General features: G+C 45.5%; 3 protein-coding genes across 20 annotated transcripts in view; 2 read left to right on the top strand and 1 right to left on the bottom strand.

The window, feature by feature from the left end:
* HDHD3 (haloacid dehalogenase like hydrolase domain containing 3) overlaps nt 1–9,343 on the top strand; it is a 169,322-nt gene extending 159,979 nt beyond the window's left edge. Inside the window, exon 3 of the mRNA XM_082697023.1 lies at nt 9,148–9,343. The gene's annotated coding sequence lies outside the window, so the exon portion shown is untranslated. The remainder of the gene's footprint in view (nt 1–9,147) is intronic.
* Nucleotides 1–40,295, top strand: part of FKBP15 (FKBP prolyl isomerase family member 15) — a 54,410-nt gene extending 14,115 nt beyond the window's left edge. The window contains exons 3-28 of one of the 18 annotated variants that reach the window (XM_082696992.1): nt 17–101; nt 566–635; nt 2,868–2,942; nt 3,268–3,366; nt 4,965–5,114; nt 6,398–6,466; nt 8,292–8,438; nt 11,385–11,527; nt 12,200–12,257; nt 14,735–14,842; nt 17,281–17,383; nt 17,850–17,956; nt 19,610–19,724; nt 21,121–21,230; nt 21,549–21,656; nt 22,088–22,182; nt 23,283–23,385; nt 28,552–28,723; nt 30,837–30,973; nt 32,528–32,683; nt 33,307–33,444; nt 34,442–34,564; nt 35,126–35,233; nt 35,508–36,190; nt 37,305–37,401; nt 39,686–40,295. In XM_082696992.1, the coding sequence (XP_082553118.1) occupies nt 17–101; nt 566–635; nt 2,868–2,942; nt 3,268–3,366; nt 4,965–5,114; nt 6,398–6,466; nt 8,292–8,438; nt 11,385–11,527; nt 12,200–12,257; nt 14,735–14,842; nt 17,281–17,383; nt 17,850–17,956; nt 19,610–19,724; nt 21,121–21,230; nt 21,549–21,656; nt 22,088–22,182; nt 23,283–23,385; nt 28,552–28,723; nt 30,837–30,973; nt 32,528–32,683; nt 33,307–33,444; nt 34,442–34,564; nt 35,126–35,233; nt 35,508–36,190; nt 37,305–37,401; nt 39,686–39,763 (3,437 nt within the window). In that variant the 3' untranslated portion in view covers nt 39,764–40,295. Of the gene's footprint in view, nt 1–16; nt 102–565; nt 636–2,867; nt 2,943–3,267; nt 3,367–4,964; nt 5,115–6,397; nt 6,467–8,291; nt 8,439–11,384; nt 11,528–12,199; nt 12,258–14,734; nt 14,843–17,280; nt 17,384–17,849; nt 17,957–19,609; nt 19,725–21,120; nt 21,231–21,548; nt 21,657–22,087; nt 22,183–23,282; nt 23,386–28,551; nt 28,724–30,836; nt 30,974–32,527; nt 32,684–33,291; nt 33,445–34,441; nt 34,565–35,125; nt 35,234–35,507; nt 36,191–37,304; nt 39,437–39,685 lie in introns of those variants that run through there. The other 17 variants (XM_082696994.1, XM_082696993.1, XM_082696991.1 and 14 more) reach the window with 17 other exon arrangements.
* A 1,965-nt stretch (nt 40,296–42,260) lies between these two features.
* On the bottom strand, nt 42,261–53,586 carry SLC31A2 (solute carrier family 31 member 2). The gene is made up of 5 exons (XM_082697033.1): nt 53,192–53,586; nt 51,296–51,683; nt 46,890–46,956; nt 44,609–44,795; nt 42,261–43,647 (listed from the first exon to the last, which is right to left on the bottom strand). The coding sequence occupies exons 3-5, from the start codon at nt 46,954–46,956 to the stop codon at nt 43,479–43,481; spliced, it is 423 nt and encodes a 140-aa protein (XP_082553159.1). The 5' UTR covers nt 51,296–51,683; nt 53,192–53,586; the 3' UTR covers nt 42,261–43,478.
* Nucleotides 53,587–69,781: the final 16,195 nt, after the last annotated feature.

Here is a 69,781-nt window from a genome sequence, read left to right as displayed (position 1 = left end):
TCTTCTTCATCTCCAGGAAATCTGGCGCCAGCAAAAGCAGCGCTCCCTCCAGCAGGTACCTTCACCGTATTAGTTGCAGCAGCAGTTCACGCGTATCGATAGTAAGTAGCCGAGAAGGAATGCTTTCTGAAGTTGGGTGTGGGATGCGGGGTTAAGCTCCTATCTTTTCTCAGTAAGTCTCCGTTGGTAGCCAAAGGAGCTACACAGTTAGGCTGCACAGTCCTTCCATAGGGAGAGGATCAGTCGTGCTTTTTAACATTTCAGTTAAGAGAATTCTGCACACTTTGAAGAGCTGTTGTCTTGTATACTCTCTCTAGGAAGTGCTTGTACCCTCGACGCCTGCTTTCCTAAGTGCTCACTCCACTGAGATATTATGAATAGATATTTAGAGAGTAAAGAAGTATAAGAGCTTTAAATTATAAACTGTTCACCTCTGTTATAAACACCTCTGTCCTTTTCTTGAGGCTGAATGACTAGATTCCCCACTTCTGTGTGGCAGAAGACAAAGCTGATTCTACTTAGTTTAAAGAAGTATTAATACCTATTATTTTTCTTGGTTTTGTAGCACAAACGGTCAGTATGTAAAGCAGGGCAAGTTTGGTGCTGCAGTCCTGGGGAATCACACGGCCAGAGAGGTGAGAATGCCCCGTGTCTCGTGTACGTTCAGGTGTCCCAGATCATACTGATAAGCTAGTTTTTACTTGGACTCGCCCAGTGTCTCGTGTCAGAGGATTAGAATGATTGTTCATGTTGATTGTGAATTTTTAATACGAGGTACATAAGACATTTATAGTCACATCTTGCTTACTACTGTGCATTAAAACAAATTCAACCATGGAAAATCTTTTAAGTTTGACCTTTGTGATATGATACTAAAGAGTTTGGGGAGTTGTAGAGTAAACCATTTACCAAGGACATCCCTTTTTTAGGTAATGAAAAACACTTACTGTTCTACTTAGAGTATTCTGTCTTTATGGCTGAATCAATGACTGTGTTTAGCCTTTGAAAGTTTGACAGTGAGGTGGGCAGTGGATCACACAGCATACTGTTGGTTTGGGTCCGAAAGAAATGTGGCTAGAAGCCCCAATGCTTGATTTCCTTATGTGGCTTGTATCTAGCTAGCTTCAAATTCTGCTCCAGAATGTGTTTTTGTTTTTGTTTTGAATATTTAATTTATTTATTCATGAGAGAGAGAGAGAGAGGGAAGAAGCAGACTCCCTGCTGAGCGGAGAGCCCAATGCGGGACTCAATCCCAGAACCTGGGATCATGGCCTGAGCCATAGGCAGTTGCTTAACGACTGAACCACCCAGGTACCCCTGCTCCAGAATGTTTTAAACATTGTTGAGAGAAGCATAAGAAATTCTGGCATTTCAAAGGTTCAGTGAACTAAGAGCCATGCTCCTAAGACACTGAGACACGGATAAGATGACCTGTTCAGGGTAACTAACGTAATGGACAACACTCTTTTGTATTAAAAGCAAACAAACAAAAAAGCTAACTGTGGAAATTTGGAAACATATAAAAATTGTGGGATTCGAGGGGTGCCTGGGTGGCTCTGGTCATGATCCCAGGGTCCTGAGATTGAGCCCCGCATCAGGCTCTCTGCTCAGCAGGGAGCCTGCTTCCTCCTCTTTCTCTGCCTGCTTCTCTGCCTACTTGTGATCTCTGTCTGTCAAATAAATAAATAAAATCTTAAAAAAAAAAAAATTGTGGGACTTGAATAATGAACTCCCAGAAACCCATTCTTGGGCTCTAAGAGTTATTAATCTTATTTCATCTAAATTCTAGCCTGTCTTCCTTCTTCTGCTCAGATTATTTTGACTGTATCTCCAGCATACAATATGTAAATACTTCAGTGTATATCCCAAGGATTTTTTTTCCTAACATAACCATTATGTAATTATCACCTTAAAAAACCGCATTTTTTTTTTATCTCATTCACTGCAGCTAGTGTTCAGATTTACCTGATTGTCTCCTTTTTTTTTTTTTAACAGTCTAATAAGGTCTATACATTGTAATTGGTTGCCATGTCCCTTAAATCTTTCATTCTCCCATCCAGAGGTAAATAATGTCTAGTTGTCCCTGATTTTGTCACATAGTAGCCACCCGTGATTATTATCTGGATATATTAATTCATTAGGAGTTGCCATTTGGATTTTAAAAATCTGGTATCAGGACTTCACCACCCTTCACCACGTAAGAGGTAGTAGGTGGTGGCAGGCAGCAGTTCCCACTGCAACAATTATAAAAAAGATAAATTGCAAAAATTATATTTTTAAGCTCACTGGAGAGCTGTGGACATGATGAGGACTAGATGAACTAAAATTTCAGAGGGAAAAGCCATTGAGCTATTTCCTTCCCTTGGTTCTTTCACTGATACGATGCCTAGGAGGGGACTAAAAAGCAGATATGGCCTAATGAAAGAAGCTACTGGTCAAAAGAGACGCCGACAAAAACTAGAGGAGCTCTAAGCCCAAGATTGGTTTTTGCCCGTGGGACATTCGCAGAGTTCTGGGAAACCACTTTTTTGTGGTTTTAAAGTACCTTATGACTAATGATGTTGAGCATCTTTTCATGTATGTGTTGGCCGTTTGTAGATCTCTTGTCACCCTCATACCAGTGAAAACACCAACAAAATAATTGCTAATTACAGTAAAGAAGTAAGTAAGGCCAAGATGAGAGGAGATAAAAATGGATAGTGAGAAGATAGAGTTTAAAACCTAAGCTTTAAGGGATCAAGTGAGTTTTGAGTTTTATGCCTCTTGGAAGCATAACCCCTGACATCTTACTGCTGATTTTCTATTTCCTTTTAACTTTAGTTTTGTTTTTTTTTTTCCCCGCCCCGGCCCACCTTTATTGAGTACAGTATAAGATTCTTCTTTATATCAGTCAACAGCAGTCAGTTACTGTTGCCAGGATTCATCTGAACTTTGAGCTAATGGTAAGACTTCCCATGTTGGAATCATCAGCTCCTTTGGGATGGGTTTATAGGAGAGATTGGTCTGTGTGTACCTGGTGGGAATTAAATCTACTGCTTCTGGCTCTAGACATCAGAGTGGATCTCTTAACAGAGCCTCTCAAAAAGGTCTCTTGGAAGCATTCTGGGAAATGAACCAAAGGATGGTTGTTGGAGGGTGGGAGGGAAGGAGGAAATTTCCTGTATCTCTCTGGCTCTTCCTGAATCAGGGCCCTTCTCTTTGAGTTTAAGCAGATTTTTGTGCTCTGCTGATGTCATTGAGTTACCCCAACATTTCTCCTTTCCCCAGGTTCGGCCCAATAACTATAGCACCTTTTATGATGACCAGAGACAAAACTGGTCCATCATGTTTGAGTCCGAAAAGGCTGCTGTGGAGTTCAATAAACAGGTAATACTGACTTATTCTTCCTGTGAAAGGCCTGGATTTCCCTTGATTTTAGGAAACTGTATGGAAAATTCACAACCTGCTTTGTTTTGTTAGAGACAAGCATTAAAAGCCCACTAAATCTGTCACTTGAGCTAATTATATTTCAAGGAAATAATAGGAATACTTACTGAAATTGCTTAAAAATGAGACTTTAAGAGAAAAAAGGCTTAAACAGACTTCTTTAAAACACTTTCCACTTCATAAATTATTTTAAGGAATAAATAAAACTATCTTTTAAAAAGTGTTTTAAAAGAATTTTTATAAAGTTAAATGATCCTTATAGAACATTTAGAAAAGCATTTTTTACAAAAATCACTTGAAATCTTACTGCTCGAGGTAACCACTATTAATATGTTTCCTTTTTTCTATGTGTAGTGTACATAAGTAGGTATACCCCTTTAAGAGTTCAATATCTTGCTATATATATTTTAACGATGTTTATGTCTTTCCCCACCACATGAAAAATTACTTGGAAACATTTTGAAAGTTGCATAGTGTAAATGCTCCTTAATTTACTTAACTTTTCCCTTGCTTTTAGACATTTAGATTGCTTTCTGTCTGAAATAAATACTATAGCAAGCATTGTTGTATATAATTCCGTGCCCTTTTTTTTCCCCCTCTGATCATTTCCTTGGGCTAAATTTCTAGAAGTGGAAGGTTGGGTCAGAGAGTCCAAATATTTCTTGGTTCTGTAGACAGTTTGGCATACTGCTTTTCAGAAAGATAATGCTATTTCACGTTCCTCTTTTCTCTCACTATACCTTTTCTAACATTTAGAATTATCTTTTTTTTTTTTAGTCTTATTTGCTTGGTAAAAAATGACATCTCATTGTTTTAGGTAGCATTTGTTTGATTACAATAATAAAACTTTTCTTTTAAGATGAGTAGCAAATTTGTAATGTAGACCATGTTAAAAAATTGACAGTAAAGTAAGACTTCACGAAGATGTGTTTAACTCTTGTCCAAGATTTGTGCTAAGATGATCTAAGTCTGTAGGTGGTGGACATGCAAATCTGGGAATGTACCGTGGTTTTATAAAGGGCCTTTTATTTCTAGTTTATTGTCTTTAGAAATGACTTCTGAAATTGTTCTAGAAGTTTTCCTTTCTTTCATGGGTTCCCAAACAATGAAAGGTAAAATCCTTAAAGTCATGCTAGCTAATGGTTGTTGGGTACTTACTCTTATTTGCCAGGCACTGTGCCAAGGACTCTGTATTAGCTCAATCTTTATAACTACCCAAGTAAATATGCAGAGTTTTTAATCTCCATTTTACAAAATACCTATATGAAATAAGGTTCACAGAAGTTAAGTTATTTGGCCGAGGTCACAAGTTAATAAGTGGCAGTGCCCAGATCTATACCCAGACAATCTGACTCCAAAGCCTTACTGTTAGGCACTTTGATTCCTGGCAAGATTGTTGACTTTGGATTGGCTTACTTCTAAACATGTAATCAGTTTCGTTAGTGGATACCACTGTTTAGAAAAGAGCATTAGCAACAATGGAGGGAATATTTACTGAGCTTGAACTAAGTTAATGCTGCTGTGATTTCATCTCGCAGGTGTGCATTGCCAAGTGCAACAGCAGCCCCTCCCTAGATGCAGTGCTATCCCAGGACCTCATTGTGGCAGAAGGCCCTGCTGTAGATGTTGGAGATTCTTTGGAAGTGGCCTATACAAGCTGGCTCTTACAGAATCATGTGCTGGGCCAGGTAAGGAAATGCAGCCTGCAAGTTCATTTGTAATTGAAATAGCAGGAGGACTAACGTAAGGTGTTACTGCTGTGAATTGCTGCTGTTGGCAAATAGAAATCTTTTAGGAACCCTGCTTTGACTGCTTTTGGGGCATAGTCATCAAATGCTGACAGGTGAAATCTGCTCAGTGCTACTTTGTCTCTTCCATTTAGAATGGAAACCAGTTTCCCAAGTATCATTTTTGGTAATTGTTCATGTATATATCTTTTTTTTTTTTTAAGATCTTATTTATTTATTTGAGAGAGAGATAGTGAGAGAGAGCATGAGCGGGGAGAAGGTCAGAGATAGAAGCAGACTCCCCGTGGAGCTGGGATCCTGATGCAGGACTTGATCCCAGGACCCCAGGATCATGACCTGAGTTGAAGGCAGTTGGCTAACCAGCTGAGCCACCCAGGCGCCCCTGTTCATGTGTATATCTTGTCCTCCTATATCAATTTTAAACTTAAATTTATTCTTATGGGATTAGGTCTTAAAACTTCTTTTTAGAATTTCCTCACAGTTGTTTATTTTCTGTATAATAGATACTATAAATAGAGTGCACTTTTGTGTTTTATTATCCTTAAATTCTTTTTTTTTTTTTTTAAAGATTTTATTTATTTATTTGACAGAGAGAGATCACAAGTAGGCAGAGAGGCAGGCAGAGAGAGAGGAGGAAGCAGGCTCCCTGCCGAGCAGAGAGCCCGATGCGGGACTCGATCCCAGGACCCTGAGATCATGACCTGAGCTGAAGGCAGCGGCTTAACCCACTGAGCCACCCAGGCACCCTTATCCTTAAGTTCTCAAAAGCAGTATGATATAGAAAGAACTTTAGACTATAAGTCAAAAAAATGTACATTCAGGTCCCAATTTAGCCATGATGTGAGTGAGCCTTTCTCTTCAGGTATTTTAAGAACCTCCCCCATCGGGTGCCTGGGTGGCTCAGTGGGTTAAAGCCTCCGCCTTCAGCTCAGGTCATGATCCCAGGCCCTGCATCGGGCTCTCTGCTCAGCAGGGAGCCTGCTTCCTCTTCTTTCTCTCCCTGCCTCTCTGCCTACTTGTGATCTCTGTCTGTCAAACAAATAAATAAAATCTTAAAAAAAAATAAACCTCCCTCTTCACCCCCCAACAGTATTTTGACATTCCTTAATTCCAGGAATACTGTGCTAATCTGATATTAATACTGTAGTAATCTGTATTAACTATTACATGATTACTATTATTTTTAAAATCGACTGACCTTATTTACTTTGATCAAATTGCAGGTTTTGGACTCTACTGCTAATAAAGATAAGCTGCTTCGCCTGAAATTGGGATCAGGCAAAGTCATCAAGGTACTGGCTCGACTGTGTTCTTATATGGCGTTATCACTTGTGATTAATTTGTAAAATTTCTAACCTGGGTGTATTTTCTGAGTCTGGTAAGGATTGGTTAAAAAGTAGGAGGAGAAAATTTTTTACATTACTTAGGAATTTTTACCTATGAGAATATATTGAATCCTTACTCTTTCTTTTTCATTGTGTGACTGTGAGGAAATTATTAAATCTTTTGCATAGCCTAAAAGGGGAAGAGATTAAACTGTTCCTTCTAGAATTGTATCATAATGGGTGACTCTTAGCTGTCTGAGTTGCTTTGAATCAGCACTTCCCAGTCATTTTGGGAAGCAGCTACCACAGAGCAAGAGGAGCACTGGGATTGGAGTCTGAGAGCTTGACTTCATGTTGTGAAGCTTTTTTTTACCAGCTGTGCAAGTGCTTTATAGAATATAGAGTATTTTACACATGTGGGGTATCACTGTGTTAGGACGTGTTGAAGCACTCATTGGAAAAAATCCTCATTGCCATTTTGCATGACAGAAAGATTTTCTTCATAGTTTTATTTATGCCTCCTCATCCCAGAATCTATTGGAGACTGCCTCCTGTAGATCAGAGGGGTGAATGTATAATCTTTAAAGCTACACTGATCTGGTGTTGCATCTTGGCTTAACAGTTTCTCTGATCTTCAGTGAGTTGCTTCACTTCTGTAAGCCTCGGTTTTCTTGCCTGTAAAATGGAGATAATGCTCCTAACCTTATGAGGTTATTTTAGGGGTAAGCCTCAGTTTTCTTGCCTGTAAAATGGAGATAATGCTCCTAATGCTTGGAGATAATGCTTAAAAATGAGACTTTAAGAGAAAAAAGGCTTAAACAGACTTCTTTAAAACACTTTCCACTTCATAAATTATTTTAAGGAATAAATAAAACTATCTTTTAAAAAGTGTTTTAAAAGAATTGTTATAAAGTTAAATGATCCTTTCAGAACATTTAGAAAAGCATTTTTTACAAAAATCACTTGAAATCTTACTGCTCGAGGTAACCACTATTAATATGTTTCCTTTTTTCTATGTGTAGTGTACATAAGTAGGTATACCCCTCTAAGAGTTCAATATCTTGCTATATATATTTTAACGATGTTTATGTCTTTCCCCACCACATGAAAAATTACTTGGAAACATTTTGAAAGTTGCATAGTGTAAATGCTCCTTAATTTATTTAACTTTTCCCTTGCTTTTAGACATTTAGATTGCTTTAGATAACCTTATGAGGTTATTTTAGGGGTTAAACAACATAATGTAAATAAAGCACTTGCCAGAGTACTTGGGAAATGTGTTTAATGAATGGTAGCTTTTATTTCTCTTTTAATACCATTGTCCTCGGGCGCCTGGGTGGCTCAGTGGTTAAGCCGCTGCCTACGGCTCAGGTCATGATCTCGGGGTCCTGGGATCGAGTCCCGCATCGGGCTCTCTGCTCGGCAGGGAGCCTGCTTCCCTCTCTCTCTGCCTGCCTCTCAATCTACTTGTGATTTCTCTCTGTCAAATAAATAAATAAAAATAAAAAATCTTTAAAAAAAAAAAAATACCATTGTCCTCTCATCTAATTTCTCTCATCACCCAAGATAAGCATATTTCATCTAACCCTGGATATGCTGGCTTTTATAAGTGAATAGCAGCAGTATTCTAGATATTCTTGTAACCAACGGGAGATTATAGTTGAATTTCATGTCTCTCAAGAGGTCTAAACCTGAAACTGCGGAGGAGAGGAGCCTAATATCTGGGTCTTTATCTTGTCTTACGAGGAGATTTGTGTCCTCATGAGCTTTTCCTCTTCTCTGATTCCTGAAGGCCTGGGAGGATGGGATGCTGGGCATGAGAAAAGGAGGGAAGCGGTTGCTTGTCATCCCTCCAGCCTGTGCTGCTGGCTCTGAAGGACTAATAGGATGGACCCAGTCGCCGGACTCGATCCTGGTGTATGAGGTGGAGATTAGGCGGGTGAGTGAAATTGTGCTGTTTTGTGTTTGATGCGTCCTTTTTGCCTTTAGGTAAAATGAATAAATAAATATCTTTGAAAAAACAAATTCAAGGACTTTTTTTTAAGCAGAAATGGTATAGTTGGAAAGGGCAACGGAATCTAAAGACTACGGTTTACGTCAGTCCTGTTGCTCTATTTAGAGTTTAGAAGAGGTGGTGACTAAACAAATCACTTTGCTACACTGACCTTTTTTTCTGTCTGTGAAAGAGTGATTCCTACCCAATGCACTTGCCTTGTGCCTTAGTAATTCCATGGCTATAAATGTATTATATTGCTGTATTCACATAAGTATGCAGAGGTATTTGTATGTAGACAAAGATACATCATTTCCTCCCTCTTCCACATTATTTGTAATAGCAAAAACTTAAATAGACATCATTAAACAACTGATTAAGTTATGGTCTTTCACGGAGTAGACCTTTATGCAGTTTTTACAGAATATCCAAAATCTTTTGTTAAGTGAAAAAAGCAAGTCGCAAATCAGTACAGATAGTATGATCTCTTGTGTGTGTATACAAATACATGTAAACATACAAAAATACTTACATATAATAAGGTATAAATATATTTACACAGTTGTACACATATACCTATGCATGTATCTATACAGATAGATACATATATGCTTATATTTTCATAGAATATTTCCGAAAGCATTAGAAATTCGAGGGGCGCCTGGGTGACTCAGTGGATTAAGCCTCTGCCTTTGGCTCAGGTCATGGTCTCAGGGTCCTGGGATCAAACCCCGCATCGGGCTCTCTGCTCAGCAGGGAGCCTGCTTCCTCCTCTATCTCATCCTACTGGTAATCTCTCTCTCTCTGTGTCAAATAAATAAATAAAGTCTTTTTAAAAAAAAAATTAAAAAGTGTGCTTGGGTGGCTCAGTGGGTTAAAGCCTCTGCCTTTGGCTCAGTCGTGATCACAGGGCCCTGGGATCAAGCCCCACATGAGGCTCTCTGCTCAGCAGGGAGCCTGCTTCCTTCTCTCTCTCTCTCTTTCTGCCTGACTCTCTGCCTACTTACGATCTCTGTCAAATAAATAGATTAAAAAATCTTTGAAAAATTTTTTTAAAAAACAGCTTTATCTGGGGAATGGTAATGAATTCAGAAACTTTTTCTTTTTTACATTCTCCTTATTTTCCATTAAAAAAACAATATCAAGAGGATGTATAGTTTTCTACAATAAAATTTGTAATGAATTGTGGTTAAATAAATTAATGCCTCCCTCTAAAAAAAAGACTTTGTTTGCTTTACACTGTGTATTAGGTCCAAATGTGATAGTGGTTGTGCCTATAAACTACAAAATACAATACAGAAAATAAATAGTATAGTTATCTTTATTGTGGCTGTTATACCTGCTGCAGTCAGTGATATGCTTTTCTTCTTGATGACTCTTTCCTAATTATACACCCTTATCTCTGCTGGGTCATTCCAACCTTCTTTTACTCATGCGCTTTTAGATGCCTTTTTCACAGCTTTTATATTTTGTCTCAATTTTCCACTGAGTTTGAGGAATTCGTGATTGGTTTTAGATAACAAACCAATTTGAATCCATCAAGACTGGCATTTTATAACCATAGGAAAAAATATGTCACTGCAAATGGCAAGATGTCATTCTTTTTTATGGCTGAGTAATATTCCATTGTATATATGCACCAGATCTTTTTTTTTTTTAATTTTTAATTTTAATTAACATATAATGTATTATTAGCCCCAGGGGTACAGATCTGTGAATCGCCAGGTTTACACACTTCACAGTACTCACCACAGCACTTACCTTCCCCAGTGTCCATAACTCAGCCACTCTCTCGCTAACCCCCTCCCCCAGGCAACCCTCAGTTTGTTTTGTGAGATTAAGAGTCTGTTATGGAAAAAAAGAGTCTTATGTGCACCACATCTTCTTCATCCATTCGTCAATTGATGGACACTACGGGCTGCTTCCATAGTTTGATTGTTGTTTTAGATTTCTTTTTTTTTTTAATTTGAGAGCATACATGAGAGAGAGTACAAGCTAGAGGGAAGGGCAGAAAGAGAGGGACAAGCATGCTCCCTGCCAAACATGGACCCCCATGACCTGAGCCAAAGGCAGGTGCTTATCCATCTGAGCCACCCAGGCGCCCCTTGGCCATTGTTAATAAATTGACATGCTTATTAAAGTCACCCAGCTGCTACAGAATAATACCCAGAGTGATGAGTGTCAGGAGAACGTTATACACTGCTTGTAGAGTATAGAGTAGTTCATCCTTTGTGGTTTGAAATTTAGTGGTATATACCAAAAGTCTTAAAAATAAACATACTTTTCTCCCAACTATTTAATTTCTGGGAATTTATACTTTGGAAATGATTATGTGCAAGGATATAGATGGAAATTTATTGAAGTATTATTCGTAATGTGACAGGAAAATTAGGAATGAACTGGGTATCTAACAACCAGGAATTGGCAAAATATATTTTGTAGCAGCATAGGTATTTAAGACTTCTGTTCTCAAAATCTTTTTGAGAGTATTTCCTGTAGATGATGGCAGGTATGGGCATGACCCTTGAAATGAGATATAATGTTCAGTAGTTACTAATGCTGTTGTAGATTAATAATTTAGTAACATGGACATATGTTACTAAGTGGGTGAGCAAAGCTAGTCACAAAACAGTATGACCCTTTTTAATAAAAAATACACAGGCACACACATAGATATAAATGTGAAATACTGCATCCCAAATTCTAGCAGTGTTGTTGTATCGTGGTTAGATTGCGGGTGATTATTTTTGTTGGCTTATCTACATTTTCTGATTTGCTACAAGGGAACAGGTAATGACTTATGTAGTGAAGAATAAGGGAAAGAAAGGGCAGTGGAAAGCACAAGGTGCCTTTTTTGTAGCCTGTTCCAACTGTGGTTGATCGCTCCCCTAGGTCAAGTTTGCCAGAGATTCTGGCTCTGACGGGCACAGCGTTAGTTCCCGGGATTCTGCGGCCCCTTCTCCCATACCAGGTGCTGATGGCCTCTCTGCAGACCCTGTTGTATCACCACCCACATCAGTGCCTTTCAAATCAGGGTAAGATCCTGGAGTTTTTTGGTTTTTGTTTTTTTAAAGACAGAGAGAGAGCACAAGCAAGGGGAGCAGCAGGTCAAGGGAAAGGGATAAGCAGGCTCCCTGGGGGACTTGATCCCAGGACCCTGGGATCGGACCTGAGCCAAAGGCAGACGCTCAACCACCTGAGCCACCCAGGCACCCCAGACCCTGGAGTTGTATCATGCTCTTTTATTGTCCATAAAAATTTCCTTAGAGGGATTCTAAAATTGGGAAGGTTGAGCACTAAAATAATTTTAAATAATTGGGGAAAAATGAGATGAAAGAAATGGGGAAAATGCTAGCATCAAGATTTTTCTGACGAGGGATTAACATTCATAGTCTTTAAATGTACTAACTGAGGTGTGTATGAATACTTGTTGAGCTCTGGAAGAAAACTGGGTAAAAGGCATAAACATAAAATACATACCGAAGGAAGAAAATATAAATAATAAGAATTTGAATGGAAAATTACTCATTTTCACAGCTTTCAGAGATGAATGCAAACTGAAGAATGGTTATGATTCTGTTTTGCAACCATTGAATCAGCAAACATTTTCAAAAACAATTTATTTTTCTAGCATAATCGGGACTTATGATTATAGATTTGGGATTTTTTTTTTTTTTTACCTCAGCATATATCTTACTTGGTTTCAGGGAGCCAGCCCTTCGTAGCAAATCTAACTCCCTCAGTGAACAGCTTACAGCAAATACGGTGAGTATACAAATTTGTCTCCCTTACTCCTAATCTACTGAGAAGGTTTCTTGTGCCTTGGGATAGGGTAGGTTAGACACCCCCCCCCCCCAAAATCTACTTTATTGATATCTTCTTCCTGGGGAGTTATTATAAATTGAATGGGCTTCTGCATGGGCTTATCTGGGTTCAAATCTTCATTCTTGTAAATTTGTGGCCTCTAATTTTCTGATCCTCTGCTTCTTCATTATTAAAATAGAAATAATACAGCCCCTTTTGTTAGGGTTCTTGTGATATGTTTGCAGAGCACTAAGCTTAGAGCTTACGTAAAGTAGGACTTCACTAAGGAAGATTTTTATCCTCAAGAGATATTTTTGAGATTTAAATGAAATAACGTGTGGAGTTTTTAGTATCATGTCTGGCATATTGCAAGAGCTCAGTTAACATTAGCTCTTACTATTACCATAATTACTGCTAACACTACATACTTCACACTTTGGTTTTCTTGGATGGGTTGTGCACTAATTCACCAACTAGCTGACTGTGAATTGGTCTCTGTGTTTGTTTCCCTAACTGTAAGATGGGAAGACTAGCATACAGTTGTAGTAAAATTAGGATTTGAATGCCTTTGGGAGCATGTGCACTGTACTTTCCTGCTGCGCTGCCGGGTTCAGGAAAGCATCTGAGTTTGCTGTGGGAGTGTGAGATGAAAGCCTGTGGCCTTCACCTACCGTGTTGGGAAACAGGATAACTGCTTGGAGTGAAATTGGTGATTACTTTCTCTCTAGCCCTAGTTTACTTGTTTATATTCAGCCCAAGGCAGGAATTATTAAGCAAATAATTGATGTAGTATGTGTAAAAAGTGATCTCTGAAACCAGGAAGGTTAAGCCAAAGAATCAAGAAAATTAAAAAACTGTAATCTCAGATCTTTGAACAGTCACAAAATATGTTTAGTATTGGTTCTATAATACTTTTAGACAGAGCTACTTTGTCACCTGTTTTTAAGCTTCAGTTGCTTCCAGTGGACTAGTGGTCTCCAACCTTTTTTAAAAATTTCTTTTATCTTTTTAAAGTTTTTTTTAATTGAAGCAAAACTCACTATCCTTTTTTTTTCTTTTTACATTTAAGTTTTTATTTTTTGTTTTGAGGAGGTAATTACATTCATAAGGCTCAGTTATTAAAACTATATGACAGGGTATACATTGAAAAGACTCACTATCAAACCTACCTTTGTGTACCCCATCCCATCTCACTCTCCTTTTAGGTAACTGCTTTCGTTAGTTTCATTTGTATTCTTTCAGTGTTTCTTTATGCAGATGGAAGCAGATAGGAATGTATATTTTATTTCTGCCTCCTTTCATAAAATATAGCATAGTATATATATATTATCTACCATGCCTTTTACATGTTACAGTATATACAACAATATCTTTTCATGTTAGTGTACAGAAAGCTCCCTCTTTCTTCTTTTTTTCCTGTAGATTGCAGTATGCCATTGTGTGATGTGGTTTATGTAACTAGTCCTCTTTTGATGAACCCAGCTTTCTTTGATTATGTGCTTCCAATCAGACGAGGAAGAATAAACACATACTCCCAGTGTATCTGTCTATTTATAAATTATATTTATAAAGTATTGTCCATCCCTGTAAATAAGCTTAATGTCTTATATTTACCACAGCTTAGAGATAATTCCAAAATAGAGGTTATGGTCATCTCTCTTGTTTTAAAGATTTATTTATTTTTTTGAGAGAGCACGTGTGCACTGCACCCACAAAGGTGTGGGGAGGGGCAGAGGGAGAGAATCTTCAAGCAGACTCCCCACTGAACGTGGAGCCCAACACAGGGCTCTATCTCAAAACCCATGAGATCAAGACCTGAGCCGAAATCAAGTCAGATGCATAACTGACTGAGCCACCCAGCTGCCCATGATCATTTCTTTTATACCCAGTAGATCAACATGTACACCCTTTGGGGTATGTACTCTCCACTCTGAAAGCTACACTTGGACCAGTTAATGGATACAGATGCCTCTAGCACAGGGGCTATTGAGAGCAGTGCCAAGTCAGAGCAGAATGAACCTGAATTTGGAACAAAGAGCTCCTGTTTCCTTTTTTCCCCAAATCGCTTCTGAATATCTATCTGCTGAATTGCTCCCACTGTTTCCAGAGGGTACTGTCATGTAAGATGCCTCCCTCCCTTGTTCTGTACTTAGTTTTTCATCTGTGTAAAATGAGACAAATTATGCCTGCTGGGGAGACTTGATTGAAATGAAGCAATACATATGGAACCACTTTGTCCATTCCAACATATAGGGAATTATTTGTACTGTTACTATTAATTGTGACCCAAGAACTCATTAATTCTCATTTTGTCGAAGAAACGGTTTCAAATCGATACAGCAGGGGGACTAGTGGAAGGGTTTGATGGCAGAGCCAGAGACTGAGCTAAAGGATTGAGCCTTGATTAGAGTGATTCTTGTGACTTTTCCTTTTTTTAGAATCCTGATACAGTCAAAGCTAAGTTGATCTCTCGGATGGCTAAAATGGGCCAGCCCATGCTCCCCATCCTTCCACCACAGCTGGATTCCAATGATTCAGAAATCGAGGTATGACCCCTGGGCTCTGTTAAATGAATAGTGAAGACACTTCTACATTATGTTATGTTCTTTTGGTTAAGAGTTCTACTTTTTCTGCCTGTAACCCAGAATCATCATATAGAAAGCTTTACTTAAAATGGTACATATGTTTCCACTGTGACTAGCACTTCCCCTGAGAAATGGAAGCAATCCCCCACATCTGCCTCAAGAATGGGGGTTAAGTAGTCCATATAGCCTTTTACTAGACTCTCTACTGTCAGTATAAACCACATGTTAGGCAGCATGGGGCCTAACCTGTAAAAGATGCTCAATTCGTATTTGTTGTTTCAATGTTTAGATTCTCTTGGGAAATGTTGGTCTTCCCACTGATGTTACCTCTTACTAAAGATGGCACTGTATTGTCTTCTTGAGTTTGTATGTGCTATGATTGTTTTGAAGATCAGAAATTTTATTGCAGTGAAATCTATCAATTTTCTCCCTTTGTTTTTTGCTTTTGACATTATGCTTAAAAAGCCTTCTTACTTTCAGGTATTATAAACATCACATGTGTTTTCTAAAAATATTATTATTTCATATTTAGATGTAAAATTTTAATCCATATGGAATTTGATGCATGATATGAAGTAGCTCAATTTGTTTTTTTTTAAGATTCTATTTATTTATTTGACAGAGATCGCAAGCAGGCAGAGAGGCAGGCAGAGAGAGAGTGAGGGAAGCAGGCTCCCTGCTGAGCAGAGAGCCCGACGCAAGGTTTGAACCCAGGACCCCAAGATCACGACCCAAGCCGAAGGCAGAGGCCTAACCCAATGAGCCACCCAGGCACATCTATGAAGTAGCTCAGTTTTAACTTAGTTCTTTTCCCATTGGTTTTTAGTTACTTAATGAGTAAAATCATCCTCTCAGTTGAATTGAAAAACTTCACAGGGATTAATAGAGATTGATTTTTAGGATTCTTTGACTTTGATGTAAAACAAAAGCAACGGTGATGCTCTTAAAAATGTTTTCTAGCATAGGCTTTATTTTTCATAATTTTGTTTTTTTTCTTCCTGGAAAAGCTGTAAGTAGATTTAACATTTTAGTATATGTGCTACCAAAGCGAGCACTAGATTTAACATTTTATTTTATTTTATTTTATTTAAAGATTTTATTTATTTATTTGACAGAGATCACAAGTAGGCAGAGAGGCAGGCAGAGAGAGAGGAGGAAGCAGACTTGGAGCAGAGAGCCCGACACAGGACTCGATCCCAGTACCCTGGGATCATGACCTGAGCTGAAGGCAGAGGCTTTAACCCACTGAGCCACCGAGGCGCCCCTAGATTTAACATTTTAAAGGAAGATAGGATTTCTAGGGCTTTTTGCTATAGGATTGATTTTTAGCTGGTTCTGGAAATTAAATTTTAATAAGGTAATACTGTTATTAAAATTTTTAAGTGCTACTTATTCATTGTAGAATGATTCAAATTACAAGGAAAGAAAATATATATTTATCAAGAAGTGTATTCTTTTTTATTATTGCTTTGTAACCTGATTTTTTAGATTAGTATTGTGAATATTTATGTTAATACCAATATGAATAACATAAATTAACATAAGTAAATAAAACAAAGCATTATTTCCTTTAAAGCTCAGTGTTCCATTAGATCAATTTATCATAATTCCTTTCATTCTGATGTTAGACATTTAGGTAGATTTAGAGCTGAAGCGATAGAAAACTAGCATGCTTTTCCAGAAATGGATAATGTGTTTTTGATAATATCAGGAGGCAAAGGGAAGTTTTAAAGTAAAAGAATGTCAAAGAGATTTCACTTTTGAACTGTAGGATAGCAAAGCACTGTATATTGTGCCCCAAGTTTTTCTTTTCCTTGTGTGAATTGGGGAAAATATTTTTTGGATAACTTTGTTTAGAATTACAGTAAGGATCAACATTGCTTTGACTTTTATGAAAAGAAAGAATGGGGACAAAACATTCTAAAACCACATTATCCAAAAAGCAATCCAAGTGTGCTGAGGGGCAGTGAATCCTGCTCTGTGTGATCTTCAGTGAGTACCTTGAGGTCTGTGGAGATGATCTGGCAGAGAGAAGAGGCTGCACTGTTGCCTGAGTTTTTTTGCAAGAGACTCTTCTTCCGTGGGAACAGACTGGTCAGGTTAAAAAGGTAGCTGCTGGTTTGGAAAGTGGTACATTCTGGAGAGCAGTCACCGTAGCTGCTTCAGTCAATAAAACATCAACAATTTAAAACATTCGAGGAAATTAAATATACTTAATTATTTGGTATGATTTATAGGGAGAAGGGATCTCCCCACAGCCCACACCATAAACTCTTGCCTTTCCTTCTTCTTCTTTGCCTAGAAACATTGGCTGTAAGCAGGTTTAGGGTGGACAGTGAGCCTGGTCTGCAGCCAAGGACCCACATACATAGTCATCAAAGTGCTTGTTCCTGTTTCAGGATGCGAACACTCTGCGAGGAGCTGCACCGCCCGTGGCAGCCCCGGTTGCACAGCCGTCCCTTCCACCGACACATCCAGCCTTGCCGCAGATGGCCGCACAGGGTAAGGGACCTCTTCGGCTCTGCAGATAACCAGAGTTAGCATCCTGGGTCCTTCAGTCATCAAACTGCATTGTCTGAGTACTGAGAGCTGGACCAGAGTGTAGGACTTGTTGGTTTGTCCCTGTGCACAGCGTTTTCTGCTCTGGAGAGGGGTTTGGTCTGCGTGCTTTGTCTCTGGCCGTGTGGCCTTGCCAGTTTCGGAATTGTGCTCTCAGCTGAGACACTTCCCTGAATGTAATTGTGCACTTCCTGTCAGCAGACGGGACTGTAGGTCTGAGTCATATGTGCCCGAGAACTTCAGGTTCCTTCTTCTCACCTGCTCCTGAGACTCCAGTAGATCTGGTTTTGGGAGAGCTGGTGAGGAGAGTGGTCAAGTCTGAAGCCTGTGGCAGAATGTAAGGTACTAGTCCAGACTTTTACCAAGAAACCAGGGTGGGTGACAGTAGAAACTTCTTGTTCTCTCGTAGCACCTCAGCCATCTGTTTCTGGCCTCCAGGCACCTTCACCTGCCTTAATGCAAGTTGCATCTATCGACTCGCACTCCACCATGTCTGGCCATGCCCAGGCCTTTCAGGTAACAATGTTTTAAAACCATATCAGTTTCAGGCTGTAATTTATTAGGTTCTAGTCAGTCTCTCTTCTCCCTCCTGCACAGTCTTGTGGTAGCAGTACCCCACATCTGAATCTGTCATTTTCCCCCTTCCTGAGCCGCCACTATCTCATCTCTAAACCAGAGAAGGATTATCTCCCTTGCAGGTTGTTGTAAAGCTGAAAGGCAAGAACAGGCAGAGCACTGGTACAAGGCCTGGCAAACAGTCAAGGCCCAGTCAGCATTTGTGTACCTTTCCTTTGCACACAACTCTCCTTAAGACATATAAATGCAAATCCCCTGCTCTGGTCTGCTAGAGCCGAGAGGCTAAGGTTCTGCACTATAGGTAGCAGAATACTTGTAGGTTGAGGTGTATAGAAAATACAGGGGCACTCTGTTGTCTAGTTACCCTCCAAACGGACGCTCTGAAAGTAGGATATTTTTCTGTTTTCACAGAAGGTAGTCTGCTTCTGCTGTTTGCCGGGATAGTGGACTCTAACTAATGACACATTTGGTGGGTAAACATACTCCCAGTGATAAGAGGGCTTCACTTCTTGGTGATTCTTAGTAGACTTGTGGGAGTGATGGTGAGCGGGCTATGCGCTATTGGAACAGGATGTATTAGAATTAAAAGAAATCCCACCTTGCCCTCTCCCTGCTCTCTAGTGGACAATTCTGTCCTATAGACTAATTTTTGGTTTTGGTTTTGTTTTTTTAAATAATGGATGGATAGTTTATCTGTCCCTGGAAATTAGTTGGATTTCCTTAAATCAAGGAAGAATAACCATCATCATTTAAAAGAAAGCTGCTATTGATTGAGCATTTACCATCTGCTGGGCACTTAATTTACCAGTTATGAGGAACTTTACCTATATATCACATCATCTAGTCCACACAACAACCCTGAGTGGCATTACTGTTGTCATCTCATAGTTCAGGTGACCAAGGTTCAGGGGAAAAGGAGAGCTCTTGGTCACAAGAGAGTTAGAGTCTTGTGGGGGAGAGCCATCCTTTGGAGACTCATGGATTTATTTTGGAATCCCAAAGAATACCTGTCCTTTGATCCCAGTGGAAACTCAGCTGAGTGTCTGTTTTTATTTATTTATTTATTTTTAACGATTTTATTTATTTTTGCGTGCATGCATGCACAGGAGAGAGAGAGAGAGCGCGCACGTGTGCGCACAGGGGGCAGAGGGAGAAACAGATTTCCCACCAAGCAGAGAGCCCCAGGACTCTGTCCCAGCAATCTGTGATCATGACCTGATGATCCAAAGGCAGACACTTAACCGACTGAACCACCCAGGGCGCCCTCAGCCAAGTCTCTTTACAGTTTCTTAGACCATCAGTAGGCCTGACAGTCGGGAACTGAATTCCTACTTAATTAAATCATAGTGCCAGAGGAGCAGGGAGTGACCTGAGACAACCTTCCTTCACTTTCTGGCGAGGACTTCAGTGACCCGGTGCTGTGTCTCTGGATGACACAGAGAATTCTCCTGCAGTGCCTTCCCACTACCAAATCCGGTCTCCTCTGTCTCCAGCTTTAATAGATTTGCATCTCCTTCCAGCTTAATCTCTTTATTCCATTAAGACAGTTGAAGCAGAAGAGAGAGCCCTGACTGTACCTTGGCATTGTCTCAGCCCTATGCAGGTATGCAAGCCTACACTTATCCCCACACATCAGCCGTCACCTCCCAGCTGCAGCCCGCCCGGCCCCTGTACCCCGCTCCGCTCTCTCAGTCTCCCCATTTTCAAGGTAGGCCATGGGTCCTCCATGTCTTGTCTTCCACTCTTGCTCTGCTCTCCATCCTCCCACCCCCTTTCCATTTTCACGCCAACAGATCTCGGCTTTTTTGTTTTTAACAGCTTTGTTGAGGTGAAATGTATGTATCATACAGTTCACTCAATGTAGGTGTATAATTTAGGATTTTTTTCTGTAAGTTTACAGAGTTGCACAACCTTCACCACAATCCAGTTTTAGAACATTTACGTCTTCCCCCCAAACCACCTTATGCCTACTTTCTGTTTTGTTTCTTGCATGTTCTCCCTCCAGCCCTTTTCCGTTGCTCAATCAGTGTGGCTCTGTAGAGTTTCTAGAAAACAGTAAGGGAGTGAAATGTTGGGGAAATCGGGAGAAAGCATGGTAACTGTTGGTGGGTGTTCGGTATCTCAAATGAAAGCTACTTTGAAATTATGGTAATCATATGCTTTTATAAAAAAGTCAACACAAAAGAGTATAAAATCACACCCCCCACCATAGGAAACTGTTGTTGACAGTTACTTGGGTAACTTTTCAGTTATCTTTCATACAAGTACCAAGTGTGCATACAAGCACACTGATATAAAAAACAAAACAAAATGTAATTTTTTATAACAAAACAAAATAAAATGTAAAAAACTGGCATGCTATTCTACCTTCTTATTCTGTAGCTTATCTTTGGTATTAGGACAGTGGTAGAAAGGAGCCAGTATATCCTACAATGTAATTTATGGTCCCAGATTGGTAAGGGTTTCAGGGATGCTACCTTTGTCTGGAAACCCTGCTGCTTCTCCATCTGGGAGGCCATCAGATCTCACCTCTGTGAAGCCTTCCCTGATTGTTACCATCCCTTCTTCCTCTCTTCCACAGACATAACTGTGTCCATGTGCCACTAAAAGATTAATGTTGCTTTTCTTTATGCTCTTTTTGTACCTTGTATGTGGTCCATTTTTTGCACTTAAAACACTCTGTTGTAATGATCTGTTTCCATGTGAGTCTCCCCACCAGACTGTGAGCTCGCCAAGGGCAGGAACTGGGTTTCATTCGCTGCTAAACCCCTGGTACCTGGTATCATGTCTGGCTTGCAGTTGGAGAGTGGAGAAGCAGTCTGAGCTGTTAGTGCTCTGGCAGACCAAAGTGGGCATCCATGTGCTCTGGACCAGGTCGTACCCCTCAGAGCATTTTGCAGGAGCAGAGCTTATTTACTGTTAGCTTTGGAGCCCTTTTGCCTCTGGGTCTTCTATGTCTTCTAACAGTGTGAATCACCTACAACATTTCCTATTTTGGGATGTTTATTTCTTTCTTTCCTGTGCTGAAAGAGCTGTTGGCTTTTCCTCACACAGTACCTTCTGCTCTGGTTTCATAAGGTTCTTTTTGGCTTTTGTCTGCTTAGGATCTGGTGACATGGCTTCATTTCTCATGACTGAGGCCCGGCAACATAACACTGAAATTCGTATGGCAGTCAGCAAAGTGGCTGATAAAATGGATCATCTCATGACAAAGGTGGGTGAGTCAGGGTGGGGGCTGTGTTGAAAGTGGGGGAATGAACAGTGGGTATGACAGGAAGCAATCAAGGCTATGGGTAAACTCTTACTTGGTTTCCTGCATCCCTAGTAGTCAGCAGTTATTTCCCTAGAAGGTTACATTTTTGTTTGGCGTCCAGTTAGCAGAAGAAAACTCAGGCTTATGTTGGAGATTGTCTCAGAAACTCGTTAAGCCTTTCCAAAAAGTCAAAAGGTCTTAAGTGGTCAGATCTTGGGTCAAGTTTTATTTCTCCATTTAAAAATTTCTCTCAAAGTCTTTCCGTCCCCACATTTGTAGGTTGAAGAGTTACAGAAGCACAGCGCTGGCAGCTCCCTGCTGCCTCCCAGCATGGCGCTTACGATGGAAACAAGCATGATTATGAGCAACATCCAACGTATTATTCAGGTAAGAGGGAAGAGAACACAGCCTGGAGGTCTTGCCCCCTTCTCTTCCAGGATGCACTACCCTCTAAAACCTCTGCTGCCCAGATAGCATGTGATCTGTGCTACACTGATTTGGAAATTCTGGAAAATCCATTACAGCCTAATTTGGTCCAAGTGACTTAGCACTATAGAGTCACAAGGAAACATTTCTTTTGGACTGTATTTTAGAATTTTGCTTCATTTTGTGGCCATTTCTATGTTTAATCTGTTGGGCATCGTGATTTGTATCTTAGATTGATTTGATGTTTTAAATATTATATCAATGTGGACATAAGTTCTAGTTTTTTATCTCAAAATTTGTATCAGTGTCGCCTGTCAGTTCAAGTCGATTCCCTTATATCTGGCACTTTCCTCCCAAAAACTTAAGTTATACATCATATATTTTGATTTTAGGAAAATGAAAGATTGAAGCAAGAGCTCCTTGAAAAGAGCAGTCGGATAGAAGAACAGAATGACAAGATTAGTGAACTAATTGAACGAAATCAGAGGTAATGACAGGTATGGGGCACTGGTTAGGATGGACAAAGGGTTTCATTTGTAAATGCCCAAGTTGGATAAACATGGGCTTGGTTTTGTTTTTTAGGTTTGTTTGTTTGTTTTTAATTTCACAGAGAGAGATCACAAGTAGGCAAAGAGGCAAGCATAGAGAGAGAGGGGGAAGCAGGCTCCCTGCTGAACAGAGAGCCCAATGCAGGACTCGATCCCAGGACCCTGAGATCATGAACTGAGCCGAAAGCAGAGGCTTAACCCACTGAACTACCCTGGTGCCCCAATAAACATGTTTGTTTAGGGTGGCTATGTGTACTGGTGCTACTTCTGTTTCCTTCCTGTCGTGTGAATTATTTGTTTTCTGAGAGGAATTCTGGTAGAAAGAACACAGTAGGCTGTAATGTCAGGCAGACCTGTTTTGAATGCCAGCTCTGCTCCTCTTTGGTTGGGTGGCTTTGGGTATTTATTCCTCCTGGCCCTCACTTCTTCATCTGTAAAAGTAGTGTTAAAACTTAGAACACTCTTAGGGGCGCCTGGGTGGCTCAGTGGGTTAAGTCTCTGCCTTTGGCTCAGGTCATGATCTCAGGGACCTGGGATCAAGCCCCACATCAGGCTCTCTGCTCAGCAGTGAGCCTGCTTCCCTCCCTCTCTGCCTGCCTCTCTGCCTACTTGCGGTCTCTCTCTGTCAAATAAATAAATAAAATCTTAAAAAAAAAAAAACAAAAAAAACAACTTACAACACTCTTAGAAAATACTGTCAACTCTCCTCTCTAGTCTGTGGGCTATTTCATCAACCAGAACCTCACTGATTTCCATATAAAGCCCAAACATCATATAATTTTTTTCCCGACCCTTCTGAAGAGTTTGGTGGCGGGGAGCGGGAGTGTGTGGTCAGGGGAACATGTAGCAAATGGCCTTTCACTTAGAAAATCATTCTTCATGTTCCTCTTTTCTAGTGTCTCTTGTTCTCCCACTTGGTGGGGTTGGGGGAGCTGGCAGGGGAAGGTGAGGGGAAAGTGCTTTCTTTTCTTCTCCCCTCTCCTCTTTCATCCTTCCTTCCCCCTCACCACACATGGATATCTTTTCCCCTATGTCACAGATACGTTGAGCAGAGTAACCTGATGATGGAGAAGAGGAACAACTCACTTCAAACAGCCACAGAAAACACACAGGCAAGAGTCTTGCATGCTGAACAAGAGAAGGTAAAGTAACGAGGGAGAGAAAAGCCCGTCAGGACGTGTAGAGCTAAGGAGTGCTCCTATGTACGTACTTACCAGTCTGCTTTTCAGCAAAAAAAAAAGAAAAAAAAAAAACTTGCCATCATTGGGAATAGAACCAGAAAGCTTCTAACAGATTTTACTATATCCCCCACCCCCAAACTTCTATTTTGTTTTTTTAATAAAGATTTTATTTCTTTGCCAGAGAGAGAGAGAGAGAGGGCATGAGAGTACAAGCGGGGGGAGTGGAAGGTAGAGGGAGAAGCAGGCTCCGCACTGAGCAGGGAGCCTGATGGGGGACTCAATCCTGGGACTCTGGGATCATGACCTGAGCTGAAACCAGATGCTTAGCCACCTGAGCCACCCAGGAGTCCCCAGACTTCTGTTTTAAAGTACGCTTTACAATGAATTGACTTAAGAACTATCACTGGTGTTAGTAATTTGGATTACATTGTTTATTAGCAAATGAAATTTATTCTCCTGACCCAATCAGAAAATTCCCATTATGCCATGTAATAAACACTTCAGTGAAATTTAGGATTGTCTAGCTTATTCCTTCATCTACATCTGCCAGAGCATTTTTAAGTACTGCTGCCTGGCTTCAATCTATTCGGAATGAGGCATTTCGACCTGTTCTGGAGTAGCTCTAAGGAAGACTGGTGGGTCTTGGCCTGGGCTGATGCTGACACTCCTCCTGTCACTCTCCCGTCGCTGTTCCAGTGACACTGTTTATCTCGAGTGGAGTTCAGTTTGGGCTACTGCTCCTCAGCTGGAGATCTTGACCCAGCCATCTGCTGTTGTCTCTGAGGTTTAAGTAACAGGTTATATTTTGTATTTGAATTTTTCCTGAACACTTGGAGAGTTGAGTGGAGTGTACTTTATAACCCATGGGAGCTTACTCACTTTCTCATAGTCCAGTAATGCTGAGGATTCCTTACTTAGGTCTCATGCTGTTAGTATTCTCTGTGTTCTCTTAGTTATAGTGCCCTGGGAAGAACTAGCTCTGACCCCTTACCCTCTGATGAGCAGTGCCTTGCCTGCATAGCCCTGTTCCCAACTTGACCCCAGTCCGGTCTCACTGCTGCTTCCCACGTCCCTCGTTTGTTGTGGCTGACTGCTCTGGCCTGGATCAAGGTCAGCAGCCTGTGATGCTGGCATCGCTCAGCACTTCTGGAGTCACCTCACTTTCCAGTAACCATGCTTTTTACTATTTCTCCTTCCTCTACTTTTATTTTCTTGCTCTCATTTACTCCTTTTTAAATTTTTTAGTCTGTAGGCCTGGCAGGGACACCTAAGTATATTGTTTGGTTGAGCTGTTAGACCTGTTATTCAGGTCTAATTACTAGAACTTGTTCTAGATCAGTGGTTCCCACACTCTACTCTGGCTGCCTCCAGATCACTGGAGGTGCTTGATTAAAAATACATATTCTTAAACTTCACCTTGAGATTCTTTTTTTAAAAGATTTTATCCATTTATATATTTGTTAGAGAGAGAAAGCACAAGCAGGCAGAGTGGCAGGCAGAGGCAGAGAGAGAAGCAGGCTCCCCGCCAAGCTAGGAGCCCAATGTGGGACTCGATCCCAGGACCCAGGACCATGACCTGAGCCAAAGGCAGTGGCCCAACCAACTGAGCCACCCAGGCGTCCCACACCTTTAGATTCTTATTCAACATTATGTAGCCTAGGGCTGAATCTGTACTTTTCAGAAACTCCTTTTGACTCTGATGCACAGCCAGCTAGGATTCGCTGCTCTTTGTCATTTCTTTTGCCGCGAGCTCTGGCTATGGCAGCTGGGCACCTTTGTTTTTAGGAACTTCATCATGTGATTTTCATGTTGCGCATCAGTGGGGTGTGTGTTTGTATGTGTGTGTGCCAGTAACATTTATTTACAAAACAGGCAACAGGCCAGTTTGGCCTGGGGGTCAGAGTTTGCCAGTCCCAAGAGTTAGCTTATTAATCCATCCACATGATTCCTTTTTTTTTTTTTTAAGATTTATTTATTTATTTTAGAGCGTGTGCGCAAGCAGGGGAACTGGCAGAGAGGGAGAGGGAGAGAATCTCAAGAAGACTCTGGCTCACCATGGGGCTGGATCTCGTGGGCCTGGGACCATGACCTGAGCTGAAGTCAGGAGTCAGACAGACGCTCAACCAGCTGTGCCACCCAATGATCCCATATTGATAAAATGGTTGGCACAGTGCCAGGCAGCTGGTGGCTGCTCTGTCTGTAATAGCAGAACATGCAGTAGTCACAACAGTGAGAACGGCTCTCTTAAATCCCCACCAGGTTCTAGGCACGTGCGTGCTTCCCACGCATCTGAGAGCATCTCCCGGGCCGAGGAGCGCTGTGCTTGGGGAGCTGGGTACCAAGTATCACACGCCTCACTGGACACTTTGACACTTTTCAAGGCTCAACTCCCCCCTGCTTTCCTTTTGCTCCATTTCTTGCTTACTTGACAGTCGTCCCTGTGAGGGCTGTCCTCCCAAAGGGACATCATCAAGGTCCTTTCATCCCTGGAGGCAGCTCTCTGCCTTAAACGCAGCTGAGAGCGTTTGGACTGAGTGCTCAGTGGACATTTGGTGAACGGAATTCATTATTTTTCTCTGTGACAGGGTTAGTATTTCCACAGAAAACCCTGGACTAATGGAAGAGCTGTCGGAGGTCACCTGGTTTGACCTTCCTGTTTTACAGAGCACACACTGCAGCCCAGAGAGAGGAAGCAGCTTGCCTAAGGGCCTCACTTCCAGTCAACTGCACCTTTCCTTTTGTCAGATTTCCATTTTGCTTTGATACCATTTTCCTGCTTCTGACTTGAACACATCTTTTTTTTTTTTTTTTTTTTTTTTTTTTTTAGATTTTATTTATTTATTTGACAGACAGAGATCACGAGCAGGCAGAGAGGCAGGCAGAGAGAGAGAGTGAGAAGGAAGCAGGCTCCCCGCTGAGCAGAGAGCCCGATGCGGGACTCGATCCCAGGACCCTGAGATCATGACCTGAGCCGAAGGCAGTGGCTTAACCCACTGAGCCACCCAGGCGCCCCTGAACACATCTTTTTACTTGTTTTTCTGAACCCTTGGTTCTCCGTGCCTTTGCTTTCCTTTCATCCGTTCGCTGTTTTCTCTGTGCACACAGGTGTGTTTGGGTGAGAGTATTACTTGCCATGCTTCTCATAGGCCTTTCCAAGTAAGGCCCTGAGATAAAAAGAGCTTTTGAGTGACCTTTCACTCTGCTTGTCCTTTGGTGTGAGAGGGACCACCCATCTCACGGTTTCCCACCCAGTGACCTTCAGCCCTTCCAGTGGTCTTAGCTGCTGTGAGGCCTTTGTAAGTGGCCCTCACTGTGGTATTTGTGAGCTCTCGAGTTGTAGGCAGACATGAAGCTCTCTGGGTGCTGTGTGAGCTCAGGTTCCAGTAGGCCACGTGGGGCAGGGCAGTGATTTAAACTTTGATTCTACTTGGGGCAGATAGATGAAAGCCCCTCTTCTATCTGGAAGTTCTAGCTGCCATTGTCCTCTGTGTTTAACAGGTAAAACCCTAAGGCTACTGAATAGCAAAAGTAAGCATCTTAGGTCTCAAACTGTTAAAGAAAAAATTATTCAGACACTTCCTGAAGCAGTAAGGAGGACTTTATTCTAGACTGTTGCAGTAGGACAGAAAGAGTGGGCTCCACTCCACATAGTAAGGGCAGATGGGGGAGTCGTAGTGAAGGAGTGGATGAGAGGTCGGTGCTGGAAAATTATTCAGAGGAGACCTCATGGGTGGGGGGATTCTTGGTAAACTGACCTAGTAGGATTCTTGCTAATGACTGGCGAAGGACCCGGATACCAAAGGTCAAGGATGAAGAACTTGTTCAGATATCGGGGGAAGGGTTCTCTCTGAACGGACATAGCAGGATTCTTGATAAAACTAGACAGGGCAGGCCATAGACAGGGTGGGAGGCCAAGGTCAGGGGCATAGAAGAACCTGATTAAAGTTTGGTCAAAGAGAGAGTGTGTCAGTGGACTCTCAGATACTCATTCATAGCCTGTTTTTGTTTTATATACACTCTTAACTTACTTTATTTCCTTCACGTTTAGGAAAGCCAAAATACTAGATTTTAAATGGAAGCTAGCAAACCAGTAAAGGCTTTGGAACATTTATATCTGCAGGGGCATAGTGAATAGCCTGAGAAGGGACAAGTGACAGTACGAAGGAGACAACAATAAATGCACCTCAGGTAGAATAGCGTAGGAGTAGTTAGAGGATTAGCGGCATAGTAATGTAGGAGAGATGGTCCAGCCTCATACTTGATTGTCCGAACGTTAAGACTGGTCACCAGTGGAGCAACTGTTCACTGCCTTTCTTATCATCTCATTTCTGCTCATTTTATGGAAACACGTCAGTTAAGGTGACAAGGATGTGCTGTTTGTCACTTGTTTACCATTCCGTTTTATTGACCATCCTCTTAATCATCAGGGTTTCTGCGTGGAGTATCATTAGAGGCTTCTCCAGGGGGTCATTGTGGTTTCATCAGCTGTTATTTGAGAGCATATAGCTTCTGTGAGGCCAGGCCAGGTCACCATTTGCAATACGTGGAACACACAAAAAACTGAAGCATGGCCGTCTCATTAGCTCTCTTCTTGCAGGGACCCCCAGAGCAGTCACTGTCAGGTGGCTGAGCTTTCCATCATCCTTCCATGGGTAGTCAGGACCATTTGGGAGAAACTACAGATTCAGATGTTGATTGCAGTTGAAGGCATTCAATTTAATTTTAAAATATCCTTTTCATATTAAGAAAAATACATGTGTGCTCTAGAAAAGTTAGAAAATGGCAGGAATATCATTTCTCGTGTATCATAATTTGCTTAAGCAAGCCCATTTTCCAGCATTTTATTTCTCCATTCTTTAGCAACTGTAAACAATCTGCATCGAACATCTTGTAGCAAGATTTTTGTTAAGTTTGCACAGTGCTTCCTAAGGACAAATTTCTGCAAGGGAATTCCTGGGTCAGAGAGGTGGTCCGTTTTGAAGGCTTGATGTTGGCTTAACGTAGGCTGAGGGTGCCTTAGCTCTCTTCCTACCAGTTCAGTCAGTGTAGAGTGTGTGAAGTTGGGTCATCACTTGGAGACAGGGGACACCTGTGTTTGACGTGGCATCATACTTTGTTACCATTCAGGTCAAGGTGACAGAAGAGTTAGCAGCCGCCACCGCTCAAGTCTCCCGTCTGCAGCTGAAAGTGACTGCTCACCAAAAGAAAGAAACGGAGCTGCAGATGGAGCTGACAGAAAGCTTGAAGGAGACAGACCTCCTTAGAGGCCAGCTTGCCAAACTGCAGGCAGAGCTCCCAGGTACGTCCCTGGTAGAGGGGCTGGGATGGTCACCATTTAAACCCAAGGAATTAAACTGAGGGGTTCCTGGCTGGCTCAGTTAGTAGAGCATGTGACTCTTGATCTCAGGGTCGTGAGTTCAAGGCCAGTGTTGAAGGGTAGAATTCACTTAATTAAAAAAAAAAAATATGGGGCGCCTGGATGGCTCACTCGGTTAAGCATCTGCCTTTGGATCAGGTTATGATCCTGGAATCCGGGGATCAAGTCCCACGTCGGGCTCTCTGCTTCTCCTCCACCCCATGCTTGCTCTCTCACACACTTTGTTTCTCTGGCACTCAAATAAATAAATAAAATTTAAAAATAAAAAAATTCTGGGGCACCTAGGTGGCTCAGTGGGTTAAAACCTTTGCCTTCGGCTCGGGTCATGATCCCAGGGTCCTGGGATGGAGCCCCACATAGGGCTCTCTGCTCAGCAGGGAGCCTGCTTCCTCCTCTCTCTCTGCCTGACTCTCTGCCTACTTGTGCTGTCAAATAAATAAATAAAATCTTTAAAAAAATAAAAAAATAGAAATAAAAAAATTCTGTCCTTCTTTCAAATCCATTTGGCTTGATGCTCATGAAATTTGTGAAGGACTGAGGGAAAAATGGAAGTAGATTGGTATAAACCTACACCACTGCTTGACATAAAGGACAACCAAAGAAATGACTGTTTATCTGGAGTTGATCCGTGACCATTTTCCCACTTCATTTCGCAAGTGTTGCCCTCACTGTCTTGGTACTTGTGTTTGGCTCAGGGGCCTGGGAGAGTTTACTGTGTTCCTCTAACTCGTGGCTCAGTGGAAGTTTAAGAAAGAAACGCTTCCTGTAGTAGCCACCTCCTTCCTAGAGGATGGATTCCAGCCCTTCAGCCTGGCACTTGAGGCCCCTCCAGCTTGCTGCAGCTTCAGCACATCCTGTGGCTCTGGTCTTACCTTTTTATCCATGCTCTTCTCTGGACCTGTTGTGTCCACTGTCACCAGTATTTGTCTCCAGTTCTCCAAAATTTCTTTCAGAAACTTCCCTTTTTTTTTCTGGAACAGTTGATCGCTTTTAGAATCCTTTACCGTGAGTACATTATTATGGCCATTATCAGTTAGTTAGTCTCAAATCAGCACTATTTCTATGTCTGTATTCCTTCTAGAATACAAGCCTCTAGAGGACAAGGGTGGGCGTCTTGCTCATCTCTGCGAAGTCCTTTCCTCCAAGTTAGCATGAATTCAGTACCTGGCATAAAGTGCTGCTCCAGACACAGGGACTTAAATAGAAGAGCTGTGAAGACCAGCGCGTTGATTCTTGCACCCTGGTGTATAGAAACAAACGTGGAAGACACAGGGGACTGGGGGCAGGGTGTAGCTGGGCAGCAGCAGAATGGGCAAGAAGCAAAGTTCGCTTGCCTGAAAGAGCTGAAAACACTGATGTCAGTCGGTAGAGTGATACCTTGAGGATAAGCCCCCTCCCTATTAGAGAGCATCACCTGGGTGTGCCTGGGGGACAGTCTTAGATTTGAATGTTGTACAGGTATCTTCTTTTCTGCTTTTGTGGTGTCCTAGGACAGTTTACTTCAGAAGTTTTCCATACCAAGTTCATTTTGATGCATTACCTTTTTAAGAAATATTCCAGTTGCTTTATTTGGGCATTTTTTGGTGTTTGAAAAGGAAACTCTTGGTAGAATGTCCCAGCTACCAAGAACGCTGGGAGTGTCCCACCAAGCCAGTGAGACGGGGCCTGGACTAATGCTCAGTGAAGATCTGTTCAGTGTGTCGAGGTGGTGGCTGAAATGGGATTGCGGTGTGATACGTTTCGAAGGTGGTTTTGGATGGTTTGAAGCATTTCTTTTTCATTCTGTGTGTGGAGAAGGGGACACACATACAGACACGAACGTGGGGTGGTGGTGGAGTTGGTTTGGACCGGATCCCCCTTTCTCCGGTCAGCGAGGTGGTACTGAAGGGAGCGCGGGGACGGCGCGCATGTGGTCGCATGTGGTCGCATGTGGTCGCATGGAGAGGCCACAGGGCGTGGTGGGGGAAGCGGCAGGAATGCCAGGGGCCCCTGCAGTTCTGGTTCTGCAGCCAGTCTCTCTGCCGTCCTGTCTCAGAACTCCGGGAGGCCTCGGAGCAAGCTCAGTCCAAATTCAAAAGTGAAAAGCAAACCCGGAGACAGCTGGAGCTCAAGGTGACGTCCCTGGAGGAGGAGCTGGCTGATCTCCGAGCTGAGAAGGAATCTCTGGAAAAGGTAAGTTCTACACTTGAAGTTTCTCTTTTGGACCCAAGAAGCTGATAACATTTTTACTTTCAAACATTTTTACTTTCCTTTTAAGAATTACAGTAGCATGTGCTCATTGTAACACATACAAATAATAAAGAAAAGTATGAAATAAAAAATAAAATTTATCTTTTTTCTTCTCTAATCTCATGCATTAGAGATAACAGTTATAAATAGTGTATGATTATCTGTGCAGTTTGTTTTCTGTGTGTATAAAACACATACACACATACTTGTGCATACATATATGTATAGTGATCGTTTTTAAACTATAATAAGATCATGTTTAATGCTTTTTTTTTTTTACATTGTGGACATTGTACTAGTAAGAATGAGAACTTTCTGAGATGCCTGGCTGTCTCAGTCAGTAGAGCGCGTGACTTTTACCTTGGGGTTGTGAGCTCAAGCCCTACATTGGGTGTAGAGATTGCTTAACACTAAAATCTTAAAAAAAAAAAAAAAAAAAACTTTCTTATTCATTTTAAGTACAGTGCAGTAGTTTAGTCTATTGTAAGGTTGTACCATAACTTATTTAACTACGTACTGATGGGTATTTATGTTTCTATTTTTTTACATCAGGTATTACTGCTCTGGACATCTCCTTGTACTATACAATTCTTTTTTTGAAAATTCATTTGAGCATTTCCATAAAATGAATTGCTTGAATTAGAATTGCTGGATCACTTTTTAATGTACTTTGTCCTCTTTCCTGTTGTAATACTAGTTTGATTTATAAACATTACTGAGGGTATTAATCCTTTGCCACTCATAGATGTTATAAATACCACTGAGTATTTATAGTCTCTTTTGTTGTGTTAAAATTTTAAGGTCAGCCTAAACTAGCCCCATTGAACAAAGTGGGAATATTTCTTCTCTCTGTTCTGGAACAGTTTAAATATGAAAAGAACAAACTATTTCTGAGATTTCTATAAAACTCTCTAGTAATGCTTTTGTGGCCTAGTGCCTTTTTAGGGGATAAACTTGGTCTGCATTTTCAGTATTTTGTATGATTTTATCAGGGTTTTTGTTTTTTTTTAAACCTGATTCCTTCTGATTTGGGGGGGCTGTTTTTAGTTTTTCATTGTTATAGATACCACTACAGTGACCATCCTGTACCACAGTCTTTGTGAACATGATTTATTGCTTCCTTAAGATAAATGATAATTTGTGGAATTTCTGGATGTATTTTTAAGAATCCTTCTTCAGGACTGCTAAATTGCCATCCAAAGAGAGACCCATTTAGTTTCCTACTAGGAGGTATGAAAGTGTCAACTTCCTTGTACCCTGACCCCTGTTAAGATGTTCCCCATCTCTTAATAGAATGGTAGATAAAGACCTTCTTGTTTTCCTTTTTCTTATCACAATTTTTGTCACTCAGGAGCCAAGAATGTTAAAAATAGAAGAAAAATTAAACATTGAATTGTTTCCAGAAGGACCCAAGTCAAAAACTATCACCACTGTCACCATCTTCTGCATTTATCCTCTATGAAACAGCTAGCTGATGATAGTTCTCTTATTCCTAAGAACCTCTCTGAAAGGAAAAAGAAGTCCGTTCAAGAGCGCTGCCAGGCTGAGGAGGAGATTGATGAAATCCGCAAGTCCTACCAGGAAGAATTGGACAAGCTTCGGCAGCTCTTGAAAAAGGCTCGGGTATCCACAGACCAAGCAGCTGCAGAGCAGGTAATGGCAAACCGAAGCACTTTGGAAATGTGCCTTTAGGCACATTATCGTTCTTGAGAAAAGGGGATTTCAAACATCCTAAGGCCAGAGTCCTCAACCAGCAGACACCATCCTTCAGGCCCATTATTGTCCTTGAGGAGAAGGGATTTATTTAGGTAATCAGGCAAGGAGACCAGGGACGGTGACAGGACACACCTGGATCTCTCGTTCATTTGGCAGAAACCTTTTTCCTCGTAAATTCATAAACTCATATTTGTGTGTCTGACTGTTGAGTGAATTGGTGCCCTCCGTTTAGTCTCCTCTGGGGATTTTGACAAACTGTTCTCCTGAACCTGTGACGTTCAGGGCCCAGACTCTGAAAAGATCACAGTATGGCCCTCTCCTCTAGGTGACTCACCATCTCTTTATCTGGCTAGAGTTAGCTTTTAGAATCCTGCATACCTATATTCAGAAAGTACATTTACTTTCAAAGTAATCAGGGTCTTTCAAATAGTTGTGTCCCTATTAAATCTGGGCTGTTAGCTTATTCTTTTTGCCTTAGGAAAGATGGGCTTCCTTAGGTGCGAATACCTCCTCCCCAGGATCTGCTGATGACGTTATCTTGACAGCTGTCTCTGGTACAGGCGGAGCTGCAGACCCAGTGGGAAGCCAGGTGTGAGCAGTTGCTGGCCTCCGCCAAGGATGCGCACCAGCAGCAGTACCAGGAAGTGTGCGCGCAGAGAGAGGCCACGCAGCAGAAGCTGCTCCACCTTCAGGAAAAGGTGGGCGTTCCCCCAGGTTAGGCAGCTTAGGCGGCCCAGGTGATTTGAGGCAGACAGGTTGGGTCTTGTAAATCCTTCTGAACCTGAAAGGTGTTAATAGCTTGGAAAGCAAACCACGCTTGTTCAGCTCTCCAGTTTATCAGCAATCTTTCACATACCGATTTTGGGAAGACAGGTTCATGACCTAGAAAAAGGAAAAGCAACACTAGTGTTCTGGAATGTTTTTAATTCCATTATTTGATCATTTATGAAGCAAATATTTATTGAGTGCCAGTGGTAGTTCAGATACTGTGTTAGGGAAAGGGCTTACAAAGAGCTCTGCCCTCAGGCATCTCACAGTCAAGAAAGGGAGCTGGAGAGAAACAGAGATAAGCTGAAATGTTACGTGGCCCAGAGGAGGAAGTGCCTGAGGGAGCAGAGCCAAGGACCAGTAGCATTGGCGAGGGGAAGTGCGGTGCAGAAGGCGGCAGAAGGCGGCAGAACGCCCCGGGCAGAGGCACAGGGGTGAGATGGGGCCTGGGTTGGCTAGGTCACTGGCATGTATGTGACAGAGATGGAAGATGGTTTAGGGCCATGGAATGACAGCCCCCTTCCTGGAGGTGACTTTCTTTCCTTATAGTATCTAGTTAAAGATCTTTGACTCAGAGATGTTGAAGGCAGTCTTGCAGGTGAATAGGCTGCTTCTAATGGCCAATGTTCACTGTGTCACTGGACTTACATGTCCCCCCTTTTTTCATCGTGCTCTTGAACCTTATTAGGAACAAGCCAAGAGACCTCAGTGGAGAAGAGGAGGTGAAGTTCTGAGTTGAGACTGAGGGATGAGGAAAAAGAATGCCCTGAGTCAGCAGGCCTGGGGTGGGTGGGGGCATATGGACACCAGCAGACCTACCTGATGTTAACACTGGATGCTGAGGATGGTTCTTGTCCTCCTGGTGTCCTGACTTTCACCTGGTGGTCCAGGCTCCCAAGGCCACAGTCACAGTCTGTTGTTTTGCAGTGTCTAGCCCTCCAGGCCCAAGTTAAGGCCCTGACACAGCAAAATGAACAGCACACCAAGGACCTGGAGGCCAAGCGCCACGTGTCTGGAGTTGTGGCTGCTGCTGCTGACCCGTCAGAGAAGGTGAGTGGGCATTTCGAAGAAGCAACCCAGGTCATATCAAGGGATTGAATGTGCCTGTCAGGGCTTCAGGAAGAATGTGGCCAATTTGTTATGTTGGTAGCCTTTTTTCTGACTTTAGTGATACACCACTTCTCTGACTTCAGTAAAAATGAGCTTGTTGGAGTGTATTACTTCAGTGACAAATCCCAGAGGGCCCTGACCTGAGGCTTTGACAGATAAGGGATGTGTCTCCAAGTCGGCGCAGTGAGGAGCATGCCCAGCATCTGCTAGCACCGGTCCTCACAGCCCTCGGCAGCTCCCGTGGTGGCCACAGTGCGAGGAGGCATCAACACACATGGGCTGCAGCTTGCCTGTCCTTGATAACCCTTCCACCAGTGGCTCTTCTTACTTAACATCACCCTCTCCACAGTGACCGCCTTCGGCATCCAGGGTCCAGACCACTGTGGCACATGGTTCGGTGCCCCAGGAGCTTCCTTTCAGCCCTCCCAACCCCTCTCCGGCATTAATCCCCTGATTTTGGCAGCACAGATTTTGTTTTGCTCTCCCCGTGTCTTCCCGCAGGTCAAGAAGATCATGAACCAGGTGTTCCAGTCGTTGCGGGGAGAGTTTGAGCTGGAGGACTCGTACAGCGGCCGGGCCGTGCTGGGGACCATCATGAACACCATCAAGGTATGGACGGCTGGCGATTGTTGCAGTGAAGTGGGACTCTTGTGGCTTAAGGGCCTTCGAAGGGATCCTAAATTTAAAAGGTATTCAAGGCTGTGCCTCAAGAGTCAGGCTGAGTGGCATGACTTTGATCTGGAGAGCCGAGGGCAGCATCCGGTGAGAGGAAGAAGCAGGCATTCGACCTGCACAAGCAGGTGTGCTGTCGGGGAGCAGAGCAGTGGGAGTGCCTGCTGCTCTCCTGCCAGTGAGCCTTTCCTCCTCCTTGGCTTTTGAACAGATGGTGACTCTTCAGCTGTTAAACCAGAATGAGCAAGACAAGGGACGGAATAGCAATGATGAAGAGGAGGAGGAGGAAGAGCTGCCCCAGACACCTTCCCGGGAGCACTCCGTGTCGGCCAGTTCTGGGCCGCCGCCAGCGCCCCTGAGTAGGGAATCACCAGAGTGCCCGCTGGTGTCATCGGAGCAGGCAGTCCAGGAGGCTGCTCCCCTGCCTCCTCAGGCCCTCCCTGTTCCCCAGGATGAGGTACAGGGAAGGGAAGGGGAGCCTGCAGAAGCAGAGGTGCTCGCAGAGATGAAAGATGATTCCCTCCCACCTGAACTGGCTTGTGTCCCCTCCCAGAGACCTCTGGGGCCCCCAACATCAATTCCCCCTAAGCCTCCAGGCCCCGTGCTTATGGACTCTGAGGGCGAAGAGACACTTGCTGCCAGCCCATTGGAAAACGCCTGTGTCGGGGAGCCAGAAAGCTCCACGGGACTGTCTCTCACTTCACATTCCACGAATGAGGACCCATTGGCCTTGGGGCCTGGAAGTCTAGGAGAAGAGCCTCAGCCTCCAGGGCTCAAGAAAGATGAGGGCGTCCCTAACTGCACTGCTCCCCCTAAGGAGCTAGAAAACACAGAGGCAGGTTCACTAACTGTCGGAGCAGCAGGTGGCCCCAACGACTGTTCTCAGCGTACCAGGTACGTCTTCCTGAGTGGAGTTCCCTGGACAAGGCAGCTGGGTGTGGAGGTTGTCGCTGGTTTTTCCAGGGCTGGTAACTCATCCTCAGAGAAGGACTGTCTGATTCACTCATTCATTCATTCCTGTATTTATTCAGGAACATCAGCTAGGCTCTGTAGTCAGCACTGCAGTAGGGGGGAAAGCAAGGCAGCTTGGGCTCGTAAGGAGCATACAGTCTAGTGAAGACAAATACACAGAAAATGTACGCTGTAAAAGTGCTTAGAAAAAGAAATTCTCTGTTATTAAAATAGAGAATAAAGGGGAGTTCTACTACTTCAAGATAGAATGGTTAGGGAAGGATTCTGAGAAGGTAATGTTTAAACTGGGACCCAAAGGCTGGAAAGGAGCCTTCAGTGCCAAGATTTGGGAGGAAGAGATTGTGGAAAGCAGGCACAGCACATGCAGAGGCCCTCTGGTAGGAGGGGACATGACAGTAAAGGAACTAAGGAAGGCACAGTAAGTAGAAGAATGGTGTTAACCTGAGATTACAGAATGAAGTAGGGACAAGACTCGTGAGATTTTGTGTCACTCTTAGAAGTTTAGATTTAAGGTACTGTGAAAAGCTTTATTAAAGGGATTTAAACAAAAAAGTGACCTGTTATATTAGTTGTTAAAGATCACTCTGGCTGTGATCTTTATATTAGTTGTTTTGTTTGTTTGTTTGTTTGTTTGTTTAAAAGATTTTATTTATTTGAGAGAGAATGAGTGAGAGAGAGCATGAGAGAGGAGAAGGTCAGAGGGAGAAGCAGACTCCCCAAGGAGCTGGGAGCCCGATGCGGGACTCGATCCTGGAAGTCCGGGATCATAACCTGAGCCCAAGGCAGTCGCTCAACCAACTGAGCCACCCAGGTGCCCGAGTTGTTATATTAGTTGTTAAAGATCACTCTGGCTGTAGGTCATGGAGGGAGTCAGGAGCGCTAGGAGGCCAGCATGGGTGGAGGCGGGAGGAATCCCTGCATGATTACCAGAGCTGTTGGATTTTTTTCTCCAGAGCTCATGGGCCCTGTGGCCTAGAACAGGAACAGGAATAGCACCATTTTCTGTGACTTGATTTTCTTGATTTTTTTCCTTCAGTCTCTCAGGGGATGAAGAAGATGAACTATTTAAAGGGGCAGCTCTGAAAGTTTCAAGGCCCAAAGCAGAGGCTGAGGAGGAGGATGAAGATGAGGTGGTAAGGAAGTCCCAGGCACTGCCCAGTCCTCACACCACCACCCGGGCACCCTTTCCCGCTGGCTCCGAGAAGAGGAGTGGAGCCTGTGGGTGGCCTGTGCCCTGGGCTCTGTGTGCGGCGCCCTGTGGGAGCAGGCGTGGGGCAGGGAGGGGACAGCTCTGTAAGGTCAGTGGGGATGGGCAGATACCACTTTATTCCTAAAAAAGGGTCACTATCTCCGTCCATGCAGGAATGATTTCTACTTTCAGTGAAGGAAGTTGGGCTGCTTAGTCCTACATTAGAATGCTGAGGCCTCGGCTTCCCTCAAATCTGCTCGGGGATTATGTCTATTTTACAATCAGAAGGGACTTGGAAGTTCTTGACTTCTGTCCTTATTCATAGACAGAGGCTCAGAAAGATGATTTACCTATAGCCACAGAGGGAGTCAGTGGCAGAACTAGGACTGATACCCCAGGCTCTTTCTGAAACCACCTGTTTCTGGGCCTTTCCGTATCCTCAGCCTGCTTTCCAAGCTGCTACCTTGTTTTGTCCTCCCAACACCCTGGGCAGAAAGTAGGTTAAGTACCGATAGCATGACCTCTCTCTACAAAGCTCCTGAGTGACGGATGACCAGAGGGCGGCTTGCTCAGAGAGCCTGGATCAGAGCCCCTATTCTTGGCATTTGTTGTCCCCATGTGTGGAGTTAGACTGTCACCAGGACATTTGACTGCTCTAATGGGAATGACACCAGAGCAAAACGTGGGTGGAGAACACAAATCAGCTTCAAGCTCAGCCTGTCCTGGGGACAGAAATGTGAGGTGATTGGGGACACATTTTTCTCCCCTCATGTGTCCGCCAGAGTGGATGTTGCCTTTTGCCAAAATGTTGGGGGAATGACTGTGGCAGAGCAAGGAGCGGGCTTGAATGTACCAACGCCCTTGCCTCCTGCCTGCGCTCCTCTGGGGGGAAGGGTGCCATTTCCTCCTGTTGGCCTTTCTTCCCAAGAATTAAATTTTCATTTAAGAATTCTGAATATGAATTCTGCACTTAAAAATAAGAACAAAAAGCCAATTGAGTATCTCCAGTGGCTGCCCTAAATGTAGTTGGAATGTTTAGTTAGCAGGATATTATTGGTATTAATATGAATACTGTTGAGTTCATTTCTGTTTCTGGAATACTTTAAGAACTTCACAGACATTCTCATTTAATACTCTACTAACCCAGTGAGGAATTTATCCTATTTTGTAGAAAAGAGGACTGAGGCTCAGCAAGATTAAGTAATATGCCCTAGGTTATAATGCTAGTAAATGCAGAGCAGAACTTTAGCTGGAATAAAACAGAAGCAGTGAGCTACCTTTTAATTCACTATTGTCAGAATATCATCATTTAGTTGATGCCCAGAGAGAGGTACAAGGTCTGTACCAGGGACCCCTGACCCCATCACGTCACCTTCTGTTTGGCCGGCCCTGTGAAGACTGACCCTGGGCCAGAGTAGCTCAGAGCAGGGGATACTCCGTGTGTGCCTTTCTCCAGCATCAATCCCTACTACCCCCATGGGACCTGTTCCCTGCCAATCTAGAAGAAAAAGGCCAGGAGCTCAAGTCATGAAAAGTGGGGGAGTTTCTTCCATTGCCTGTTAATCTCCCTTTTCCTACTACCTGGATGAAGGGAGTGAGGGAAGGACCAGTGAGATCAAGGGTGTTGGGGGCAGTGGCCCCGTGCTCCTGGGCTTTCTTCATCTCTTGGATTCGCCACTTGGTAATTTGGCCAAGCATCTGAACGCAACTGTCTCACATGGTGGGGTCACATCCAGAACCAGACAGGCCATCATAGGCCACAGCGTTTCTTCAGATGGAGCTGTGTTCTTCCCAGCCTCTCTTCAGCTTCTTGCATCTTCTCTCTCTCCTTAGGGCTGCTCTACTTCTCTCTTTCTTCCTCCCACTCCATCTCTTCCCCCATCGACCTTCTTTTCCCACATGAAATGTATGTCACTGCATGAGAAGAAACCTGTCAAATCAATACACGTGTTTCACAAATAAATAGAAAACTAGCTCAGTGTTGGTCTTCTTCTCTGTATGTTGGAAGATTGCCTCCCTTCTCTGCCTGCTTGTCTCAGCTTTATCTGGAAGTCTTGCTTCCAGGTTTGCTGGCCGCAGGCTTAGTCCTTTCAGTAAAACCCTAACCAACACCCTCCTTCCCATCCTGGAGTCGGGAACAGGTGTCAGTTCACTTCACCTCACACAGGCGGGAAGGCCATCTGGTGTAGGGACAGGTGAGGACTGACGGCTCTTTCCTGTTTTGTCAGAGCATGAAGGGACGGCCACCCCCAACACCCCTTTTTGGAGACGATGACGATGACGATGACATTGACTGGCTGGGATGAAGACCCAGGATACTGGTGCAAAGGTTTCTCTACTGACCCTTCCCTAAGCATGATTTTGCACAGCCAGCCCTGTGTCTAGACAAGGCACAGGGTGAGGTGAAGGTGAGCTTCTGAGGACAGCAGAGCACATACCTGACTTAGCCAACTTCTGAGCACCCTGCCCGGCTGGTCCGAGAGGAGTGTGAGCCTGTCTTCACAACATTGGGGTCCTGCCTCAGAGTCCCCTTGGGAGGAAGGGCTGGTGGGTTGCCTGCAACCAGTCATCTTCAAGAATCCTGCCCTCTTCCAAGCTTTTTATTCTCTAAACTAACTCAGACTGCATCTGCCTCCCGATGCTCAACTGTGCACCAGCAGCAGGACATGTCATCTCAGGGGAGGTCTGCCCGGTGGACTCTGCTATCTACACCCTGGTTCAGTTACCAACCTTGCCTGCAGTCCTGGGACATGTGTCTTTTCTCTGCCTTAAATCTGATAAAAGAGGTCAATGAATATTTGAAATTAACAAAAACTAAAATAAATGTCTGCAATGAAACTTGCCTCAAGCGCTTGGGGAGAAATCGAATTTGGTTCTAAAGCTGGCTGTGCTCCTCTCTGGGAATGTTAGGGTAGGAGCTGGAACAGACCAGGGTTGCTCAACAGGCAAAAAAGCTCTGTGCTGTACTCCCTTTGCACCCAACCCTGGAGCTCAGGCTTTCAGGAAAGGTCACCACTCTGCTGGCCCAGCTCATCCTAGACGCAGGAAGGCTTGAGGTACTGTGGTTACCCGAGAAACTGGCCGTATCGTCTTGGCACGCCTGCTTCTATGCCCTGGGAAGCCCTGCACAGGAGGTGGGAGGGTCCCTCTGTTGCGGTGTCTCTCATCATGACACCTGATTGATTCCTCACTTTGAGAGCGGCTTCCCTTCCCTCTGGACTCGAGGCCAGGCCAAATGCAGAGAAGAGTAGTGAGAAAACATCTGTGGTTATTTTACTTATTTCAGGATTTTCCAAAGACCATGCAACCAGTCTTCAAGAGAAGGAGAATAATTTTAATAAAAATATCCCCTGGTTTAAAATGTCTATAAGAGAGAATCCTGGATACTGATGGCCCAACCCCATCCCTTGTGAAGGCAGATCCTTTGTGAGCCTGTGTGCCGGAAGTGGGGCTGGGAGGCGGTCAGAACCACTGTTGGCTGGACTTTGTTGTTGAACACTACACACTCTCATTTCCAGCAGCCCTTGCAGAAGACACTTACCCCCTCTGATAGAGAGACTGAGGCTTAGAGAGTTCAATTAACTTGGCCAAGATTATACAGCTAGGAAGCAGGAGTATGAGAATTCAGATCCTGGCCAGCCTATTCTGGAGCCTGGGCTCTTGTCCACCATGGGGCATCCATCACTGGGCTGGGGGAAGAAGGGCAGTGGTGCTCATCAAAATCCAGGCTCTGGGCCTCAGCCCACATCTCCTGAAACAGAATCTCTCCCCTGTTGTGGTAAAACCTAGCCCCGGCCTCTCAGCCCCCACTGTCTGCGTTCACGGCCTCGGCCAGTTACCTGGTGAGCCCCACGCTCAGCTGTGCTGAGGAGCAGACCCAGGCCGGCCTGCTTGGCGCCGTGGCCCAGCTCTGCCACTCGTGAACCGGGTGACGATTTAACTTCTTTGTGCCTCAGCTGCCTCTTCTCTAAAACCAGGACAAAGAGTTTCTGCTGGGTTGTGAGGGTTAAATGAGTTAATATTGTGAGGTGCTTAGAACACTGCCTGGCACATAAAAAGCACTAGACACGTGTCAAATTAAAACAAACAAACTTCAGGTAGAGAAAGTGCTACATTCTATGACTTGGCCATGAAGAATGTTGAAATGCGTAGTCTAACCAGCTCTAGAGCAGACATTTTTTTAAAAACCCTCACAAATATTACCAGCGTTATCAAACTGAGAGCTTGCCGACAAGCCGTGGAAGTGCTCCTGGTAGCAGTGCTCCCAGGGAGGGAGGCTTAGCTGCTCAGTACCTGGAACTGGATCCTCAAGGCTCCATCAGCAAGACCGCGCTGGACCCCGGAAATTTTACTGCCCACCCCCTTCGTGACATGGAGCTGCTGAGCTGGGGGGTTGCACTGGTCAATACTGAAGGTGTCACATACTTTGTTATGGTTCTCACTGCAAATTTAAAAAGTGGTTTCTATGTAGTTTTTGCTACTGCCCTCAGGGGGAGAAGATGATTTGCAGCCCACATGATAGCTAGTTGTTTTTCTCACACCAGGCAGTGCCTAGTCGGGATGTGGTGTGTGAACGTGAGAATGACTCTGGGGGAGGCAAGGTCATCGGGGGTCTGCCTGACGGCACAGCATTCCAGGGCTGGCTACCCGGAGCACAGAGCTGTCTTCTAGCAGATGGACAGACCCTGTCCTTGGACAACCCCACAGCCAGCACTACCAGCTGCATTCGCCCCCCTCAGCTCCTGCAGTGGCTTCAGGGTGGCATGTGCTTGCTGTCTGAGCAGAAACACAAGAATGGTCACAGACTTTAAAAATAGTATTTATTAAAACATCTATCTCTTTTTTAATTCCTGAAGCTTAAAACCATCTTTCCTCTAGCCCTTGAGGTACTTGAGCACAGACATTCCAGTATCCAGCCGTGATGTTCCCTCCCTGGGTCTCATGTTTGCTTCTCTGTCAAGCGAACCGTCTGGAGAGTCCCACCTAACTCTATGTGTAATGCTTTGGTTTGACTGCTTCCTGCATCGTCAGCTGATACTCCCTGTGGCTTAACCGTGTTTGCCCACCAGATGTGATGAGTGAGCAGTAAGTTCGAACTTGAGAACACGAAATACTGAATATTCAGTGTAGTTCTCTGTTCAGCATCAAAGCAGGAGCAGGAAGGAAGCACTGGGGTCCTGAGAAGCATCCCGGGCCCCTCAAGCCATTAGATTGCCTTCCTCCCGCAGGCAGTGCTGTCTGATGGGAGCAGCTCACCGTGCAGCGGATAGGTCGGGAGCCTTGGGAAGAGTCTCGCTTCTCGGCTTTGAATCTGCTGTCATGCCCCCAAGAAAGAAAAACAGTTCCTAGCAGATGCTGCTATATCCATCAGGAATCTGATGAAGTCACTTCACTGAAAATTTTGGATTCATGTGCAAAACTGCGAACCAGGAGTTTAGTGGGAAAAAATGAAAAATCTCAGTTTGTCACCGTGATCCGCAGAACAGACCATCTTTATGTGCCCCAGAGGCAGAAAGGTGAGACAAAGCCAGCTTGGTCTCCGTCCCTCAAATACAGAAGAAGTCAGGAAGTCCAGTGGTAGGTGCTCCTCTTTATAAGGCATAAATCATGAGGGCAGAAGGTATGCAGCTTCTGTGGCCTTCATCACCCAGAACCCCTCTCCCTGTCTTGAAGATCTTTGGAAATTCTTAATCTTGAGTCAGAGAGGTAAGTCCTCATGGGCTCAGCAACCCTGCCCCCAGGTTCTGGTCTCTTCATTCTCCGTCAGGTCACAGCAGCATTATTAAGGCACAAAACGCCCATGCCTGGGCCCCGTCCAGGCTGGCTGAGGGCAGAGGTAGCTGCAGGGGCCTCTGAACTCTGGGCAGCAAGTGCTGGCTTCGGCAGAACATGTCCAGGAGCTGGGAGCGTGGTGAGGAACAGCCATCAGAAGAAACGGGAGACACAGGGCTGGAAGCTCAGCGTCTGCAGGAGGGGGCCATAGCTCGCTCCGGCCCCTAGTGCCTGCAGAGCCCTCACCAGCTAAACCATGCTGAGAAGCGGGTAGGCCAGGTAGTAGCCCACAGCAGAGCCAAGGATCACGCCGAAGAAGATCCACGTGTTGTACGACATGACAGCCAGCATCATGAAGTAGCCTATGACCACCTGAACAACATGGATTAGAGACTGGCCGAAGTGACAGAAAAACCACCTAGATGAAAAGAAGAGTCAAGTTAATGTTGATAATGAGCTGGTGTCAGGAATTAGAGCCTCTGAGTTACTGGACCAGCTTATTTATATTTGTGTGCTGGACCCAGAAGAGACTTCTTTCTGAAGAGATACATGAGAAACCACTGCTAGGGGACAGGGGCTTGTACAAGGAGCCTTGGGTAATCACCTCTCTACTACATTCAGCTCTGAGCTTCCTAGCACCCAAGACAAAAAGGGAAAATGAGACATGTATCCTGTCATGTCTGATAAGGATAATACAAAATCATCAGTAAGGCAGGTAGGTTTTTCCTTCTGAATCTGCTGTGGGAGATTCCTTCTCAACCTACTAGCTCGGCCACTTACTTATTGTAGCTTAGCACAGATATCTTAACCTCTCTGAACTTAAAATTTCCTCATCAGTAAAGGAGGGATAAGAATACCTCCCTTGCAGGCTGGGTGTGAACAGCAGCGACACCCGTGTAAGGAAAGAGACACCCGTGTAAGGAAGCACCGCTGGAGCTGGAGAGAGGGCCGACATGGGACCCCATGGCGCGGCCTTAGCAGACAGGGATGGGAAGGCGGGAAGTGGGAGCTGCTCTGCCAAGACTGGTCCGCGGCAGACAGCAAGCCTTACTATTTGTGTAGAAACAGCTGCAGATTCCAGCCTGGGTTTGGAAGCCTTAGTGACCTAAGAAAGGCTGCTGAGATCTGGATGGATGGATGCCCGTGTTGCTGGACTGAGGCCTGCACCAGAGTTCTGAAGATCTGAGCCTCCCGAGTGGCTGTTCGTAGAGCTCTGGCCCAGGCATCAAGAGACCCGAGCTCGAGCTCACCTCACTACTTATTCCCCGTAAGCACTCTGGCAAGTCCTTCCTCAGGCCTGTTTGCTTCAGCCCTCTGGGGCCAGCCTCTCTCAGGGTGAATGGGAGTATGCTGCCATGGCCCACAGCTGTGCCTGTTACCTGAGGCGGCTTCTGCTGACCGGGGGTGAGTCTGAGCCAGAAGAATCCTGGTCTGTCTCCTCAGTGAGCTGGCTGGTGGGGATGGACAGGCTCACTGCGGCCTGGTAGAGCAGCTTGGCTTTGCCAACCTTGATGCTTTCATACAACACAGCCAGGAGCAGGACCACCACTACCGAAAGGGCCATGCCTGTCAAACAAAGCCGAGTTGCAGAGACGTGGCCAAGCACGCCCTGATCCCCTTCTGGCAGCTTCCCCCAGGACCCGGGGTATGGGGCAGCAGCGCACCTCCACCTGGCCCCCCTGACTCCACTCCATCTCCCTCTCTCTGGCATCTTCCTCCTCAACCGCCTTGGGCTCAGAACTTCACTGTCTCTTTGCCCTCCAGCTCTTTCTGGGGAAGGATGGCCAGTTGGGGTACGGCTGTGAGATCAGGAAGAAAAGCCAGGTCTGAAAAGCCAGGGGCCGAGGGCGAAGAGGTCACACAGCACTGCCCCCAGTGGCAACCCCTGCAGGTGGCACAAGTCTTTGTCAGGACTTCTTGTTAGGCAAAGAGCATGTACAGCAAGGTCCTGAGTAGGAATGTGTATAAAGAAAAGTCTGGAAGGAGGGAGATACAACAAAGGAGTTATAATTACTTCAGCAAACTAGGATATAAAGGATTTTTTCTTCTCACCTAATTTTCTGAAGTCAGTGCTGTGTGTATGCTTTTATAATAGTGGAAAACACCACTAAGTTATTTTACAGAAAACGTGAAGTGCTTACGAGAGCTGCTGTAAAATTAGCGGCCAATTGCTACTTCTCTTTTACAAGACAAGGAGGGATACTAAATACGCCAGCTATAGTTATTTTATTGGGCTCCCAGGAGGAAATCATCTACAAAAGATGCAGGTGATATTTTAAAATACAAAATTACATGTAATTACATGCACATGGTATGGATTTAACTGGGACCAAAGGGGATGCAGTGAAAGGTAAGTCTTCTTCCCAGCCCAGTCCCTAAAAGCCCAGTCCTCTCCCCGGAGCCTTTTCCTCTGCAGCTCTCCAGGGATACCCACTGTAGGCATCGACCTGTGTATGTGCTTCGTCTGACGTCATCCAAGTACACCTCGCAGAGAGGTTCCCCTCCCTGCACACAGATCTGCCTTACTTCTGTGGCATCACAGTATCTGTGATACAGTCTATTGTCCAAGGGTGGCCACCTCACCCCACCGCACCCCACATGCTCTTCTTACAGTGTCAGCACCCCTGCCGTCAAGGTCCACGGCCCCTTCCCTTTAGGCTGAGAAGACCTTTGTGACTTCCTCACCCAGGCAAGATGGAAGTGAGGCTCTGTGACTTCCAAGGCTAAGGTCTTAAAAATCCCATGCACTGCCATCTCGTTTTCTTGACACACTCGCTCCTGGAACCCAGCTGCCCTGCCACAGGGAAGCCCAGGCCCTAGGAGACGCCCCATGTTGTGGTGTTCCGCCGGCAACCCCCCCAGCCAGAGGTCCTCGCTGACAACCAGCAGCAACCGGGAGACACAAGTGTGAGGAAGCCTTCAGGAGGACTCCAGTTCTAGCCATTGTCTGACCACAGCTGCGTGACAGGCTGTGAGTGGGGACCGCTTAGCCGAGCCCAGTTAACCCAGAACCTTGAGAAGGAATGCTGCAATGACTGGGCTTACGGGGTGGTAGGGGCTGGTGACCCGCTGTAGGGATGACCGTGATTTATCTCATCATTACCTGCAGGCCTGGGAACTTGGGCCATTTCCCATCTACTTTTTAAGATACAGTTACTTAAGTTGAAACAACTACGTCATGAATTTGCGCCCAGCTCTGCCTTTTCTAGTCAAAGCAATACTGTTCTCTTGCAAACTGGTGCCTCATTTGAGGTCCAGCCAGCAGCAGCTGTTCTGGACTTCTGAGCTGGTGCTGGACATGGTAGGAGGTAGGTGCTAGGTGGGTGCTAAGAGGCAACAGGAGGCCTTGATCAAGCTCTGGCTCTGATGCTGACTCGCTATGTGACCCTCTTCCCTCTTTGAGCTTCCTTCTCGTGTCATAGAGGCAAAGGCTGTATCCTTGGCCTCTCTCTGGGCCTTGTGACAATCAGTGAGATAATGGAGCCTTTTGTGACGTGCTTGGAATTATAAATGCCAATTTCCTGCTCAGTGCTTATGAAAGAGGAGTCAAGCTCATCTGAATGTCCACGGAGGGTAGCGCTAAAGGGAACCAGGCTCTCCACGGCCCAGAGCTACAAGGCTTTCCGAGCTACAAGGCTAGGTAGGCTTCCCCACTCTTACCTGCAGGACTGTGGACACTCCAGAAATCAAACAGAAGCACCACCTCATTGGAGAAGATGAAATGCATCTGAAAGAAAAGGGAATTTGCATTGCTCAAGGCAGTAAGAGTCCTGGTCCCTAATGCTCTCCAACAGCCTCCCCTAAAGGCCCAGAGGAACGAGGTCGCTGGTCTTAAGTGCTGGAAGGGCCACTAGTCATCAGGACCAACTGAGGCCAGACAGGGCAGAGACTTACCCAAGGTCCCACAGTAGGTCAGCAGCAGAGCTATCATTGAGATGGCCCTACTCGAGGTGGACGTGAGATACGGGTGGTAACACACAGGTCAGTGTCCTCAGGCCATGCTGAGATGTCCCCACTGGGGCCCCAGTCATTCTGTTCCGGCCATGTGTATCATGGAGAGGCAAGCGGCTGCAGTCCCCATGCGACTCCACATCTGTCTACTCATTCATTAAACATTTGCTGACCCCATTCTGTGCCCAGCATTCTGGACAAAGTTTAACGTCTCTGCCCTTGATGAGCTCCCAGACGTACGGAAAGAACAAAGGTAGACGTACAGACCACGCCACACGCATCTGAACGCCCCTCTCAAAGAGCGCCTTAACCCGCCCGTGTCCGGGGTGGCATCAATCGCTTCTTGTACATTACCTCATTTCACAACTGTCTTCTGTGTGACAGGGATGGTCAGGCCCATCACATAGAAGAGAAAACCGAAGACACTAGACTCAGAAGGGTTAAATCATTTGCTGAAGGTCACAAAGCTAGTAAGTTGGCAGAGCTTGGATTCAAAGCCGGGTCCAGCTGGATGCCAGAGTGCTGTGCACTCCAGGATACTAGGCTGTCTCCTGCTTGCCAAGAAAGGAGGACAAGAAGCCGGGTGGCAATCCTCAGGACCCACTCCAGGCTTAATGACTGCGTATGGCAAGATTAAAGCCGGAGGGATGAATATTAGGTCACTGTCCTGGGGTGGGGAAAGAAAGGTCCCCTCTCATCACTGGGTAAGTAGGACCCGGGTCAGCAACAGCGGCTCCGCCCTCCAGCCGAGGAGATCTGGGCAAGTGGGATCGGGTGACAGAAGCCTTGGCCTTCTAAGGCAGGTATTAGATTCCCCAAATGTCAGACCCAGAGTGTCCTTAGGAAGTTTTTTTTTTTTTTTTTTATTGTGGTACAACTGACGTGTAACTTTATATTAATTTCGAGTGTAAACCCGATTCGATATTTGTACATATCGTGAAATGATCACCACATTTAAGACTGGATAATATCCATCACCACACAAAGTCACGATTTTTTTTTTCTTGTGATAAGAACTTTTAAGACCTACTCTCTCAGCAGCTCTCAAACATACAATACAAGGGGACCCTGGGTGGCTCAGTGGGTTAAAGCCTCTGCCTTCAGCTCAGGTCATGATCTCAGGGTCTTGGAATCGAGCCCCACATTGGTCTCTCTGCTCAGTGGGGAGCCTGCTTCCTCCTCTCTCTCTGCCTGCCTCTCTGCCTGCTTGTGATCTCTGTCTGTCAAATAAATAAATAAATAATCTTTTTAAAAAAATACAATACAGTAGTTTTTTTTTTTTTAAGATTTTATTTATTTGACAGAGATCACAAGTAGGCAGAGAGGCAGGCAGAGAGAGAGAGGAGGAAGCAGGCTCCCCGCTGAGCGGAGAGCCCGACTCGGGACTCGAACCCAGGACCCTGAGATCATGACCTGAGCCGAAGGCAGCGGCTTAACCTACTGAGCCACCCAGGCGCCCCTACAATACAGTAGTATTAACTATAGTCACCAGGCTGGGCAGCACATCCCCGGGACATATAATTTTCTCAGAGGCTTTAGTCCCCTGGCTTTCAGTCTTTCTTTCTCCCTTTCTTTCCTTTCTCCCTCCCTCCCTCTCTTTCTTTCTTAGTTTTCCCTTGGTCAGGGATTACCAGCAAATAAAATCTTCCTTGTAACTCCACCAGATAAAACCAGGGCACTGAGTGAAGAGGGGTGAGCACTCCGAACTCCCGGAAACTCAGTGTTAAACACTGATCTAATCCAACTTGGCCCCTCTCTGTCCCCATTTCATTCCCGGGTGGGGAAAATGAGTCCCAACAGGGGAAGGGATTTGCCCAAGACCTCCTAAGAAGAAAATGGAAATCTAGGCAGTCATTTAAAAATCATGTGGAAGAATTAAAGGGTGCCTGGGGGGCTCAATAGTTAAGCATTTGCCTTCTGCTCAGGTTGTGATCCCAGGGTCCTGGGGTCAAGCCCCACATTGGGCTCCCTGCTCAGCAGGAAGCCTGCTTCTTCCTCTCCCACTCCCCCTGCTTGTATTCCCTCTCTCACTGCCTCTCTCTCTCTGTCAAATAAATAAATAAAATCTTTTTTAAAAAATCATGTAGAAGAATTATAAAATAAAAACAGCTTCTTACTCCCCCAATGTGAGGGAGGTACTTGTTTAACGTAAAAGCTGAAACAGTACCAAAAAGAAAGTAGAAATTATTTTGAGTCCTACTATCCAGAGACGCCCCTTGTTATGATTTCAAAAAGCATGTTTGTCAATATGGCAAAATGTTCGCGAAAGGCGGACATGCGAAAACAAGTCCAAATCATCCTGTGAAAAACTCCATTTACACTGGAGTTCCGCTCATTCAGCTTCAGTAGAAGCCTCGAGCACCACCTCTGCAGTGGGGAAGGTGGCAGGCGTTGCACCATGCCCCTTCTCGGAGCTCACTTAATAAAGCAACTGGCATGACTGGAATGTCCCCAACGGCTAGTTAATCAGAGAAGTTCCCTAACTGGCTTCCTTCTATCATCCTTGGGCCTGGGCCAGCTGTCTCAGGGGCCTCAAAGCTTTTGCTGTAGACTTGAGCACCCACAAAGCAATAAAAGTAATTCAGCTGACAAACACTGACTTTGGTTTTGCTAGGGGTGTAGATGCTGGATATGGAGACGGATGAGACAAGTCCTTGGCCCTCGAGGGACAAACCATCTGTTATGGGAGAGGGAAGGGAACAGATCAGTACAACAGGGTGAATGCAGTCAGTGAGGAGGCACAGGGGAGGCCCCCTGCGGGTGCTAGGGAGGAAGGCCCCCCCCCCGGGAGACATCTAACTGGGCCAAGAAGGCAGATCGCTAGGGCATCTTCTGAAGCAGGAGGAGCAGGAGGCAGCCAGAGTAAGACGGACAGTTTAGTATGTTCCAGGCTGGAAGCGCCCAGACAGTAGTTCCACCTGACTGGGGAGTGAGGAGTCCGGGAAGGACAAAGGCTCACCCACTCCGGCTTTTTCGCTGGAGAAAAATTCAAATCAGCACATCCCGACTTGGTGCTGCATTTAAACTAAAGGGCCCTGGATGCCTGGGTGGCTCAGTGGGTTAAGCCTCTGCCTTCAGCTCAGGTCCTGGTCTCAGGGTCCTGGGACTGAGCCCCACATTGGGCTTTCTGCGGGGAGCCTGTTTCCCTCTCTCTGCCTGCCTCTCTGCCTACTTATGATCTCTCTCTCTCTCTCTGACAAATAAATAAAATCTTTTTAAAAAAAATTAAAGGGCCCTGTGGTCAGGTACGGAGGCGGCAGCACCCTGCTTTTGTTTCTCCACTTAGGCAGAATCTCAGCCTCCAGCCCCAAGTCCAACTTATCTGCGCCTTCCTCAGGGCCCCACCCTGGGTAGGGAGGGGCTGTGGTGAAGAAGAGCGCAATCAGGGACTTGTTTTCTTCTTTATGTTTGCCTTTGAGGTTACTTAGACTTGAGAAAAGCTCTCTCATTAATAAACCTAGCAGGTCAGGGGGAGGTTAAGGTCCTTGTCCCACACGTGCCTGGCTTAGGAACTTTTCACAAGCTCTTCCCATCTATTTCCCCTTTTAGAAGGCTAGCAGGTGGTGGGGGAGGACGTTTGACTAAATGACCAGTATTGGCTTCCTGTATCTTAAATTCTATGATAATCATGGGGGTTATGATGATTTTTTTTTTTTTTTTAAAGACCAAAAGGAGTCTTGCAAGCTGTCATTCTCTCCACCCCGGTGAATTCTGCCTAAAAAGCCAGTTTGTGTAAAACGCGACTTCTACCCAAATGTAGGGAAGATGGAAAGCAGCTGGACCTGAGATTCAGACCACCAGCTTGCCAGTACAGGGAGCCGGCCCTGGGGCGTGCGCTCGGTGCGTGAAGTACGCGGGGCTTTTCCTTCTGATGGGGGCCCCCCCGAAATCTCTCCCAAGTCACTGCGTCCAGGGCAGGGGATGCCCCCCGCCAAGTCTGTCTTCACCCACCGCGCCCCCGCTGTTCGTCGGGGCCGGACTGACTGCCAGCAGGAGGCACGGATAAGGGCAAAAAAACACAGGCAAGCCACCGCCGGCTCCGCCTCCCGCGTCCCCTCAACCCTGCTCCCGTCCACCCTCCCCGCTTGGCCGCTGACGGTGGCCGCGAGACTTACCTTGGAGGTGAGCGCGCCGGGCGGGCGCAAGGACCGCTACCGCTCGCTGGGGACTCCTCGCTCCGAGTCCGTCTTGCCCCCGCCGCCGCGATCGCGATCTGGGCCGCGAGGTCACATGGTCGTGGCGAGGCAGGCGCGCGGGCACCTGGGAGTTGTGGTCCCCGCGCGTGGCTTCACTCCCGGCGGCCCGGAGTGCACCCACCGGTATGGAGCCCGGCGCGCCAGCCTGAGCCCCAAGCGCAGCGCGGGCCACCTGCTGCGCTCCGTTCAGCCCCTTACCTTGTTTTGCACTTGACTTGTCTTTGCAACTATCCTTACAGAGTTTATTGCTCTTCTAATAAAACTCACGAAGCTTAACATGTTGAGTGGAAAAATTGTCAAGTCCAGTCTATGGACAAAATAGCAACAAATTAGGAGTAAATAAAATCATGCCCCTGGGGCTTTAATGTAGTCATTCTTTTCCTATCTTTCCCAATCTGATAAGCAAAAAGCATACACTGTTTTAATTTTAACTTGTATTTCTTGGGTTATTAGGGTGATAAGCTTTTTTCTTATTCTCTGTTAGTGTATTGTCTGTCCATTTCACCCACCTGGTTTTGGTGCCTGGACAGCGAGACTTTTCTGGTGGATAAGTGACCTTTAACAGTATTTCTTTTTTTAAATTTTTATTTATTTATTTATTTATTTGACAGAAAGAGCACAAGCAGAAGGAGCAGCAGGCAGAGGGAGAGGGAGAAGCATGATCCCCACTGAGCCAGGAGCCTGATGTAGGACTCAGTCCAAGGACTCTGGGATCATGACCTGAGCTGAAGGCAGCTGCTTAATCTACTGAGCCATTCAGGTGTCCCTAACAGTATTTCATTTTTAAATATACTTAGTAACCCTTTGCTAGTCCTCCTGTGAGAAAAGGGAATCCTCAGAGAAACCTTACCAGAGACAGTACTAGGGGACTTGAGCCTGGAGTATGACCTCAGTTCAAATCCTGAGCTAGTCAAGTATTGGCTATGGGACCTCAGGCAAATGGTTTTATGCTTCTGAGCCTCAGTTTCCTGGTCAATAAAATGAAAATAACAACAGAATCTATGTCATAGGGGTGTTGTGAGGCTTAGACGAAGACATGTATGTTAAATTTTCAGCACAGAACCCTGCAGTGGGAGCTTGCTCAATAAGTGGTGGGCCTGTTCATCACCAGTGCAAATGCTTCCAGACGGGAAGCAGATTGCGAAAGGTCAAGACACTTGCTCAGAGTCACACAGCTTCTAAGAACCTCGATCTGAAGGATAGTGGGGGTTAGACGGATTTCAGGAATGGGAGCAGCCTCAGGGAGAGAATATGGGACTGAGATCATGAGGAGGTCTGGGAGAGAGGCACTGGCCCATGAAGGAAGCAGCGGGGAGAAGGGCTTATGGATATTCTTGAAGCATCTCGGCCCCAAGAGCTTGGGAGGGATTAGGTGATTTAGGTATAATCATCTGGGGAAGTAGGAGTAAGAAGACTTGACCTTCACATAAGCAGCCTCTCATGTGCTCCCTCACCCCCCCACCCCCATCCTTCTATAGAAGTATTGACAACACAGCGTCATTCATTTGACTGTTTTTGTTGGCTTTGTCACAATCTGATGACCTTCTCAGTTCTAACTTCCTCATGTGTGTTATGCTTATCACACTTTAGCCCTTAAGTTCTAAAATGCCCCCTTTTCCTTCTGAGCCATCAGAGACTCCCTTCGTCTGGCCCCCAGGCAGAGAATCTGGTGCCAGCCACAGAATCCCAACACATAAGATCACACCAGAATGGGCCAAGCCTCAGTCCATGGCAAGATTCTTTCCAGATTCTGTGTTTTGACAGTCCCCTCCTCCTGAGGGACAACAGAGTCCACCCTTGTTTTCCAGCACGTACCTAGAGCCCCTCGACAGAATCCTCAGTCAGGAAAGACGGTGCTGCCTTGGGCCTCACAGAGATCCACAACCAGCCCTTTAACTTTGGCACTCAGCTCAGCTGTGGTCTGTTGGTGGAGGGGAAGTCTAACTGGTCATTTCTCCTTCTGACACTCAATAGAGGAACTTGAAGTCTCATTAAAAAGAAAAAAGAAAAAAAAGAAAACCAAAGCAAAAACAACAAAAACAAAAAAACTTGCATGCATAAAATATTATTCCTGCAGAATAACTGACCTTGGTGTGCAGCTAAGATTGTGTGATCTCAAGAATGCCACCATCCCTCCCTGGGCCCCACCGAGAGGTAGAATGGATGACCTCTAACAGTTCTGCCACATCCAATGATCTGCAGTTATGAATGAGCTTGAGGTCGGAAGCCTCACTTTATAGCTAAGCCTCTTTTTTTTTTTTTTTTTTCTCAACACCCAGCATAGGGCTCAAACTCAGAACCCTGAGATCAAGCGATGCATACTCTACGAACTGAGCCAGCCAGGCGTCCCTACAGCTAGCTAGGACTTCTGTTTGTTTTTCCATGTTGCTCCATTCAGCTAGCCTCCTGTGTTCTCTCGCGAACCCTGTTATGTTATGTTTGTGCTGTGAGTAACATTCCTTACCTGCTGTGTGGGACACAGGGAGAGTCCACACATTCAAGACTGGTCAGAGTGTGTGGTGTGTGTGTTTACATAGTGTACTTTGTGTTGGTGGAACTGGAGAAAGCAGGATCTAGGCCACCAACAAGCTGAAGGCCATGTTTAAGGTCAGGAATTTATTCACGGACAAAGGAAAACCAGTGAAGGGTTTTTCACGTGGGGTTTCCTCCCTTGTCTTTCCTGAATGTCAGTCTCTTGGTGAGGCCTACCCTGACCTCCCTATTTAAAACTGGCATCCCTCTCGCAGTCCCTGTCCTGCTTACTCCGCTGTATGTCCCTGTAGTCCTTATCACCTTGCGAGATGCTCTTTAATTTGGTTATTCCTTGTTCCTTTCTCTCCACTCAACCAGATCCAGGGGAACAGGGATTTCTGTATTTTTGTTCAGAAAGGCACCAGTTCCTAAAACATTTCACGTCACAAAGCAGACTGTTAATAAATGTGCATTAAATGAATGAATGAATAAAATCCCAGCAGGTTCATGGCTTGTGCTTCATTGCTTCAGAGGAAGGAAGTGGGAGAAAGCCAAGCAGCCTGTGAGACATGACGGTTTTATTCTTCATGAGAGTTTGGGCGGGTTAGAGGCAGCTTTTGGCAAAAGTAAGAAAATAATTTATGGAGAAGAACAAGGAAAAGCAGGGCTGCCTTTCCCCCACCCACGGAATCCCTCAGCCTAGAAGAGGGAGTGAGAACTGAGGGCTCAGAGCAAGGGGCCTCTGGGCCAGCTTTTGGCCAACCCAGGAAGAAGCACAGTGGGCCCAGCTGGTCACAGAGAGGGGCAGCAGTGCCTCCACCGCCGGGACAGGCCTGGAGGGAGGGAGGAAAGGGGAGTGACAGGTAGTGGGTGTGGGGTTCCTTCTCAGTGGTACAAAACCTCTGAAATTGGATAGTGGTAGTGGTTGTACAACTCTGTAACTATAGTAAACTTTTACACCTTATGGTATATAAATTATATCTCAAGAAAGTTATTTTTTAAAAAAAGATTTATTTATCTGAGAGAGAGAGCCTGCGCAGGCGAGCAGGGAGACGGGCAGAGGGAGAGAATCCTCAAGCGGGGCTCGATCCCACAACCCTGAGATGGTGACCTGAACTGAAATCAAGAGTTGGATGCTTAACTGACTGAGCTGCCGAGGCTTCCTGAAAGTTATTTGTTTTTTTCTTTAAGGCAGTGAAGATTTTATATATTAGGTCTCCCACTTTCAGGGCTCTGAACTACTAAGTATTAAAAACAACAACAACAACAAAAAAAAAACCTGAATTCTCTGAGGTCACTGTGTTGTGAGGAAGCCCAGGCCACATGGAGAGGCTCCACATAAATGCTCCAGTTGGCGGCCTGCTGGTCGCGCAGCTGTCAGCTGGCAACCCGTGAGGGAAGCCTCCTTGGAGCTCCAGCCCAGTCAAGCCTTCAGATGACCATGGCCTTGGCAGACAGCTTAGTGAAATCGTGTGAGAGACTCCAAGCAAGAATTGTCCAGCCAAGTCCTGTCTCATGAGATCTCGGACAAAATAAAATGGTGGCTTTAGATTCGGGGGATAATCTGTTAGGCCTTCATAGACAACAGGGACACTTATAACCCAGCTGATTTCTTCTTCATCCCTTGGGTTCACTTAGTGGAGGTGAGGTGAAACCAGGGGTGGGGAGTATCCTGAATATTTGCTTTTCCTGAAAGTGTTTTTAAAAAAGCAACTATTTGGGGCACCTGGGTAGCTTAGTGGGTTGAGCTTCTGCCTTCCGCTCGAGTCTTAATCTCAGGGTCTTGGGATCGAGCCCCGCATCAAGCTCTCTGCTTGGCAGGGAACCTGCTTCCTCCTCTCTCTCTCTCTCTATGCCTGTCTCTCTGCCTACTTGTGATCTCTCTCTGTCAAATGAATAAATAAAATCTTGAAAAGAAAAGAAAGCAACCATTTGTTTATGAATGTGTCTTGCCGCCACACTAAGCCTTTGAGACAGCTCACAGACAATCAAGAAAAGGTAGAAAATAAATGAGAGAAAAATTCATGATGATGAGGGGACAAAAGCAATAAAGTTCCTCAGAAGAGCCCATGAGGGGAGTGACTTTAGCACTAGGCACACAGAGAATGCTCACCAGTGGGCAGTTCTGACAGGGCTGTGGTGCCGGCTGTCCAGGCGCTTCCCCCAACCTCTCCAGCAAGGAATCTCAGGGCACATCAGGGAACATGCTAGAAGGAGTCACATGTGTGCAGTTAAGCCCTGTCTTTGACCATGGGGCTCTGCCCCTTTTGGAGATGGTGAACTTTGATGACTCTGGGCCTGGATGTTCTGAAGACTGACGGTCGGAGTCCAGGTTCCTCCCTGCCTGAGACATGTCTGCAAGGGTTCTGAGCTTTTTCTTTGCTCTGGAACTTGACCTTGCTCATCTGGGTCATTGAGCACATGGAGGACAGCTCCTGGGGGTTCCTGTAGCCTCCTTCCACGTTCTCAGGGAGCCGGGGTGAGGCTGACTCTCTTTCTCCCTTCTGGAGCACTTCTCATGCTGCATCCCCCGCCCTCTGCTCCCCCCTATTCCAGTAGAGATCCCCGAGGAATGAAGGATACACTTCAGTGCCTCTAGACTCCCCATTCATCCCCTTCTGGTGGGTGTGAAGCCTGCTGGGACGAAGGAGGGAATGGGCCGGCCAGCCTACCACGACGGGCTGCTTTCAAAAATTACTGCAAATTTGATGGCTTAAAACAACACTCATGGATTCTTCACAGCTGGGAGTCAGAAGTCTGAAACCAGTTTCACTAGGATGAAATTAAGTTATCACTCCTTCTGAGGCTCTAGGGGGCAGTCCTTTCCTCGTACTTCCCAGCTTCTGGAGCTATGCTCTTACATTCCTTGCCTTGGAGGAACCTTCCTCCACCTTTAAGGGCTGAACAGTTGCAACTTCAAATCTCTCTGTGAATCTCACCTTGCCTTCACTCTTCTGTGTCCAGTCCCCTGCTTACCTCTAAAGGACAGAGTCTGCCATGACATTAGGGTCTATCCAGACAATCCAGGGTAACCTCCCCATCGCAGGATCCTCGATTCAACACTGTGTGCAAGTCTCCTTTGCCAGATAGGTAATGTTCACAGGGGCCAGGAGTTAAGACCTGGATTTTTTTTTTTTTTTTTTTTTTTTTAGGGCCATTGTTCAGCCTGTCAACGGAACACTGATATTTATAACTTTCCTGCAGTCTAGAAGGGCCTTTAGCCAAACCAGAGCAAGCAGCAGGATGAGAGACAAGATGAGAAAGAAAAGACTGCTTTGTTTGGGCCTCACTAGGAAGGACAGTTCTGTGCTGACCCCTTCTTTCTCGAAGCCAGGTGCAAGGCGGGGAACACCGCCAAGAATTCTCAGTCACAGGCTCCCTGCTTACAGGGGTTCTGACCTGAGTTCTCCTGACAGGCTCCTCTCATACCTGCCGCGAGGCTGCCCACTCCAGCTGCCTGACACCCCTGCCTCCTGCAGAAAGACCACAGGCTTTGAGAACTTTCCATCAGAGCTGCATGGAGCTCAGAGATCCAGCCCCCCAGACTGTCCCACACCCGTAGGATCCAAAGGTATGAAAAACAGAGCTGTCCACACATTCCCACTCTGTGGATGACAACTGATTCACAAAACACTTTTTAAAAAAGATTTTATTTATTTATTTGACTGAGATCACAAGTAGGCAGAGAGGCAGGCAGAGAGAGAAAGGCGGGAAGCAGGCTCCCCGCTGAGCAGAGAGCCCTATGTGGGGCTTGATCCCAGGACCTTGGGATCATGACCTAAGCCAAAGGCAGAGGCTTTAACCCACTGAACCACACAGGTGCCCCCCCGCCGCCCTTTTTTAAACCGTAGTATACTGACAACATAAAATTTGCCATCTTAACCATTTTCCAGTGTTAAGCACATTCACATTGTGATGTAACCTGTCTCCAGAACTTTCCATCTTGCAAAACTGAAACCCCACCTGTTAAACCACAGCTTCCCATTCCTCTCCCGAGCTCCGTCCAGCTCCTGGGAACCACCGTTCTACTTGCTGTTTCCATGAGTTCGACTACTCCCAATGTATCATATAAGCAGAATCACACAATATCCGTCTTTTTGTGACTGGCTTATTTCACTTGGCTTAATGTTCTCAAGGTTCCTCCATGTTGGAGCACATGTCATGATTTCCTTCCATTTTAAGGCCGAATAACATTCCATTGTATGTATATACCACATTTTGTTTATCTATTCATCTTGTCTGTGGACTTGGATTATTTCCACCTCTTGGCTATTGTGAACAATGCTGCTTTGAAAGTGGCTACATACACACAAATACTTTTTAAAAGATTTTATTTATTTTGACAGAGAGAGAGAGAGAGAGAGAGAGCGAGAGCACAAGCTGGGGGCGTGGCAGAGGAAGAGGGAGAAAAAAACGGCCCGCTGAGCAGGGAGCCCGATGCAGGGGCTCGAACCCAGGACCCTGGGATCATCACCTGAGCTAAAGGCAGACACTTACCTGACTAGCCACCCAGGTGCCCACAATTTTTTAAGATTTTATTTATTTATTTGACAGACAGAGATCACAAGCAGGCAGACAGGCAGGCAGAGAGAGGGAGAGGAGGAAGCAGGCTCCCTACAGAGCAGAGAGCCCAATGAGGGACTCAATCCCAGGACCCTGAGATCATGACCTGAGCTGAAGGCAGCGGCTTAACCCACTGAGCCACCCAGGCGCCCCCACAAATGGTTTTTAAGAGTAAGTGCATCAAGAAATTCGACCCTGCACTGTTAGTTCTTATGGAGAGGAAGTGTGAGCTGACCCCATCTCTCTTTCCCTATGGAGGGTCCATGCGGGGGGCAGAGTCCTGAATGTGTCCCTGAACATCTTAATCCCTATGGCACATTATTTCCTAATCTTAAGGGAACATTAGGCAAAGCAAGGTCTTAGTTTGTATATGGAAATTTCCCTCTACAGCAGGTTTTCTCTCCTTGGTTTAAAAAAAAAAAAAAAATGAAGAAAACGGATTTCCATCTCGGGTAACCTTAAAACAAGTCAGACAGCAACATCTTGTTAATATCCCCTTGTTTATCTACTATGTATATTCTGGCCCTCAACAGATCGTAAATCAAACAATCAGTTGACACTGGAGGAAGGACCCAACTGGAAAAACCATTTGGATTTGTTTACCTTATCTCCCGATGGTATAGTGAAGTATTCACTTGAAACAGATGAAACTGCTGAGGCTGTATCACTTTTAACTCCCTAGGTGGCAATCTCACGCAGGTCAACCAATAGCAGAGCCCACTGCTCGTGTCTTGGGGGACGGGAGCCCGTAGGAGACAAACCTTTTGGCTTTGACTCGATTGCCTTGGGAGAGACCAAGCTGGTTCTGTTCTGATACAGTAAAAGTTGTTTTACTATGGGGGTGGGAGTAGGAGGCGCTGTGAAGAGTCCTGCTCTGGTCCCAGTCTGAGGCAGGCGCGGATAAATGATGCGCACCCACCAGCAAATGTCTTTGAGGGGCACCTGGGGGGCTCAGTTAAGCATCTGACTCTTGATTCAGGATTTCAGGGTCCTAAGATCCAGCCCCACGTCTTCTTGGCAGGGAGTCTGCTTGCAGTTCTCTCCCTCTCCCTCTGGCCCTCCCTGCCTTGTGCACATACTCTTTCTAAAATAAGTAAATATATCTTTAAAAAAAGGGGGGGGGAATGTCTTTGAGACACAGCTCTATCCCTTGGGTTCTGTCTGGATAGGGAAGTTGAGACCCCAGTAGCACATCAGGGTCCCAGGAGGAACCCCTTCACACCACAGCCGTTCTGAACAGCCTCCAGACTAAAAGGCAACATCCCCAGACCTTAACCGTGCAGCTACCAATCTGGGTTTAGAGGCTAGACAATTAACGTCATTTCTATCTTCCTTTGGCTGGTATTTAGCCAAACAAAAAGTGTATATACATTTGACAATAAAGAGCTGAAACCCCAACAGTGACTCAGAGGCAAATCCAAGGAAACAGACAAGCAGGTGGTACTTTGTTTCCTCAACAGACACCTTGCCTGGATTGGGGCTCTAATATTGCAGACTCAGAACCACACGGAGGTCTCTAAGTCAGGGAGGGTGTTTTTGCTGTGAGTACCCAGATCTCCCGGGTGCTCTGTCCCCAACATGCCCGCATGCTCCCTGCTGGCAAAGCACACGTGACTGGCCAGGAGACTAGCACAGCGTCATGGATGGGGGGCCACCTGCGTGTGGAGGAGGAGTGGACCCTGTGCATGATGAGTGCGTGGGTGCACGTGTGTTTGGAGGGTTTGTGATTCTGTGCTTGTGAGTCAGAATGAGAGGGTGAGTCCGAGTTTGTGTGAGCGAGTGTGTGAGCTGAGAATGCGGGCGAGTGCTGGAATCACGTATGCGTGTGTGTGGACACATATTGTGGGTCTACGTGCGTGTGGCACTTCTGGTGAAGGGAGCAAGGGGAAGGGAAGGGGTGCCTGCTGAGTGTGTGCTGTGAGACACCCCCTGGGAGGTCCATGTGGGTCACAAATGCTGCAGAGTTCATGGGCAGTCTCTTACTTGACAGACCCTGGGGCTGCCACTGCTTCTGGCGGGTTGGAGCCCTTGTTGATTTACTATGTGATTAACTGGTCCCAGGGCTAGTCTGTCTGGGTCCCACTTTCATACAGCTCGTGAAATTCTCCTCCCATTTCTGGGCGCCCGAGACACCCTCCTCTGCAGACCATCACCATCAGCAGATCCCTGCCTGGTTTGCAGGGGGACGGATGAAGCTGTCACCCTCCAGAAAGCTGCCTGCACGTATTGCTGTATCACTGGACCGAGCAACAAGAACCGGGTAGAGGGGCAACCTCGATTATGTCTCTAGTCACTGAGAGGTGGCCTTTCCAGAAAACTCTCATCAGAGCTCTAGTCAATTCAAAGGAGCAAGGATACAGGTCTTTTTCCTTCGGAGAGATAAACGACAGTGGACATCCCCCCTCAACCCCCTGTCCCCCGGACTGAGACTCAGGAGACCTGACTCCAAACTGTGCTTTCTAGTGTCCTCAAAACTCAAGAAAGTCATTTCCCTTCCCCGGGCCCCTGGAGAGGAATAAAGATAATCAGTTGCACAGAATCTCTAGATTTCCTTCTTTGGCCAAGTTGTTAGCACAAGCAGTATCCTAACGATCTGTCAACTTCTCTGTCCCCCTAGTTCAAATGTTGCTATAGATCGAGTGCTTGTATCCCTCACTCTACCCCACACAATTCATACGTTGAAGCTCGAACTCCCAGTGCAATGGAATTTGGGAGTGGGGCCTTTGGGAGTGAATCAGGTTTAAAAAATATAGTTATGACGGTAAAGCCCCAAGGTGGGATTAGTGTCCTTAGAGAAGGAAGGAAGACCAGGGCTCAAGCTCTCTCTACCCTGGGAGGACACAGCGAGAAGGCAGCCGTCTGCAAACCAGGAAGTGGGCTCTCACAGGCTCCAGAATCTGCCAGCACCTTGATCTCGGACTCCCCAGCCTAGAAAACTGTGAGAATAGCTATCTGTTGTTTAAACCACGCAGTCTATGGTAGCGTCCTGAGCTGAGTCATACAAACGTGGGGTTTTCTCCGGAATTTCCAGAGCCTGCCCAAGATCCTGGCATATATGAAGGATGACAGTAACAGCTGTCAGCTAGGCGGTACCCAACAGTCACTGAGCCTTTACTGTGGACCTGATTCTATGCTGCGACCACTCTGCATGGACCCTCTTTTCCAATCAGCACGATAGCCAATGGTGGGAAAGTCCTGCCGATCCCCATCTTTGTAGAGAGGCCATGTAGCTTGCTCGGGGCACACAGCGGGTCAAGGACAGACCCCAAGCAGTCTGATTCCAGAGGCCCCCTCTTAGGGGCAAACAAAATGGTCGACTTTAGGGGGCCCATCAAGGTGCTTGCTCAGTAAGCAAAGATTAATTATTGCCAGAGTGAAATAAGCTATTCCCTGCAATGAAATGTTCTCCTTTTCTTGGTCTGTCAAATCCGTTTTCAGGACTGTTTCCCTGACACCACAGTGTCTTGTGGATTCTTCTTCCCCTCCTCCTCCTCCTCTTCCTCCTCCTTCTTCTTCTCCTTTTCCTTCTTCTTTTTCTTCTTCTTCTAACAATATTTGGTGTTTTCCCCTTCATTCTTGCCTTAGTGGTTGTTGGCTTACTTCCTATCTGCTGCTGTGGGCTCCTCCAGGATGAGCCTGAATCTTGTTTGCTTCCGTATTCTCAACCCACTACCTCAAGAAGTTTCCAGGCGTGTGGTGAGGTTCTCACGCAATGCTGGGTTGACTGAACAACAAAAGGCCAAGGATGACTTCTGAAAATGTTCCCAAAGTGACCATAAAATCAATATGTATAAAACCACTATCTGCAGACCCATATGTGCAGAAGCGAATGCATGTGTGAGTAGAATTATGGGGAAAACATTTTTTTCCTAAAGTGACTCACCCTCCCCTCAGTTTGGACTTTTAAAAATGATGCACAATTTAACAAATTATTAATGTCTTCACTTAATGGGGCATAAATGTACACTTTGGTGAATTTTGACCAAAATAAACCCCTGTAAAACCATCACCCCAAACAAGATAGAAACACTTTCATCATCCTAAAAAGTTACCTTGTGTGACCTTCTACTTAATTCTTCCCGCCACCTCCCTCTTGCCCTCTACCACTGTTCTGATTTTTATCACTAAGGTTTATTTTGTCTGTTCTAGAATGTCATCTACATAGAATCACATAGTGAATACTGTTTAGTGTCTAGCTTCTTTTGGTAAACCTAATGTCTCTGAGCTGCAGTCCTGTCATTGTCTATAGTTCAATTTTTTAAAAATTGCTGAGTACCGTTCCAGTGCATGGATATATTATTTCCTGTCAATCTATATTTGGGTTATACCTGAACTCTCATGTGCAAGTGATCTTGTGGACAAGGCTCTCATGGACTAGTGGGTAAGGCTATTTTCTTTTATACCCAGAGCTTCTCTGTAATTGTTAGAAAAGAAAATTTTCCCCCCTAAAAATGGGACCCCCTAGAATTTTTTTCCCCCAGAAATGGACTCCCTAGAAATGGCACATCATCGTCCTAGGGTCTGGGGTTAGGGTTAGGTTTCCTGGAGTGCAAACTGTGTTCCTCTCACTGGTTATGCTGACGCAGTCTCTCCCAGCACTGGGCAGTATCCTCAGGTCTCGGAGCAGGCACAGAGAAAAGAGACAATGAAAGAGCAGAACCACGCAGGAGTGGATGAAGCTTCTTCACCCGTTTAGGGTTTGAGCAGAACAAAGACTGATGCTGACATCACTTGGTCGGTGCAGTCCTTTGAAGGCGCGGCTGAGACCGGACTCAGCAGGAAGTCAGACCCTCGTTCCCGTCGCGGCTGAGCCAGGCCCCAGCTCTTTGACCTTATGTGAAGTTGCATAACCATCCACGCATCTTGGTTTCTAGCTGGTAAAATGAAGATGGAAGCCTTGTGAAATGAAGACAGACCTTCTTTGCACCCTACCCAGCGGTGCTGGGAGGATGGGCTAGGATACAATCTGCCCGAGTCTGACCTTGATAAACCGTGACGCGTTGTGCAATGTGCAACAGCACTGTGTGGAGAGAGGCGGGGACACACACAGGCATTGTTCTGTGCTCTGACGATGGCACTTACTGCCACCAGGACTCAGCTGCCCTTTTTTCAAGGGACTTCAGGTGAGGTCAGACACACAGGGACAATAACTCTCTGTGGGCTGCCAGCTGGACCTGGATGTCCCTTTCCATGGCCTTCATTTCTGCAGGGCGGGGCGACTGTCAGGCTCTTTAGTCCTTTACACCTGCAAGAGAACTGTTCTCCAAATTATGGCCATGTCCACACCCTCCACACAATATGCTTTCAACTCGATCACTGGTCTTTATCACCCACCTCATTCTATGCCCACCGCCAAGGATGGCGGGAGAGTAAAATTTTTTTTTGAAAAATCTGCTTGGGGTAGTTCTAGCCAAAGGTGTCACAGATAAATCTTAAATGGAGTTGAAAGGCTAGTGCAGGTGGGGTGATGGTAATAGCTGTGCTTATTGAGTTGTGTTTAGTGTTTATTTACTTCCCTCTAAGTGCTCACAAGCACTGTGTAATTTGGGCACTATTCTCATCCTCAGTCTATAGATGAGGACACGGAGGTACCGTTTATTTATTTAATTTTATTTTTAAAAATTTATTTATTTAGAGGGGGCGGGTGGGGGGGACAGCAAGAGAGAGAATCTCAAGCAGACTCCACACTGAGCACAGAGACCCCCACGGGGCTCGATCTCACGACACTGAGATCCCGACCTGAGCTGAAACCCGGAGTCAGCCAATCAACTGAGCCTCCCAGGTGCCCCTGGGGCACAGTTTAAAGAGAAGATCACAGGACCAGGGGTCTTGGAACCTAAGGGTACTACCACAACTACTGCCTGGTCCCATCATCTTGTGTCCTTATCAGGAAAGTGGCAGTGGGGACTATCTTCCTTTAATCTCTGACATCTTTTTCAGCACTAACCTCCTGTGAGTCCATGTCTGACTCCAGATGAGTTCTGCAGTGTCTCTGAAACTGTTTTCTCCCCTGTAAAACGGGGAGAACCAACGCCCCCACGCTGGTTTTCCCGACAGGGCTGTGTGATAGCGTCCTGTGAAGAGATGAGATGCTGTGTGTGTGTCTGCTCTCCCCTCCAGGCTCCTGAACTGCTAGCAAATGATGGGAACCAGTGACCAGCCAGAAGTCAGGCCCTCCCTTCCAGGTCTGCCATTCTCTTCATCCAGAGAGGACAGAAGAAACAACAGAGATTATGGGACATTTGGGCCTGACAGCACCTTGGGGTCCTCTTTTTAAATGTTTTCGATCTGATAGAGGAGAAAAGGGATGCATGCCAGCAAGGGTAGTGCTTTCTGTAAGGACCCCTAGAGAGCAAGGGAAGATGACGGGCTGAAGCCCTGGCTCACTGACCCCAGATCAGTTCTTCTGCAGACATCAAGAGGCTCAGCGTGCAGAGAGAAATGCTGCATCACTCCCTCGCCCTCCCCGCCACCCCCCTGCCAGTCCCCCCCCCGCCGCCCCGTTCTCTGCCTGGATTTGATTCCGGTTTAGCCACATTTGTAGTGATTAATCATTAATAGTTACATGCAGCTGCTCCAGAAAAGAGACGCTGTTTAAAGGGGATTGGCCACTGGGTGGCGCTGGTGTTCGTTTTGATCCGTGCTTGGGAGATGTCTGACCCAGGAGGGCCACAGCAAGGTGAATGATTATTCCTGCCCTCCCCTCACCCCGGGCCCACATCAGAAGACCGTTTGCAAAGATCCGCAGCTTGGCCCGGACACGGACTTCCCGGAGGGCGGTAGGTGATCTCTCCCCAAGGCAGCGGGGCATTAGGACAGATCAGATGAGCCCGATGATGGGTGAAGAGGTGGCACCTGGAGTCCAAGGCCCCCCAGTGCTTTTGGGCTTCCAGATTACACAGGGAAAGGTGCTATTTTATGGTACCCCGGGGAAACTTCTGCAGAACTTTACAAAGGAGTTCAGATACCCTAGCAGGTGTTATCAAAGCTTTAGTAGGAAAAGATAGATTATACACCTATGATCTATTTCTTAAGAAAAACATTTTTTTTTTAAAAGCCCAAGGCTAAATAATCTGGTAGAAAATTCTAGGTAACCAGGAGTTCTCTGGAATTTTAGCCATGAGGCTCTTGTGCAAGCCTTGCAGATAACCTTTGATATGTTCTTTGCTCTCTGAAAGAGGAGTATAGAAACTCGCTGAAAACATGTTTTGCATCTAAGAAGATGAGGCCTACAATGGAGCTTGTCTAATTTCATCCTAAGACAGAAGAGTCCGTGGGAATTTCGTTATTCTCATCTGAAACAGCCCAGTGAGTTATGAGTCTGAGTAATTATACCCAATTCCCAGATTACATAGAAAGCATGACTGAATGTAAGTGTTGAAACCGAGGAGACATGCATGGCCCATGGCTGTGTCAGATTCTGATCTCTCCGGAATACTCTCCTCAGTTTCTTACCTATGAGACAGTGATCTAGCATGAGAGCTGAATCTCCAAAGGATATCACAGCCGCAGCGGAAGCAACACCCTGCTTCTACACTTTTGGAAGGTTGAGAAAGGCCCACTCCCCCTTTCTTCTACCACTTAGGGACCATACAAAACAACCCACCACCATCTGTGCAAGAAAGCAGTGTGAGCTCTTACCGCTTGCACCGTGACCCTTCTCTGAGCTTCTTGTATTTGCTGGGAGCCCTCGATCAAGCTGGGTTCTCTCTATGGAGGCACTTTACTTGAGTGTAACCCTCTAGGTGGGCCCAGGGTGCTGGTATAGCAGAGGGATCGAGGAGTGCTGGCCAGGGATCTAGGGAGAATTACCTGCCTTGTATTACAGCAGAAAAGATGTCAGGGATCTAGGGATCAGGCTTGCCAAGGACCCAGGAACACTGCTGGGAGAGCTGGGCTGGACCCTAGCCTTGATTTACCACTAGAAGTTTTCCACCTGCCCACCTGCTTCTCCATTGCAGATATCTACCCCTCACAAGTGCAATGACTCAAGACCGGCTTAGCATGTTTGAGGAGCAAGGAGGGTGAGGGAAGAGATATTTGAAGGCATGACCTTTTATGGGACAGTTGACTTTGTTCAGTCTGAACCAAATGTTCCCTGGAGATGGAACAGCCCTCTAGAAGCAGCAGGATATTATCACTGTCTAGACTGGCTTGACCAATTTAATAAAGAATCATCACTTCAGCTTCTGAGATGTTTTAGAGGTCAAATATTCCTTTTCTAGAATTTAAAAACTTGGATCCAAGGACATTTGTCAAATAGCCACAGAAATTATATGCAAAACATGGTATTTTCTTTAGAGAGAATCCATACTTTTCATCAGATTCACAAAAAAGAAAGCAGTCACAGTTCCTGCATAACAGGTCTCTGGATAAAGGAGAGGAATAATCTCGGGGGGTTGTGGAAAGAATCACTTTGACAATAGTTCCTATGGAAGAATGAAGTTCTGGTAGCTTTCTTATTGGAAAAATAGGCTTCGTGACAAGACAATATAGAAATATTTGGGATTTAACAACTGCTTAGTGAAGCAACATGCTTTTTTGTAAAAAAGAAAAAAACCAACAAAACCCACTTTATGGAGATATGGTTGACTTGTGCAACGTATGGGGTGTAGACAATGAGATGAATGTGGGGGCCAATGTACACCCAGGAAACCATCATCACAGTCTGTGCTACAAATATGCCATCATCTCCAAAATTTCTTCCTGCCCAAATTCTTTATTATTTCTTGTGATATGAAGTTTTCACCCAAAAGGCAGCCTCCTAGCAAATTTAAAAGTGTACAATACAGTATTATTAACTATAGGCACTGTGCTGTACAACGGGTCCCCAGGAAGTCTTCATCTTGTCTATTTGAAAGTTTGTACCTTTGACTAATACTTTCCTGTACCCCCCCCACTAGCTCTCTACCCCTGGTCGCCTCTGGCCACCACTATTCTTCTCTTGTCCTCCGAGTCTGACTGTTTTAGATTCCTCCTATCAGTGGTATCCCATAGCATTTGTCTTTCTGTGACTGGTTTATTGCATTTAGCATAATGTCCTCCAGGTTCCCCCATGTTGTCACAATGGTAGGATGTCCTTCTTTTTAAATGACCGAGTACAACTCCATTGTATATATGTCACCTCTCCTCCATCCATTCGTCCACGAGTGGACACTTAGGTTGCTTCCACATTCCTGGTTATTGTGAATATTGCTGCAGTGAACACAGGAGTGCAATATATCTCCACTTTGATTTCTGTCTTTGGGATATACCCAGGCGTGGGATTGCTGGATCATATGATTGTTCTAATTTTAATTTTTGGAGGAAATTCATACAATTTTCCACAGTGGCTGCACCCATTTTCCTTCCCACCACCTGGGCACAAGGCTTTCCTATACTACACATCCTCGCCAATACTGAACTTTTTTTTATTTTTCATGATACCCATCCTAATAGCCTTCAGATTATCTGTCTCCATTATGCATCTCAGAGGCCAGAGAAAGTCTTTCCCAGGGAGTCTGGGGATCCAGGGTTGGGAATTGAGATCAGGTCTGATAGGAGTGACATTTCCTCCCGTAGGAGGAGCCCAGATGGATACCAGGCTGGGCCAAGCCAGGAAGAACCTTCCTCACTCCCATGAAATCAGTTGTGTCCCCACCCAGGCATTTCATCCTGGCAGCAGAGTAAAGCCCCAAGCCCCGGAGGGCTTGGGCAGCTCACTAGGAAGGCACATCGCCTTGCTGGTGTCACAGTGTCCCAGACATCAGGTAAAGGACTGAGTAGGGCATAACAGCATCTGCGTTGTTGTTCCGAGGCCCAAGTATGTGTAACTTCGGCATCCTTCCTCTGTACCCAATGTCATTAAAACTGTATACTTAAAATTTCTGTATTTCCCTCCAGACCTTGAGATCTGAGGAGATAGAAAGTATGTTTCCTGTACCTTTATAACCCCAGAGCTTAGCACAGTGCCCAGCACTGATTGTTACCTGCCTTAATCAGAGGAAGGATGGGTGTACTCCCCATATCCCAGTCACAGGGGCATTAATTGCCCAAGGTTGAGGAGCTGTTGCAGATCAAGGGGACTTATTACCTGCCTTGTACTACAGCAGATGAGATGGTGCAGACACAAAGACAGATGCACAGCAGGTCTCCCCATGCTATAGTTGGTGATCTGGGGAGGCAAGAACTAAGGTGACTGTAGTATAATACACCAACACAGAAATAATGAATTAGAGAAGCCCTAGGAAAGTAGTGACTAATTCCAACTTGGGAGAGGGGTGGGGACAAGAGAAGTCCTCCTGAATGCATAAGTGTCCCTGAGTCCTGAACGCTGACCGTAGACAGGCATTCCAGGAAGGAAAACTTCTGAAGCAAAGATATGGAGTCTTTACAAAAGGGAAAGACCACCACAGCGGCTCATAGTAGTGTTGGCATGGCTTAGGTGGTTGGTAATAACTTATTTTGGCTGTACCGCCTAGGGGCCTGGGGGGGCACCGACGTTAGTGTCCTGACTGATAGAGGCAGTGATGGCCTCTGCCCCATCCATGGAACCTCAGGCAGCCATCCCTTCTTCCACATCAACCTGGGAAGAGCTCTGTTGGGAGATTTGTCTGCAAGAGAGCCCCAGGCATCATTGGACCAAAAACCAGTTGGCTGTGACCAAAGATATAAACAGAATCACCTTACACACTAATGGGCTTACTCTGAGAAGCAGAGCAGAACTGTGACCTTAGATAATCTATGTGCACAGGTCAGTTTCCATTTGCACATATAGGCACGCATTAAGATGTCTCTACAAATGTTTAAATAAGTAAGTGGAGTAAATGCATGTGTGTTTATGTACACATGGACAGGAGTATGCACACATGCCCACACCTGCAGTGTCACATACCAAATGGTATGTGAAGAACATTTTGGTGACTGTAGCAGCCCAGCGTCCAATGGACTGTGTGCTTCTCAGCTGCTTGTACGTAGGAAGTTTCCTGGAGGTCTGGTATTTCAGAGCCCAGTTCTGGTTCCCTTTTTGGTTTCCTCCAAATGGCATCTGGCAGCTGACCAAGATGCTGGCCAGCTTTACTGAGAAGGAGGGAGAGAAATGCCATGAGAGCTACCTAAGTGCTCAAGGTCAGAGAGCCATAGAGGGACTGGGGTGGAAATGGTTTCCTCTATCCTCTCCCAGAGCCTGAATCTCCTTGATGGAGTCCCTTCCAAAGTCTAGCCCAGACTAGCGAGTAAGTGGGGACTCACTTTTTCTTAAGCAGTCAACTTCTGTGGTTTGCGATGTGCAACACTGACCCACTACCTTGTGTATGCACCTCCAACTGCCATGCCAGGAGTGAGGCCAAGTACTGCCCCTGGTCCTGTTGTATCACCATTTACTCCACTTCA

Source organism: Mustela nivalis (assembly GCF_964662115.1).
Source record: "Mustela nivalis genome assembly, chromosome: 13".
NCBI classification, from domain to species: Eukaryota; Metazoa; Chordata; class Mammalia; order Carnivora; family Mustelidae; genus Mustela; species Mustela nivalis.
The sequence above is the reverse complement of the archived record's forward strand: the minus strand, read 5'-3'. Positions and strand labels throughout refer to the sequence as shown.

Coding starts and splice junctions, on each gene's coding strand:
- SLC31A2 (XM_082697033.1), bottom strand. CDS start 46,956: ATGCATTTCATCTTCTCCAATGAGGTGGTGCTTCTGTTTGATTTCTGG. Junction 44,796..46,889: donor GAGTGTCCACAGTCCTGCAG/GTAAGAGTGGGG, acceptor TTTGTTTGACAG/GCATGGCCCTTTCGGTAGTG. Junction 43,648..44,608: donor GTCAGCAGAAGCCGCCTCAG/GTAACAGGCACA, acceptor CTTTTCATCTAG/GTGGTTTTTCTGTCACTTCG.